Raw genomic sequence first — 72,089 nt, 5'->3', positions numbered from 1 at the left:
TAGAGCGATTCGAAAAGGTTCCCCAGCCTGGAGCGTGGAGCTGCTGCCCTCTCTATTTTTTCCGTCTGCATATGTCACCTGTAACATTAATTTGAATAATAACTGAATGGTCTCTCTTCACTGTTACCTTCCCCTCCATTGCCCTCGTAGCCTCTGCAGGGTGTGAAAGGTCTTCTCATTTGCTTCCCCATTGTTCCCGACACGTCTGTGGGCGTTCCAAACTCTTTCAGTCTGGACAGATGCTGAATGTCAACACTCTGAGCAGTCAACATGGGATTTTCTACAAGCTTACCAGCACATGAGAAACCAGGACTTAACCTCTCTGATAGAAAAAAACAACATTTGATGGTGTGAAATGGGATAACTGGATTTTTTCTTTAAATTGCAGGTTATTCATAATGATAAGGAAAGGTACGTAGGATGCACTCTGTAATCCTCCTCCTCCAGCTCTGGTTAAACGATTCCGTTCCCATTCGTCGCCTGCTTACTTGACGACTGCACTTTGCTGGAGTTTGGCCGTAACACCCATCTGAAACTCTACAAATGCAAATTGAAATAACAGCCTTGTTGCGCCGCAATAATTCTGCTGTGACAGATCAACGGGAACATTTCAACCATTCTTCTTCCTCCAGCTCCATGCCTGCTACTCATTAGGCCCATACATAAATAAAGCTCTTGCTGAAAAGTTTTGGAGAAAGAGCATCATGTTCTTATGTGGAATACAGACATCAACTTTCTCTCCCCGGCTCCCCAACATCATTTCTTTTTTTTCCCCTCTTTTTGTTTGGGATTTCTTGTGAAGTTGGCACACTTCAAAGACGTCAGATTGACAGCGCTGCAGACTGAAAGATCCTATTCATCTACCTGCTGGAATTATGCAGACATCTCTCTTGAGCACCACTTCAGAACCTCGCTCTCTTTACTTTAAATATCTGGCCTCCGCATGACACCCTGCAACACGCTGAAAAAAAAAAAGTCTGTGACGGAGAGGAGGAAGAGAAAAAAAAACTCTCGAAGAGAGAAAAAATGAGGTAGTTTAACACAATACAATAGCACATCAGTTAAACATCCTACAAGCTGTTAAATAGAACGACACCAGTGAATGTTGTGAGTGTAGGATGTTGGAGAAGAAGCGCTGAGGGGGAAAAACAATTCCCTGGGCAGGAGGGTAAATCTGCGGCAGTGTATGATGATAACATACACTGCCACAAAATGACAAATAAGATCCAGCACATATGCACAGCTAATGAATTTTTCTGCCTCATTTTGTCCCTGTCAGTCTCACATTCTTGGGTGTGCTCCCGTGCTCCCAGGTGTCTTCTCTGCGTTCAGACGAGGAGTCAGAGTCGTCCCTTGCCGACGGAGCATGTGCAGAGCGGCGACTCAACCCTGACCTCCCTCACCGCCACCAGCCTTCCCGCTCTGGAGACTGCTGCACTGCTTCTGTTATGTCATCCATCACGGATGTCATAATCCTATCTGCGCTAATATTACAAACAAAGCTGGGTTGGCGGGGTAGTTTATCTAATAGAGAGGCACAGTACGGTGTCATGATGGAGACTGCAGTGTCTCTCTGGTGGAGTCTGGATAATAGGCAACATCAGCAGATTTAATATTCAGTCTTAAAAAAGTGTTATTTGTTTTATTTCAACATATACTGATGGGCATTACACCCACTTAATACATTCATGAATATCCACAAATTTGTACCTACACTGGGGCAAAATTAGATATGAAATAGGAACCTTGTGAGATTTCTGTGGGTGTATGACTTGTCTATAAGCAAAGGAAAGAACAGCTAGTAAAATTCTCATGCAGGTTTTAACAATTATCTGCTTCCAAACAAGAATAGAGGTCAACAAAACAATCCCACATCAATGTCCTCCCACTTGCCTACTTTGGAACTCTTGGCCTGTGGCTGAAATTGTTTAAAGAGACCGGTCAGGAGAAAATAATGTGGATATGTGATGGGTATATGTTGATGAGGATCTTTTAGGCAGATTTTACTTGCAAGGCTTGGTACAGACACATGAGTACTTTCTATAGTTAATGTCTATTAATTAAAGGTGCTACCTGTGGGCAGTAGATACAATTTGTAAATACAACATTGTCATATTACAAAGTTGTTACAGCAGAGAGTTGCATAATTAAACATCCAGCAGACACAAAGCGATGTTAGCATTTGGAGTCGTGTTTTTGACAACCTGATGTATATAAGTCCAATATTCACTCTACTTTTAGCTCTGTTTTGGTCCTCACTAACTCCTGAGAAAAATATCTGTCTCTTTAGTTGTTAAATTCTTCACTATGTTTACTGCTTGGTCGGAGCCTTTTCACTAAAAACTGTTCTCTGCTGTTACTGGAAATTAGCCAAATAAGACTGAACCAAGCAGTAAAACCAACACAATGAGCTAAAATGCTGAATGGAGCTGCAGGAAACTGCAGAGGTGGCAGCAATGCCTTGTGGTTTTGTAACCATGAGCAAGACCTTTCATATTACACATAGTCATTTAACCCATAGTTCATATAAAATATTGATTAGTGCAGCTTTAAAGAACTAAATAACTTCCTTTTAGATCACTGTCTTTATTTTTGGTTCTATCTTAAAGTAGCCACTCTTTTCATTTTAACCCAAGGTAGCCATTAGCCATTCATTAGTTTCATTCATTAGTTATTGTCGAATGTAAAACATGATTTTAAGAGTGACTATGCATATCCTGGATTTCTGAAGTACACTACAGCACAGTTAAGTTATTTTTTAAAGATAGAAACATTTTATAACATAAAAATGAATTCCATCTTGAACAAGTAGTTACTGAGCTAACAAGCAGACAGTCAATATATGACTCATTTAAAAGATAACTGACAGCCTCCTATCACATTTCCTCCTCCAGCCTAAACTAGGATCACTCCCACTGGCTCAGCTTTGTCTGGCTTGCCTGGTAAACAATGAGCATTTATCACAATGTGCTCCCAATTATTACCCATGTGGATCTCGTTAGACATTTTATGTAAAACTCATCCCCCTAACTATTGTCTAATGATGAGCGTACCGGTTTGATGACAATTATATTCAGTCAAGTTGAAAAAAGAAGTTTTGTGCAACGAGATCTAAGATTAAGACCATCCAGCGTAGATGCAATCAATATGTTGTGACGAATGTTGCTTTGTAGTTTAAGCTACGATGGCTGCAGCAATTACGACAGCATGATTACAAGACTAATTGGACATAACAGAGTAATTGTGAGTTAAACCAGCACAGCCGCAGTGGTATGAGGAACATCCGTTGAGCACAGCGAGGATGAGTGTTCTGCTGTTGCTGCTGAGCTGGCTCTTCCCTAAACAGCTTGTAATGATGTTGGAGGTACAGGCAGTGTTCACATTGCAGCCCCTCAGCGACCTGACGCACCCACACCCCTTTTGGCAAGACGCACAACAGCTGTTCTGGAGACAGATGAATGGTGAGGCAGAGGAACCCGTCTGACCATTTACCTCCGACATCATCCATCATCGATGACAGCTTTCGATCATTGCTCATATTAATAAAACCCTCCCATCAATATTGTGGGCCTGGGTATTCCCCTGTGAGCTGCTCTCTTTCTTGGTGTCTTTGTGTAGATGTAGAATAGAACAGAGAGATCTGCACACCAAGTAGCTTCCATTTCTCCTATTCTTTCTGACTTCTGATGAATACAGAGTCGCCGTCTTAAATACCCATAGTCCATACTACAAACACATGTGAAAACTCATGTGCCTCCAACAAAAGACTCAGGCTAAAAAGCCATCATACATACTACCTATTAGAGGTGCCTCAGTCTATTTATGAAAGAATCTATTATTTTGACATAGGGAAAATGTAACACCATATGCAAAAAAGAAAGACCACTCCGAAAAGATGAGAAAACATACAGAAAGGCAACATTACTGTTAGAGACATGACACAGAGGGTATGCATTCACATATTCATTCACACATTCACTTTTCTTCATGACAATGACTTTTGCCTTTAGGTCCCTGGAGTGGCCATTAGGCCGAAAATGTCTCCATGCTTTGCCTCTTAGTATGTGGGATTCTTTGAACAAGAGCTGATCAACCACCAGGCGAATCTATTCATTCAGCACATCTTGAGTTGGAAGAGGTATCTAAACGATGTGTTCTCTGTATGGACAGGACCAGAGACTTTGTTGCAACACCTTCAGTTCACTATGTCATGTGATTCAAATAAAGTTAACTTTTTAGACATACTGGTAATTAAAGAAAACAACCTAAAAACTGACCTATACCATAAGCCTACAGATAGAAACTCTTCTCCACAGTGAATCATATCACCCAATGGCTTCCTGTCTCCCAGTTCAACCACATCAGACAGATCTGCAGCTTTAATGAGGACCTCAACACCCAAACCAAAGAACTTGAAAACCATGTCAGACAAAGAAGATATAAAGAGACTTGGATTAAATGTGCCTCATTATGTTTTTCCAACTTGTCACAAACTGAATGCCTTGCTACCACTAGACCAAAAGACACACAACACAGAGTTGTCTGTGCCATTCAGTATTCCCCTGTATCCAAGGTTATAGATGTTATTTCATGTTCTACTGTTAATGTCATATACATGCTTAAATGCCCATGTGAACCGGCATAGATTGATAAGACCACCAGACCCCTAAAAAATTGAATCACTGAATACCGCAGTGCTATCAGAAATAGTGCAACATTTATAGATATAGATATAGATACATATATCTATATCTATATGTAGATACAGATACCTATATCTATCTATCCATCTCTCTCTCTCTCTCTCTCTCTCTACATATATATATATATATATATATAGATATAGATATAGATATAGATATAGATATAGATAGTCCAGCAGCTGTACCTTTTTCCAAGATGAAACACAACACTTCCACTCTCAGATATGTTGGGATTAAGGTTATAACACATCCACGCAGAGGGGGAAACACATACACTGGGCACAAAAGGCCTCAAAAGGCCTTAGTGAGGACTTCAACATTTGACCATTTTTGTGAATGCATAGCCTATGTGTCATGTCTCTAAGAGTAATGTTGCCTTTCTATATGTTGCATCATCTTTTCGGAGTGGTCTTTCTTTTTTGCATATGGTGTTACATTTTCCCTATGTCAAAATAATAGATACTTTCATAAATAGACTGAGGCACCTCTAATAGGTAGTATGTATGATGGCTTTTTAGCTTGAGTCCTTTGTTGGAGTACAAACTATTGGGGTTACAGGAGTTGTATATTTTTCTTTATGTACCTTTTATACATATGTAGCTTATTTATAAAATTTGTCTATATTATAAAAATCTGTGTATATGTAAAATATGAAATGTAACATTTGCTACAATTTTATTGATGCCAATCTGCAACAGTTGTGTTATGTTATGTGTGTTTGTAGTGTGGACTATGAGTATTTAAGAAGTCGATTCTATTTATCAGAAGCCCGAGGGAGCGCCTTGTGCTCGAAATGTCACAGCAGAAAATAAAAGTCCTTTAAACGGGAGATACTTGGTGTACAGATCTCTATGTCCAAGTACCTGTAAGGTATTTTTTGATCCAGCACCCATCCTATTGGGTATTGGGATGTGCATGTCTTTTTTATTGTTTCTAGAGGTGGACCTAGGATGAATTAGACCCCATACACATGCACATAATGAAAGAAAAAGAATGTTGACTGTATTTGTATGTATGTATAGTTTATAATGAAAACCGTCCATTAAAGTCCCAAAATACCTGTGAAACTAAAAATATTGGGTCAAAATGTTCACATGTTTTTTATTCAGTTGTCAGTAGAAAATGTTAGCACCGTGCAGCCAGTTGTAGAAAATGATACAGACAAACACAAACTACAAATTACCAACCCGCCATAATGTAGATGTGTTTATCAATGTAGTTGTTAACTAAATTCTTCTCATAAACAGATAATGAATGATAATCTAGTCAAACACAATTGTATTACAAATACTGTACATTAATAAACTTACAGTATATCCTTATATAATATCCTTGCATCTTATATCTTATAACTACATTATAGTGCATTATAAACCATTTATTAAATGTTTATATACTGCTTATAAATGCTACATAGAGGCACTTTTAGCAGTGTTACCCATTTTTTCTCTAAAATGTTTAGTTACATTTAGACTTAACATGGTCTCAAAGCTGGTTCAAACCATCTCTCATCTCTACACTGCAAGGAATAAAATTTGTCAAAGGTTATCGATAAAAGTAATCCAAATTTAAAGTACTGAGTCCAACAATAATGGAACTGGCCTATAAAATACCTTTTTTAAATTATAGTCTGTAATCAGCATCTTCTTGGGACTATTTGTCCATTCATCTCCTCTGAGAGGAGGCAAAAACAAACAACCCCAAAACATCTGAAATTGGCTTGACTTTTGGCTTGATAGGGGTCACCAAAATCATTTGGAACCATCCTCTGGGAACTATGAATATTTATACTAAATGTCATGGTAACCTGCCTGTTTAGTTTAGAGATATTTCTATGCCAAAGAGCAAAACTCATAGAGCCTCTAAAACAAAGATGGTTTATTCTGTGGCAACCATAAACCTGATCAGTGAATTTCAGGACAATCTGTCCAATCACATTCCAATCTTAGAATTCTTTCATACAAGTGGAAATTTTGGCCTGATGTTGGCGACAGAATAAAGATTCATCATCTAGGGACCATTCATTTTAATGGCAAATTTCAGGATGACTTTGCCAGTATTTTTGAGATTCCTTGTTGTGCATAAAAGTGTTGCTCAAATGGAAATTTCAACGTGATTTTTGCCCTAATGGAAAGGTCAGGAGGATCACCAAAATCATTAATCATCCTCTCTGGAGACCATGAATATTTATGACAAATTCCATTGCAATCTGGCAGGTAACTGTCAAAATATTTTGCTTTGGAACCAAATGTTAGATGGATGAATGGATGGATGGAAATTACATTGCTCCTATCAGGGCCAAAAGGTGAAGCAGTTAACGGGTGAAGGATGCACTCATTGTGGAGCTAAAGGAGAAAACAACTTACTCTGTAAAGGCCTCATTCCAGTTTCCAGAGAGGGAAAAACATCAAGACAGACAGTTTCAAATACCATACAAAGTATTTTCCAATATTTAAAAGATATTCTTCCAAAGAATGAAGCTTTTTGTCTTCTTTGAGGGGAATATTTACTAGTCCCCTAAAAGAAGACAAAAAGCTTCATACCTTGCCCTGCAGAAAGAAGACAAGTTCATGTGCATTTAATTTCAAAAAATAAAGTTACTCTAAATCTGGAAAAACAAATATAAAAGCTCCACTGCTGTTCCCTCAAAAATGGAGTGAAATACAATATCTGTACATCTTACATTTTGTAAAGAAACATTTTGCCATCACTTGGCAGCGGTGTAAGATGTTAATGTTACATGAATGTGTTCAAATTGAGTGTTCCATGCTGTTGTGTAGCCCTCAGGAAAGCTGGCACACAAAAGTGCTTGTGGCGCTCGGGATGCAAACTTGTCACTTTTACTTCTGTGGAAATATAGGTCTCAAGCAGATTATATAAGTGTTAGTTTTGAAAGTCTGTGATGCGTCTGCTTGATGCGGATGTGACTAGAATGAGGCATTGTTTGAGCTCTGTGCAGAACCTCTGAAAGCGGAGCATTCCTCAGATGTAATCTCCTTTGCCTGGATGAAAGGCCCAGTCGTACCGGACCATCTCCTGCTTACGAGGCCTCTATGGAGCAGGTCTGTAGCTTAGAAGGAGATTACAATGGATTTACCACTGATCTCACACACTCCTTTGCAACACCCCCAAACCCCCACTTACCTTCACCTCCCCAAAGTCTCACTCCGCGTGTGCTGCAGCCAATTGTCACCGGCTTTGTTATAGGTATGTGAAGCAACGGCGAAATCGAAAGCTTTGAGAAAGCTTTAAGCTAAAGTGGAAAAGTTGCTCCGCGGTCAATAAGAGAGAGTCGCATTTATGTTCCACACAACAACAGAGAACTGCCACAGAGTGAGTCTTTCTCTCAGCTCAGGAGTTTGTCAAAATCTGGGTCACTTCATGATAATGGGGTGAGGATGCAGTCATAAGGATGAGGTCACACTGGGGAATCGCTCAAATCCCGCTCTGCTCTGCTGATGAAAAACCCACTGTCTCTCCTCCGAAATGCAATATAGGTCAGTCGTGCAAGGATCTGTATGCAGCACATACAGAGGAGGGAGGGAGGGAGGGAGGGAGGTGAGGTAGGGGGGAAGGAGGGGGGGGGGTTTGCCAATGAATAATTAATGCATCCGGATAGTTGGGTGAAATAATTCGATGTTTGTGTACCAAATCAACGGGATGAGCAACACCTAGCTGTGCTTGCAGCCTAGCCTCAAAGGGCATGTATCAAGGGACAAGGCTAAGTTGCAAGTGATTAGTCATGTTTATTGCTACAGACATCAGGAATCTCCCATAAGGAGGAACTACAAAGAACAAGAAGGAGAAGCAAGAATTTCATCACGTTGCTTCACCATGTTCAGGTGAATTCATCATGACAACGTATTTGCTTATTTGGCATCCATTGTATTTGGCAGCAACCATTTCTCCAAAAAATTACATCCACATACTACTTATTTACAGTGAAAATACAGTATGTTTTACAGGAGAAGTAACACATATCTTGTTATTTTTATCAGCATAACAAGGACATTTTTATTGGATGTGTCTGCAAACACTGCCAAGGCAAAACGTTCATACTGAATATATTTCTGAAATGTTCACTCTCAGTGTATTTCATTTGTTTCCCTACAATAACTCCTGGCAACTATCAGTGTTTTTATGTTTATGTAGAGGCCAACTCAAAGCGTATAGTTAAATGTCCTGAACATGTCTCAATCAGCTTCTTACTCTGAACAAAGGGCTCCTACATGAACACGATATTTTCTGCTTAAGTTAAAACAATTTTGTTTGAAAAGTGACCGAAGTCTGTGACATCAGCTTTTTCCCGCAGTGAAAGCGGTGATGTCATAGACTTCAGGATTTAAAAACATTTGAATCAAAATCTGAAGACAGTTGGCAGATTGTTTGCTTATGTAACAAGTTCGCTGTCAATCCAATCTGATCAAACCACACACACACACACACACACACATAAAGTCCTGACTATGCAGATTAGCTGAGTGTTAAAACTGTTAACAAATAATACCTTTGTTGAAGGGGTGTTTTGTCTCCAACCTTTAACTTTGACTGTCGCTAATTTTATCACGAAAATTTGTTATTAGAAGAAAAGTTGTTGCGTGAGTCAGAAGGACAAAAAGTCAGAGCCATTAAATACTTAAATTTAAACCTGCAGTAACAAAGTTTGAGCCATAATTAATTTTGGAGCAACAGAAACAAACTGTAAACAAGATGATGTGTCACCTTTTAAATGAATATGGTGAACTTAGCAAACAGTAGCCTGTTTACACATGCGGCAGATATAGATCAATCAGATTATTTGATCAATTTTATTTCAAAATGAATGATTATAGTTGCTTTAACAGCATGTGGGATGCAGAATACAAACCCTGGTCTCTAGTTGTCTCAAAGTTTTGAACTTTGTACAAATCATCCACTCTGATCTTCCCCTTTGGAATTTATGTGGGTTTAGGGATGTCACACTTCCTGGATTGGACTTTTCATAGGTTACTTTAGCGTAGCTAGCATGTCTAATTAGACAGCAACATTAGAGGTTGGGATTTTCTAAAGAACTTAATGGACTAGATTGGATCATTGCATCTTAAAAATGGTTTGATAATATTTGGCATAATGTTTCATATACAGCAGAGAGAAAGTGACTTGTGTGAGTGTTATTTTACTTATACAGATTTCTTTAATTGCTGTATTCCCATTTGTGGTTGACTAACTGACAATAACTAAAGCCTGCTTCTTTTTTTTTTTTTTTTTTTTTTTTTTTTTTTTTTTTCCTGTGGTACATCCCTGCTGTCTGCTCCTCTGGAGTCTTTGTTTTCTGTTCTTAGACCATTTCACTTTTCAGTCCTTTGATCTAATACAGTGTAATTAGCTTGTTTCATTTGTTAAGACAATGTGATCTTCTGTCTCACTACTCCATTACAAGAATATCTGATGTGTCTGATGTGTCGGAGCATTTTATCGGGGTTCAGAGCGCGACTCTTTCAAGCTTATAAAGACCTCATTCACCAATTATGTATAGATGATTTTTTTTTTTTTTTTTTACACACAAAACTTCTCGAAGGATTCAGGCGCTCTTTTTGTTCCATGTTAATTTATTTTATGTTAATTTATTTTGCACGTTTGACAAATACCCTTATGTGAAATTCGTTCTGCTTTTGGAGGTCTTGTCTACATCAAATGAAACGAGGAGGGTCGTGAGCCCTGCTATATGCCAGTATGACGTTAACTGAGGATGAAGACATCAAACGGGAATAAAGATAGAATGAACTGCAGCACCCTGAAGGACCCTTCCTATTACAGAATAAATGAAGCTGAGGAAATACTGGATTTCTCAAAAATGTTGACTTTTGAAGAGGAGCACAAGTCATTACTTTCATGTTTCAAATGGAACATGCATACAAATCATACCCTTGAATGTTTGCAACTAAATGTTTCACCCAGTTAAAAAAATTGTTTTATACTGTCACTGTGACATGATATCCATCTGGTCAGTGGTGATAAGATGTAATACAGGGATTCATTCTACTCTTATTTTTGTAACCTTTGCCTGCGACACTCACGGCATACAAATTTCCACAAAGCTCTTTCTGAGGCCTCTGATGCTCCCACTCAACTGTTCGATACGGCCGCCCTTTGAAATACAGCCCTGTGCTTCTTCCTTCTGATAACCCACGAACTCAGAAGAGGTTGCCAACAGCTTCAGCAGTTTCCTCTTAATTATTATGCTTGCTATCAAAGAGGGACGGAAGATTTTGGTGTAGGATTTATTGATAAAAATCAACATAATTTAACATAAGACCACTCAGATTTACATGTCAGTCAAGTAGAGGAGAGTGACGGAAAAGCACCTCCACACGCACTACCGCACACTTGTGCACGCAAATGTTAAGCACAAACAAAGTGCATTGTCTTGTAATACAGTCTGTAAACATAGAAACTAGTATATGGTGTGAAATGCATTTCATATTAACAGTGGATTGTTTACTCTGTTACAGCTTATAGTTCATAGTAGTGTTCACAGGTTAGAGCCACATACAGCAGCGCATGGCAGCTAAGTTGTTTACTACTGTTTATTGCATTGCTTCATTCTTTGGCTTGTTTACAGTATGTTTGGTTACATTATGGGTTCAATTAAAGTTGTTGTTGGCATTTGATAGCAGATAGTATAGAGGCAGACAGGAAACGAGGGGAGAAATAGGGAATGATCTGCAACACAGGTCCTCAGCTGGAACTGGAACTTTCACGTGAAAGACGTTCTTAATAGCAAAGTGATGTGATGTTATTGTAGAGCAACAAAATTCATGTAGAGAAGTTTGGGTGGGTAAATGGGTCGATTAAACATCAGACTTTAACACAAGAGGTCATGGTTCACCTTCTGTTTCCAACAAAGTTTTTAAAAAACCATATCCACGATCGTCCCCTTATCCCCTATAGTGTATCATCATGGACGACAACTGATGCTGCATCTGGAATGCCTCACGACATCCCGACAAAAAGACTAGCAGGTAAGGATCATTTTCCCTTCTTTCGCCAAACACGACAACTTCAACAACATGTTTTGTGACTATGACCAATACAAAACACAGAGCGCTCCGCCGTGCAGAACTGTAAACATACTGAAGCGAAAGAGGAATGATGGTATTGGTGCGGCTTATGCTGCGAGGTGAAACTGTGAAACAGAGGAAAGGTTTGTGGCGCTATGGCAACCAGACAGCCAGATTACACACACACACACACACACACACACACACACACACACACACACACACACACACGCACACAACACACACACTGCTTTGGACGCCATTGTTTGTTTACATTCTTGTTTCTGGTAGTCTGTCCCTGGCATCTCCTTCCAAGATGGCAAGCTATGATTGGTCAGGTACCAATGTGTAGTCTGTCTCTCGGTCAAGTCACGGCAAGAATGTATGACTGTATAATCACCCACTTTGACAGAGTGACCATCTTATCAGACAAACATACAGTATTATGGGAAATGTGTGTTATGTTTGTTTGTTTGGGAAACTGAAATATTGGGATCCTGGACTATTCACACATTGGACATTTTATGTATTAAGGTTATTAAAAGAAGCATTCTGGCAGCAGGCTGCCAGTAACATGGTTATTCTTATGTTATATTGTTGTTTCATTCAACCAAACAAAAGAGTGTACATTGTGTCCAAACGTCTTCATTCATTCACTGCCCTTTCAGGGTCTCTATGAGTTGAGAGACTGTATTCTTTTTAAATTCTTGCTGATGTGCTTTTTCCAGGGATTTTGGAGTTGACTCAGCCATTGAATGATGATACAAACCTTCAAATCAGGTAAGAACCAACAAAAACTCTCAAATAATGTTCTCACATGACAACAACCTCAGGCAGTGGATTGCAGTTTCTATCTTTTTATTTATGTTTAACATGGACTTCGCAGTATGAGTATCATCAGCACGCTGAATTATTTATGTACAGTGCTGCTAACTACTGGGCTAAATTTTGAGTTTGCATCCTATATGGGCGAGCGGAGACGACGTCTGAATACTAATGCAACACAAGTTCAGTAAGGACGTGAAGTTCCGCCTTCACTTTTTATGTCATCACTATAATGAGGCAACAAAATTCACTGTCATAGGAGCTGGCTTGAGAAGCTAAGGGTCACCATAAACAACAAAGGCTAGGACTTTATGAGACCCAAGAGATAAATAGGAGCTGCAGAAAAAGCATTCTTGTTAGAGAACATATGTTTTGCCTTGCATCCCCTGTGTAAAGGTCAAAGTGAGAGAGTAATGGCTCCAGCATATTCATTGCTGCGCGTCTTCATCCAGGCAACCATCCATTAGCCGCAGATGAGCAGGGGGGACCCCCACATCATTTATGATGGGGAAATTATGTACTCAGTTGCTGCGAGGGGAAAAGCAGAGTTATGAGTTACAGTGTTATGACTTTCCAGGGTCTAATGAAGACATCACTTTGCTGCTGAACTGCATAACTGTTGCTGTTTTATACCATATTTAAGGATATTATTGAATGTTTGGACACCGTTTGAGAGCCTAGGCAACTATATTACAACTTTTATAGTCATATTGTCACCATTAGTGCGCTCTTTTCTTTATTTCCTCTTTTCATGTATAAACTGTACACCCTAAATGGATATTAATTATTTTATGGTTTTTCTTATTGGCGTCCAATGAGCTGTAAGAACACTGACAGGTTTCTGGCACAGCTTACAGGGGTCTGCAGTTGACAAGAATTTAATTTCCTTTTTCACAATGGGAGAAATAAGCTAGCTAATTAGAGTAGAAATCCAGCAGAAGCGAGGAGGTAGAGTAGTATATCATGATGCAAAAATGCACTGCTTTGTAATTTGTGGGTTTGAGTTGAGAACAAAGTGATTCAGTGGGAAGAGGGGGGAGGGTTTAGTGGTGGACTGGCCATTGGGAGTATTGGGAGTTGGGTTCCTTGTGGGCTGCTATACAAATTGGGCTCATGCGGTGAAAAAAAAACAACAAAAAACACAGGAGGGAGAGAGAGGGCTGTGCTGATTGGCCGAATGGAGTGAGCGGCCCAGTGTGGTTCTGAGAGGCTGTCATCTCCTTCACTTCTGTCTCCCCATCTCCGTCCTGCAGCTCTGCCCACCTCCTTACTATTTCTATGGGATTATCTTTCAACATCAAGTAAAAAAACTTAAAGATGGGGCTGAAAAGCTCAAAGAAAGTCAAAATCAAAGACTCTAGATGCGTCAGAATAACTAGCTTTACTAAGATCAGAGCAGCTGAGAGGATTCAGGATCCAGCAGTGGATCAAGTGAAAAAAAAAACAGTTTTCACTTTCACTTGGTTGGGGCATGTTATTTAAGTGAGACAATGAAATACGATCCAGGAAGTCCAGTTGGAGGTACCCTTTAATGCATTTAAAGGCTTATCAGACATCAAAACACCACACAGCAGTTTGTAATACTCACAGACAGGATTTTACATATCTGGAAAGTTATCACGGTGGTAGCTGTTTTATCTTTATCTTTCATCCTGCATTTGCGAGGTAAACAGTCAAATACGGCTTTCACGTTACAGTCCACCAGGACTGTGTGCTTGCATGTATGTGATTGGCCAACATAGCGCCTTGACAGATGGCATTGGCACCCCTGCTGCGTTGACGCATTGCCCCTATTTAAATGAATAAGAGGGCTGCATTTTTTCACACAGAGCTAATGTTAGTATGAACACCCCCTTACAGCTGAAATCAAGGTTGGACTGGGATAAAAAAATTGGCCTTGGCATTTTTGGCCCGGCCTCCCACAGTTGGTTGAACACCAACCATCCTTGTGGTCTCCTTAAATATGCGTATTGTACTATTCCCTCAAACCACTACAAAACTGAGTAGTAAGTGCTGTGGACAAGTGGACCAGTGTACTCACTCAATGACATAACAATGACATAAGGAGAGAGGGAGCAAAAGGCTGTATAATTTAAACAGTACCATACTGGTAATGACTAAATAGTTGTTTATTCAATTGATGCATGGAGCTGTTGTCCACATGCCTACCACATGAACGTGCATGCTTACTGGAGAGCAGATGCAAACAGTTTGAGCATACTGTAGGTGGAGAAAGGTCTGGAGTAGGCTACATGTAGGCCTATGTTACCCCACAGATAGTAATAACAGTAACAGAATCACATATATCATAATGCTTACCACATACCTGAAAATAAACATTGGACAACTTTGTTGCCTGTTGTTGGAAATGCAAACTATTTTCTCCCTGAGGCTAATACATAAGCAGGCACACATTTTAACACAGTCGAATTACAGATGTAACCTATTAGACAGTCTTTTCGCACATCTTTATCAAGGGAACCTTAGACTAATCATTTTAATAATATTATAATACGATATGGACCAAGGTCACTCACTGCTTAGCCAACGCTAACAACTGGTGGTTCAATTCCTGGTTCCTCCAGTCTACATGTCAAAGTGTCCTTTGGCAAGATACTGAACCCCAAAATTGCTCCTGATGGCTGTTCCATCAGTGTGTGAATGTGTGTGAATGATTAGATCCTACTGATGTGCAGACTGGCACCTTGCATGGTAGCCCCTGCCATCAGCGTATGAATGTGTGTGAATGGGTGAATGTGGCTTGTAGTGTAAAAGCGCTTTGAGTGGTCGGAAGACTAGAAAGGTGCTATATAAGTGCAGTCCATTTACCATTAAGTAGTCAACATTAGAATTGAAGTAGCAGCAGCATTAGGGAACTATGCTAGGCTACAAAAACAATGCCAAATAGCTTATTTGGTTATTGACTGACTGAGTGAGCACCAGCAGCAGCTGATGGTCTCACTTTGTCATAGCGTTATAATTTTGTTATCTTATCTTATTATCATCGTCATTAGTTGAATTAATCATCTTTCATCATCATCATCATGGCACACACACTACCTCTCCTCTCCTGCTCACTCGGTTCCTCGGCTTCCCCATCACATACCTGCTGCTCTGCCTGGCAGTGGCCATGGACAGCCACCCTCCACCTGTTGCTGCATAATGGTGGGTATTACTGTTGCCATAGATATTTAAGCTACTGCTGCAGCCCCTGCAGCAAACATATCTGTGATTTCTGCAAGAAAGCAAGTTCAGTTATATAGCAGAGGCAATTCATAAAAATAGATAAAATAAGACAAAAAAAGATTAAGTATGAAAAAAATCTGCATCTAGATTCTTCTTCATTTTTCCAGTAAACTTCTCCACACCCCCCCTTCTTTTGTTTTTGCTTATCCATCTTGACAATTGACAAAGACGCCCACTTTATCCACAGATGTTTGGCTCTGAGCCACGGCATCTGACATGAGAAACAGAGAGGACAGAGAGGGAGGGGTGGGACTGGCCCAGTGCGAGATGTGATTGGGCCAGACTAGAGTCATTATAGAAAATGAACCAATGGGCCGCTGCCCCTGCTTTATAGACCAGTCGTTAGCAATAATAATAATAATAAAAATAATAATATTGAGAATTAAAAACTTAAATCAGCCCACTCGGAAAATGCCCAGTATGCCAGATTACCAGTCCAGCCCTGGTTGAAGTGGTTTAATTATCAGGATTTAATGTTATTAATCTCTGTTTTCTACTCTGGTTTAATCAGAAATTCTAATATACTGATTAACCAAAATGCACAAATCATTTAGTCTGTGTGATTATCTCAGAACTTTGTTATAGAGGGATTCAGTGAAGGAAGAACAGACACTAAAATTAATTATATTGATGCTGTGTTTACTGCTGTATTCAGTTTGAATTCTAATCTCACACTAATGGTTGTAGTTAGTAGAGAGTGGAGCATGAAAAATACCTAATGTAATACAATTCAAATGGAGCTGCATTAAATATAAGCTACCTCACTTTATTAATCTCATGATATTACTTCAGTTGTCGTGTGTTGACTCAGTTATATGGTAGGTTTTGACAATGCGGTGGTGTTAGAGTGGGCTGTATCACATGAAAAGGTGTTTCTGATGTTTCTCACAGCTTCACAAACTGCAGTTAAATCAGACCGTTTATTCTTTTCACTTTATAGGCAAGCAAATGACTTTCAAAACTGAAAGTCTTACTGTCTTACATTTATACTGAATAACAACCCAAATGGCCCTTGCATATTTTTTGATGTGAATTTTGTGCTTTTAAAGTGTGCATCTAAAGTCTTCATTAATGTGTCTTTCCTCCTCTAATATCATTTTTACATCATACATGCACCTTTTGATTGGCTCATCTCTGATATATTTTGCTTTCACTCATTAAACAGACAGCAAAAGCTTTTTTCTCGTCTGCCGCCACAAATTAGAGATTCCATTTTCAGCATTTCATTAATGTTCAGTACTTTTAATTGAGCTCAATGAGAGTGACACGATGCTAAGTGTGAGAAAATTGCAGGGGTTGACAAAACAGTGACTCTTCTCAGAGTGAGAACCCCAAATATCTTTCTTGGCAGCAGCACAGCAGTACTACGTCAATGCTAAAGGTCAAAGGTTCAATCTGTTCGCCGCAGTTCGGATTCTTTAAGCGTGTCATGCAGGATTCAACACAACACAAGTCAGCAGAGGCTGAGGGACACGCTGAGAGCACACGGCTTATGAACTGGAAAATGCAGTAAAGGAGATAAACAGCCTCACATGTCCTCGTGCTTTGAGGTGAGCGAGAAAATATGATCAACATCAAACACAACACCAAATGGTCTTAAGTTATGGGAAACTGTATGTTGTTATAGTAAATGTACAATGTTCCGCTTGTACTTATTTAAACATATGCTGTACAGTATGAATTTATGTTGTTGTAAAAGTGTATATTATATATATACAGTATTAGTTATGCATGCATGTTCCACATACTGGACACAAAGTAATTTGTCATTAATAAATTGTCACTATATTCATTTTTTATAATTGCCATAATTGCTGTATAACTGCAGCAGAGAATTGCTGCCACCAACAGACACCCAAAAAAATCTGATCAGTTTCTTCTTATAAGGAGAAATCTTTCTCACTATTACAAGACTCCATCTATCTGTCTATCCATCCATCCATCCATCTATTTATGTATCTATCTATCTAGATAATGAGTCAAAATCATCCTACATTTATACTGGTAACTGATGACGCTCATCTCATCTGTAGTTCACCTGGCCCTCACTCACTTGGAGAACAAGGGTTCTTACGTCAGACTGCACTTCTTGGACTTTAGCTCTGCCTTCAGTAGCATCATCCCACAAACTCTGGTGAACAAACTGTCATTACTTGGACTGAGCTCATCTTTGTGCAACTGCGTACTGGACTTTTAAACAAACAGGCCCCAGTCTGTTAGGATCCACAACATCTCATCCTCCCCATCATCCTTAACATTGGTTTCCCCCCAGAGATGCATCCTGAGCCCCCTGCTGTACACTCTACTGACCTATGACTGCTCAGCCAAGCATCCAAGCAATCATATTGTGAAGTTTGCAGACGACACAGCAGTGGTGGGACTCATCACTCACAATGATGAGTCAGAGTACAGGCAGGAGGTGGAACAACTGGAGGCTTGGTGCAGAGCAAAAAAAAAACCTCTGCATCAATGTGAAGAAAACAAAGGAGATGTGGACTTGGCATCTCAGTCCTTACCTCCTTCTACAAGTGTACGGTGGAGAGTGTCCTCACTTCCGGCATCACCATGTGGTACGGCAACTGCTCTGCTGCTGACAGAAAAGCACTGCAGCGGGTAGTGAAGTCTGCACAGAGGATATTTGACAACTACTTACCTACTATCAGTCATATTTACATTAGCAGGTGCTAAAATAAGGCTTCTTTATATATCTATTAACTATTTATATGTGTTTGTCATGTGCCTGTTCTGATTTTATTGTTTTATTATTGTGATTTTCTGAACTGGGACCTGAGTACCTAATTTCGCTTCCTTTCATGTACCAACATGTTCTGGAATGACAGTAAACTTCCTTGAATCACCTACCTGTAAGCCCGACAATGCTTGTTACCATGGATACCATTCAATGCTATATTAAATAAACTTACAGTTTCCTGGACTTGGAGCAGATGGTGACTCTGCGTGGCATGGCCTTATGTTGGTGCCTTACTTAGGCAGATAGTGTATAATTGAATGTACTGTATTCAGAATCATCCATTATCTCCTTGTGCTCCTTACATTCAGAAACTCATCCCATACATATGACTGACAAGCATGTGGAGCACCACTGTGAATAATAATGCCCAACTTTTACTCAACAGTATACAGTAAATACTACATAATGCACATTGAAATAATGCATTTTATACACATTAGATCTCTTTATTTTAGAGCAGTTTTATTTTAATTTGGAAGTGAGCAATACAAAGTAGTCCATTGGTTGCAGTTGATTTGTCTTTACTAAAAAAATCAACTTGCAAAAGCTTGCTTAAGCTGATTAATTTGGAAACTTTTCTCATCTATCCACTAAAGTAAGGAGTCTCTGTCTGTATGTATGTCTGTGTGTATGTCCCTCATGTATCTCTTGAACCGTTCATCTGATCGACTCCGCACTTGGTGTGTGTATGGCTGGGGACCCAAGAGAGTGCATCGTCGAGTTTCGTGCAATTTACACACAATATGTTTAATACCACTAAACTTTGAATAAACCAGTGATCAGCGAGCCGCTCCGCTGTGTGCAGGGGCAGGGCAGAGCTTCAGGGCTCTGCCAACTGACTCCAGCATGTCAGGGATAGACCAGAGACAAGGCGAGACACGAGTTGGAGAAAAGACACCTAAATAGAGAAGAGTAGACAGTGAATACAGAGCTTTTAATCAAGAACTCCTACCCAATGTCTAGACAGGAAACGTAGCGTTAGCAGCACGTTTAGCAGATCAGCAGCGAGTGACAACACAGGAGGTGTTCAGGTACATTGTTGAGCATAGGTTACCCACATTTTTGAAGTGCTCAGAGCCCAATACACAATGATGCATGTATTCCACATTCTGAGACCTTGGCGATCATGAAGCGTCACTACAGACAAAGCACAAATGTTCATAGCAAACATACCCACTCAAATATAAACTGAAGGCACAGAAAATGATCTAAAACGATCTAAGAGCCCAATATGATTGATCCACTTTATTTTAGTATGCACATTATTTTATTTTTCAATGAAGCCCTTATTTTACTTGAAATTAGAAAAGAACATTATTTACTATTAGAGTACTTATTATTTCTAACATCTGTTTATAATAGGATGTTAGTTTCTCACATCTCACATCAACTGTACCTATTAATTTTTCTATGCATTGAAGAAGTGGCTAAAGGCCAAGCAATTGGTCTGTTCCAAACAGGCACATTCTTAACAAAATGATAGCATTGGTTGTTTGTATAAGGGAAAAGTAACACACACCAAGGGTTGTAGTGAGAGTAGGAAAAAAGTGAGTGTGCAACACTTTTTTCCTACTCTCAAGCATTGGTTGCTTGGTCAGACAACCAATGCTACAACCTTACATTCCCTGTAAAGCAGCCTCTCGTGGCTGTCTGAATAATAAGAGCGAAACATTATTATAGCACTGCAAGACTTCTTTGGGAGGACGTCAAGTGAATGGTGGGGTGTCTGACACTTAACAGAAAATTCCTCTGTATTTCATATTCTATATGTTTTCTAACATGTCATGCTAACTTTGGACTTTCCACCTTCACTGTAGAGAGGACTTGCTCAACTTGTCCAATTTAAAGTAATCCACCATCTACACTATTCCAAAAAGAAATTAAATAAAATATATCCCTCTATCTCACCCCTCTGTGATATATGTAAGATTACTGAAGGTAACCGCATGCATCTCGTCTTGACTTGTCCATATTTGCTTAATTTCTGGAAGGACAATTGTTTTCTGCTATCTACAGGGAAATGCCTGTCAATGAAGACCTTGTGCTTCTCGGTTGTTCAGAACAAACCTTTTTGTTCTCCTACGCTGTTTAGAAAGTTGTCATGTCTGGTAAATGATCACAGCTGAGAGACTTATTTTTAAACACTGGAAAGTTAACAAGCCTCCTACAAGCTGTAGGAGGCAGCTTGGTATGTAGATCCACATGCAGTTAGATGGTTGTTTCAGATAACCACATTTAAGGGAAATACACCAGGTTTAAATACTTTCAGACTGTGGTTTACATTCTTTCTCCTACCAACAGTCAACATTAAACTACAGCTATGTCTTTCCCAAACCTTGACTTTTAGTTGCCTATATGTAGCCGAACTTTAACCTTAGAGTTGCAAGATCAGAAAATGGTCAGAAGTGTTTTTGTAATGGTCAAACAATGTTGTCCTGCTGCTGTTAGGTGTGCCAGATTAGAAAGTACTCATGTAGGTCATTTTGGAGGGTGGTGACAAATGACCTGAAGCCATCTTGCACCAGCTGTTTGTAAGTTCAACCTTACAACTTCAAAGTTATAACATTACATTTTATCTAAGTGGAGATTCACATACTGTATGGATGAATAAAAACATGTAGTTGTTGTTATGCAGAGATTAGTTGATACTAAGTAATTAGACCAACTAACTACCAAGTGTAACTGCTGCATAGTTGTCTGAACTGACTGACAGAACTAGCTTGACCCCTTTCAGACCTGCCAACATTCCTGTTTCTCCAGGGTTTCTCCCATATTTTTACCCTCTCTCCTGCTGTGCTCCCATTTTGCTGCTCTCCTGGGAAACTCTCGTAATCACCCTCAAACTTTATTATGAATAATCATCACATACACAGATCCTATAAGTTTTATATGTTTGTCTGACATTACCCAAGTTACCAGATCATCTACAGAACACGATCTAGGCACACAATCCACACACGACATACAATTTCAACCAATCTGTCACCACAACCTGATTCAAGGGACGTGTGCACAGCTGCTCTCTGCGCAGGCAGTCTTTCCTCCCTCTGCTGCTGATGTGATTCACTGCTGCAGGTACCGCTGGTAAAGAGGAGGGGCTGGTTTGTCTCAGCCAACGGCTAAGTTTACAAGAATTTACCAAATTTTAAGATACGTGGCAAACTCAGATAAACAGTTTGGCTACATACAGACAGCTTTTGTGTTATTAGCTTAACTTGTGGTTGTGTAAAACATACCGGCGGTGGATGGGACACTGTGGGAAAAGCAGTTGAAAATATCGCTGTTCTACATGTTTATGCTTGTTGAACAGGTGGTTTGATTACTCATGATGGTTTTGTTGCACTTAAAGTAATGAGCATAGTTGTCGTCAACTCAAGTAAAACGTTACCCATCCCTCCCCCATATTTTGAAACCTAAATGTTGGCAGGTATGCCTCTTTTGAGTGGTGTTTTCCAACCTGGGAGTCTGGGACCCTGCAAAAATAAACCCATCAATGTAGATCAAGTATAAACTCTTCTTTATTCTAGATGGATCAGTTGTCTGTGACAAAATAATCCCAACTCAAGGTCCACCTACTCTGAGCTTTCAACCATATCTCGCGGTCTTCATGAATGACCTGTTTTACTAGCTGTATGACTTGCTGAGAAGTCTGTCTCAGAGTCATGTAATGTTGAGAGGCACTGAAATCAGAGTTATGTGGGAGTTGGCTGCCGTACAGCACTGCAGTGATGAGATTGTTGTATGCAAATCAAACCCAGACAACACAGTGTAAACAAACATGGTTGTGGTGAATTTGACAGCTGCTTGCATTGAAAATGACACTGCTCAGCAGCCAAGATGTTACGATGATAGTACACTCTATTAATGAAATGCGTAATTCTAGAACAATGAGTTAAATACATCATTATCCCAATAATAGGAATATTAATTACAAGACAAAAACATGCACATTTATATATTATCTGTAGTGTAAACCTTGCATCAGTGTAATCTTGAGTCATGTCAGTTCCTGCTGCCTAGTTAAGGTGCAGAGGACATGTATGTGTGTGTGTGTGTGTGTGTGTGTGTATGTGTGTGTGTGTGTGTGTGTGTGTGTGTGTGTGGGGGGGGGGTGATCATGACCAGCAGGGAGGCAGCTGGGGCCCTCCTGAGACATGAACTCATGACCCTGAAATCATGCGCTCCGAGGCTCCCAAACAACACCCCCGAGCGGCTGAAATCAGACACCTCCCTCCTCCTTCGGTCTCTCCAAACACCGTTGCTGCTGTTCTCACCGGTTTCAGGCACCGAGGTCTGCTAGGGGACAACCGGGGGAAGAAGTCGACGTCATTTAAATTCCAGGTCCCGCAATCCTTCACCCCCCCCCCCCCCCTCCCTCCCTCCCTCCCCCACCCTTCCCTTCACAGCGCCGAGCTGGTACTTCACGCCTGACATTGATCTGTACTTCAAAACCACAACAGAGCCTCACGTTCCATCCCTCAGCTGACACAAACGATTTGTTGAAATGGGCTCTCCGCAGGCGTGAGCGCTGACAACCGGTGAACCCCCCCCCCCACCCCCAAACTTTCCCACCCCACATCTAAACTGACAAGCAGTGTTTTTGTTTTGCAATGCAAAGCAGGGTTTTGCTCTGTGCTTTTCTGGTATTTGAGCACATGACCAAACACATGTGCCACACACAGCCAGGAAGGAATGTCTTTTTCTATCAACATCTATCTACACAAATGAAAAAATAAAGGGATCAGGTTGAGGGTCAATTCAATTCACTGCAATTCATTTAATATTTATAGAACCTTTAAAAAAATAAACTAAACAACTTCTGTTGTGGATTTTTTCAGGAGAAAATGGTTTTAGTTTTATTCTGAAGAACACTGACAACAATCCTGTGTATACGTCTGCATGAAGTTAAATAATATATACCAATATGACCTGTAACAACTCAGACAGTATGCAGAAATCATAGAACTTACAGGCATGGATTTAAAAGGGACTAAAATGTTAACTGCACTGCTCTACATCCGCTGGTATTTTTGTGCCCTTGATTTTGCTCATATCTTTAAATGTGGTATTAAAGGATTGTAATCCATGTCACACACACCAGATAGCACGTCCTGCAGATAACTACCATCACACTTTAAAGGCACTTCTCATAACCTTTCAGAGGACATTTCTTGAGTAAAATGATAGGATGTCATATGTTGAGGGTGTGAGTGAAAAGTCCAGTCTGTCTCTTTGTCACATTCCTCAGACTAAACTGCCACAAAGCACAATGGAGGACACTGTGTCCACATTAATATAGGCAAATGTAAACATGTGATTACATCTTAAATGTCTTTTAGCTTAACGTGGACCTATGTAACATTTTAAAGAATAAATAACACAATCTTCATCCTATACATAATAACTTGAATTCCTAAGCAATAAAAGGCATCCTTACACTGTTCAATACACTCAGGGATTTTACTGTTACAGCCTTGTTTGATCTAATATGACCAGTTAGCTTATGGTGGCTAATGTTAGCAAACTTTGGCTATATATATATTATATAAATATTACTATGTCAGTTTGATGACTTTATGATTATTCTCTGTACTTGTGCTACTGTTACACCATGTATTAGCACATGAGAAATGAACATAATGGTTTTATCACAAAAGTAAAACATAAAGTAAACGGTCTTTTCACAGTGTCGACATGTTTGTTGTTTCCTGCTTGTGGTTCTATTCCTCGCTCTCAGTAAGGTCTAATAATGATGATGTCTTTAAACTGTGGCCGCTGTTCAGCAAAAGTTACACAGCCTTACTTTAACGACTTCTGGTAAGAAGTGTGTTTGGTTGTGATGAACATGGTCAGATACTCTGCTTGGTCTCAACCAAGAGGCACGCCTACAGATGCTCTGACTAACTCCCATTCGAATTCTCTCAATCTCTAAATTCAGGCCCTCTAATAAATGAGCTGGTGGTCATTTTGGAAAATATTGCTCTGTTAATAAGATTTGAAGACTTATAGTAGCTTTGACGTCTGCCATGTGGGCATTGATTGACAGCTGTGATTGGACAGTCGGCTCACCTGCTGCTCTCTCTGGCTCCAGGACTCGCACTGAGTTGGACTATTGTCGGAATATTTCACTAAGTTCAATGTTACTTGATAACGATACCTGTCCTGTTAGCACAATCTAGTTAAAGAAGCGAACGTTAGCCCAAGTGTACAGCGCTCAGTGTTCCCAGTAAGCTAGCATTAGCTTCAGTCTTAGGTAGCGGGGTGTGTTTCCAGAGCATGAATAACAACACCCTGCACTGCTCATCTGGAAAAGATGGCACTGATCATAAGCTGCAACCCAATGGGTGACGTCACACCTCACTACGTCCATCTTTATATACAGGCTATAGTCTCAGCAGTGTAAAAGCTTTGTTCTCCTTCTAGCTACTCTTTGATGCAGGTGTTGTCACTGACATCATTATGTTTCACTTAAGAGACGACTAATATTTTCAAGTTAATGCTAAGATCCCAGAAAGTAGCAGCATTGCTAAAACTAAGTCTGAGGGGGCAAACTCACAGGTTAGCTAAACAGATTTGGAAATTATTACCCAGACTGTCCATTATCTTCCATCACACTTTTACTTCCTGCTTCAATTCTGACTTACTGTACTTGCCATAGTTGTGTGTTTTCCTGTGCAGTGAGGGATTTTGGGTAGACACACTTTCAGTTGTAACCTCAAATAAAGTGAGCGCTTATCTGACTAAACTGTCAGCTTGTTAACAACCTATCTAATAGTCTGACAGCTTATGTTTCTTTCCCTGTTGGACCTAATTTTAGCTATGTTGCTGCACTCTGAGAACTCAACATTAACTAGAGTTCATACTGTGTATTGGCCATAGTGACAAAAATAAATCCTAGTTGTTTTCTTTAAGACCCTGGATCAAATCACTACTTTTTCCTCCAGCAGTCAGCAAACAGCAGAAATATGAGAATATATCAGCATTAGCACCTGCATTCTTTGATTGGCATAAAAAGAGCCAGTCTTTTTGAACAAGTTTACAAGTCTGGACATTGTCTTAGAAGTCACAGAGAAAGATTTTGGTAATGTCATACGACTGTGATTAAAGACTTCAGTCTGTTTTATTTTAACATCAAAAAGCATTAATGAAATAAGCTCACATCTCTTAAAATTGAAATGAAATTCAGTCAGTTCTTCTCCACATACCACACTAAAGTCTTGAGCTAGCTTGTCTTTTCCCTTAAACTCAAAATGTGACCCTGAGGATCATGGGACCCTGTCTGCTGCTTAACCTCCAAACTTGAACCTTTCCAGGAGTGGGAGTGTGATTTACTGAGTGCCAGATCGAGCAGTTCCCAGTGACATGATTTACAGAGTGCGAGGAGATCTCAAATCAGACTTTGAGCTGTTGAAGTTTACTACAGGCTTTGCTCCATTTCCTATCAGCAAACCGCAGATGTTTCCAAGCAGTCACAATTCATCCCCACTGATGACAAATTCTTTACACCTCTTCTGTGTTATTTATGTGTGTGATCCTAATTCGTCCGTAGCCCTCTTTATGTATGTATGTAAACTGCTCCTAAAGAGAACAGCTCAAGTGGCTCTTAGATTTGTCTCTGCACCCAACAATATCCCCCGAAACACAGCGAGGGCAGGGGAACAATATTTCAGCCATGCATAATTCATGTTGTGCTTGACTTTTAACGAGGTGCTAAAAATCCTGACATGTGGCCCACTCAACACTCGATACGGCAACATAAATTCTTAATACTTTTTTATGTACTGCATCAGTGCGAGGTGTTTATCTATAATAAAATCTTGAATTGTAACTTAGCGACATAACATTGTTGCCCCGGAGCTCATATAGCATGAATAAAAGTCTAGTCCTGGGGCTTTTTTTACATCAAGATCAACATCGCCTCGTTTCAGCGGCTCGCCTGTTAGCGATTAGCCTGCGCCGAGTGAGAAATACCAACCAAGGGTACACACTTTATTCTCTTTTATTCAAGACTATTTATCTGAATGTATGGTAAATTTGTGCCTCAATGCATTTTAATGCTCTTCTTTTCTTTGTCGGTAGCTCATTGTATGCCTATACTGTCATTACAGCTCTGATCTTGCTGCAAAATGTATTGTTTACCAGGCTGTAGCTGCTTATGCCGCTTTTCTTTAACCAGGAGGAGCGCGTACATGTGTGGGTGTACTATCTCAATATACTGTCATAAAGAAGCTGTTCGCCACTCACATTCCCCGCCTCGCTATCTCTCAGCGTGACAGCTGCTGAGTAACTAGACGATATAGTCTGAGCTCATGATAAGAGGGGGAAAAAAATACAAGTCTCCATGTTTTTGGGCCATGAAAACGATTCCATACGCTACATGCTCATGTCTTTGTCTGCCTGCCTGTCTTTATATCTCAAATACGAGTGGGCATGCATTTCACAGGGCGAGATGAATATTGTGACAAGGGTGTCATGGCTTTTGGAAATGACATGACCTATGAGCAACGTGGCCTTGTTTCACTGGTTCACACACACAGAGAGCTTTTTCTTTTGGCAGAAGAGTGTGTCCTCTAATTAATTTGTCCTGAACAGTGTGATATGTGTGTGCTTTGTTGACAGGTATGAAAATATGGGGCTCCTGACAAAAGAGCAGCCAACAAAATGCATACATGCCAACACATGCATATCATTATTATTTTTTGCTTTTATTTTGTCATTTGGCAAGACATAGATGTCAGATATGAAAGCATTTAAAAAGAGAATGCAAACTAATAATCAAGTACATTCTTAAAATACGGAAAATAAATGTGCAGATGTCTCTGTCTTATACACTACCGGTCAAAAGTTTTAAAACACACCCGTTTCTCCAGTGTTTTTTGAAATGTACGCAGTCCAATGAATAACCCTAAATGGTACAAAGGTAAGTGGTAAACTGTCAGAGCTAAAAAAAAATGATGTAGAATTTCAGAGATCAAGTAATGGATTAACAGTCTTTCTGCAGCATTGACATAAATAAAACCTTGAAAGTTGATGCAAACAATTCCTACAGGTGTCCCAACTTTTGTTGATTACTTACAGTTCTCTGTGTATAAAAGCATGGAGGAGGAAGCGTGATGGTCTGGGGCTCTTTTGCTGGATCCAGGGTTGGTGACTTGCAGTGTGACCGGCAGCCTGGACCAAAAGAGCTTCTACATCATCCTGCAGAGCCATGCAGTACCCTCTGATCTATGCCTTGCTGATCAGGTGTTCATCCTTCAGCAAGATAATGATCCAAAACAAACCTCCAGGCTGTCAGAACTACTGTACTTTAGTAGAAAAGAGCAAGACAGTAGGCTTCAAATCATGCTACCAGCACAGACATCAAGCTGGTTTTGGATGAACTGGACAGGAGGGTGAAAACAAAGCAACCTGTAGGTGCAACACATTTAACTTCTGCAACAGAGTTGGAAAAACTTTCCCAACAATATTTGATTTCTATTGTAGAAAGAATGTGTATTCGCCTGTCATATCTGTAAGAGGGGGCCACTTCGATGAGTCAGAAACTTTTTTTTTGTTTTATTAAACAAACAGACAAAAAGACTCCATGATTACTTGTTTGTACACTCATACATTTCCATAAAAGCTGAAAATTGAGGTGTTCTAAAACTTCTGACTGGTAGTGTATATACCATATATACAGTATTTATTTTTTATTTTTTGAATTTTATTTAAATGCTGAACAAGTTTAACAGCTGATTTGATAATGTCAGTTACACACAGCAATATCTACCTAAAGTCTGCTAACATTAGCCACCATAAACTACTGGTCATACCAGACTAAGTAAGGCTGTTGCAGCAAAATCTCTGAGTGTACTAAATAACTGAATCAGCCAATGTCACAAAACAAAATGATTTCATTTTTAAAAGCACAACTTTTCAGGCAGAGGTCTTAAATTTTGACTCATTACTTCAGAACCACTGGCACTGCTTTGATGCCAGCCATCATCTTATGTTGGCTTTGTAGTACATGTCATGAAGGAGAGAGTGGACAGCTAATGCTGGGATGAAACACTCCAGTATAGAGATACTTCACCCTCAAGTCACTGCGTATATTAAACCTACTGCTTCAGTGCTCTTTGCAGTTATGTAATTACCAGAAGGGCCATCTGAAGCTTGATCAGACACATACAGTATAATGAGCATCGTGTTATCATGACTATGCTAGTTACACATACACATGACCCGGCCTAGTTAGTAGATTGATCTGAATAGAGAATGAGATGTATTGACCAACCAGCACTGACCTTGTGACAGCGCTCCACCATCTGTTAGCGTGGGTCATAGAAAAGAGTTCCCCACAGAGTTCTATTGATCTAGCTGTGTAAATACAGCAATAGTTTTCTACCTAACACGCTGCAGATGTTTTCCAGGAAATCCCCCTTATGTTAGGAAGAGAAAAATTTAATTCAAACTTAGGCTGCTCCAAAGTCCACAGGCTGAAGTCATGCTTAGGTAAAGGCTTGTAATTAAACCTCCCTACCAGCCATTCCAACACGTCACCGTCTCCTTGACTGACTTTTATTGTGCGTGTTACAGTGGCCTTTCATGCCTGTGTGCAAACATACATACACAAGTCAAAGCTTGAACCCTAAAACAAAATGTCCCACGAAATGATGCACCTGCCTGTTGTATTTGCCTGCTTCGGCTCCCATAGAGCTCACCCATCATCCTGTCCAGCGACAGCAGTGTCCAGTGTTTCTGTTGGCTAACTTGCCTTCTGCTCTATTTTCTTTCAGCATCAGGGGCCAGCTTACATGGAGCCTTCACACGGGGACTTGTTTCAGACATAACAGTGTGAAACACTGGCCTGTTGCAAGCTTTGGGAAATATCAACTCACCGTTTCACAGAAAGAATTGCATTTTCAACTTACCAAATTGCACTTAAAAGTAATCTTCTTTGACATTTTAACACCGATATAGCAAACATAACACTGATGCAACCCGCACCCTGAACATGAAAGCTTTTATATTTGTAGCTCCAAACACCTGGGGCTCTATTATCATGACGCAGCAGTTTTGATGCACAGCCATGACCATGAAATTGCTAAATGGCACACCACACTGTGTGCACCACTGAGTTCATTTACATGCATGCTACTGTCCTTGTTATGAGTCATTTTCTATTTTTAATCATATTTGGGATATTATACTTACATGGAACACACTGCTAGCAGAGAGCAGGTCTCTGATCACTGTCTGCTGTGTGTGCAGGCATGTCTTTGACTGCTGGACATTTCTGCCAGGTTCAGGTCATCTCTGAATCTAGTGTGACTGCTTGTAATTATAAAAGCCTTGTTGGTCCTATCACTAGTAATATAAGACAATAACAACAAGTCAAGTTCACCATATCTGGATTATTTTCTGGCAATACTACAATATCACCTTTACTTTCCTGTGAAAATAGGCAGCAATCAGAAACCTGGATCAGCTGTTTACATGCCTCAGTATAATGATTTCTTTAGAGAGGACCCGGCATAATCTGGATACAAGTTTATTTGGGCTCCTGTGACCAAAACGCTGTTACATTTCTACATGGAATAGTCCAAAAACCTGGGTGTAAACATATTCATGAGATTCTGGTGTCTGGTGCAATGGGCTTCTTACGTTTCTAGAAGCAGTGTGGATTTGTTGTAATGAATGTGTGGTTAGGTGTGGTCAAAAGTCTGTTTTGTTGCACCTGTATTAACACCTCATAGTGATGTCACGGGGTCCTGGAGTATACCTGTACATCACTGCGGCAATGAGAGAAGTTAAACCACTGGAGGTCAGCAAAAACAAGATTTTCACCAGGTGTAAAGTCACTATTAAATGACATTCTCATTAGCCTCAGCCCTACCTTGTATTTAGCCAATTTCAGCATGCTAACACGCAGGTCTAAGATGTCGACCATGGTAAACATTGTATCTGTCACATCAGAATGTCAGCATTGTCACTGTGTGCCTATTAGCATGCTGATGTTAGCATTTTGCTCACTGCTGTATACGATCTCACAGAGCTGCTAACATGGCTATAGACTATTGGTCTTGTTTAACATTAGTTTTCAGATTTTAAATATTTTGTTAATATCTCACATGGTAAGCACAGTATGGTTAGTAAGGCTAAGGGTCGATTTATGGTCGCTCAGAAGCGGTTCTTATGACGTGTTGTCCAACCATACCAGAAATCAAATGTGTTCATAATTTTTTTTCTGAGCAGCTTCAACAAAAGGTGGACTGAAAAGCCAACCATCACAGCGAGGGGAGGGAGAGGGGGAAGATGTGATATCACTTAAATATGGGGATGATGGCAAATATTTTCAGACAGTCTCTTCTAGAAGACATTCATACTGTTGCACTCGGCTGTTCACATGAAAAGTGACACAAATAATTGTGTCATGAATGAAAAAGGAGAGCTAGAGAGAGAAGACCCTGGCTCCTTTCTCATCTCCGCACAGCTAACCAATCACTACATGAAGTGGGCGTGAATGTCGGCTTGCCCATTTCGGAAAAGTTACAGAAATGGCAACCCCCCTTATCCGCCATCAGAAAGGTGCGGGGGAAGGGGGTTTAATGGGCTTTTTCACTGTCCAACAAGCATGTCTGAAGGAGTATACAGCCACCTTAGCAGAAGTGGTTATTCCGCAAAAGTAAAAAAAAGCCAACATCAATAGTTTGAAAGAAATGGGACTAAACTGCTTGTTCAGCTTGGTCTCCACAGCAATTACATTCTGCCTGTCTTCAAAACACACCTGTTCTTGTACTGGCACTGAACATTGGTATTGGAAAATCATCAATCAAATCATGCACTGGCAATTCATCAGATATCAACTAAACTCCTTGGAATACTGGGCTGTCACAAAATTGTGACGTGTAAATATGCAGTTGATTACAACTTGGGTTTTATTTTCATTGCTTCATCATTTTGGTATTTAGCTTATCATAACATTTTACCAATTTACAATTTACCCTCCAAAGTAATTGCTTGCAAACTTTGTTGGAAGAGAAAACAAATGAAAACAGTAAAATTATTACCCAGACAGTCTGTTGTAAACATTAATCACTGTTTACAGACCCAAATCCATACTTGGATAGTTGTGCACATTCGCATTTTGTCTGTGCTTTCTGTTTTACCTCCAAATAAAGTGCTAGCTAATTCAGCTAAACTGTTAAAAACTAAATTAGCTTATAAACTGTCTTATCTAGCTTAACTGACTGCTGGTGTGTCCTGGCCTGTTGGATACAATGTCATCAGACCCCAGTGAACAACAGATATATGAATATAAAAGTAATATACCAACGTTTTCATTTAAATAATTTTGGTCCTCATATGTTTATTAAGACTTCAACTGAGTATCAATGAGTCAGCAATACAAAACTATGGCAGTTGTAATTTTGTGTTGATATGTTCATATGGTTGTTCTGTTACAGTATTTCACAGTGTAGCTCTGTTAAGAAGCTACACTCTCTGTAGTGATGTAATCAGATTTTATTTGCTTTCATAATTATTATTATCACCCCGGCAAAAGGAAGAACGTCTGTCTCTAGTCTCCACTGCACTTTGTTTGCTGAGAAACAAAGTAAATTACAGGTTAGAGAAACAGACGGGCTTCTAGAGAGCAAAATGCTAATCAATACAAAGTTTAAAAGCAAATGTGAAATGTCTGCAAGTTTAAGCAAAGAAATAAGCATGAATGGGACGTGCTGACAGTTTGTTGAGGTACGTGACATGTCCCCTCCTCGTGACCTTTGTTGCATGTCATCCCTTCCCTCTGTGCCGTCTCCGCTGTCACTCCCTGCTGTCACTGTCCAGCAGAGCAGAAATGTCATGAAAAATAATCTCAAAAAACAACTAAGAATTAACCATGACAAGCCAGTGAAGTGCTTCAGAAACTTCACACGCCGTGCCCTGTATTGAGCTATTTTTATTCGTGCTCCGATGCCAGTCGATACATCTGTGACAACAACTGGAAGCGGCTGTCATGTGTAGCGTTGCTCTGTATATTGTTCAAATTAGCAGAGCCGATATCTGATTTCCAGTCAGATGCAGTCATGTGAAGTCATGGCATATTAATTGGCTTGAGTGCATGCGTGTCAGCAAGATGACTTTGAGCAAGTGCATAGAGAGTCATTAGATGGAGAGCTGTCTGCTAAGCGTGTGTGGATAATGTGTCAGAGAGGCCCTGTAGTCACACAGCAGGATCTGAGCTGCATCGAGTGGAACTGTCACACTATTTTAATGATCAATCCAGATGATGATTGCCACATCAGCTTGCATGCAAAAGCTTGAAGTATGAAGGACTATTCAATTGTTAATCTTTCCGGGTTAGGGTCAGGGGTCTGTAACCGACAGAGAGTGCTAAAGTGTTAAAAAACATGAGCTTTTGATCCCGATAAGCTTACAGTTCTATTTTTACGGTCTGCAAATTTGCAATATGGTCTCATCACTCTTCTCACTAAAAAAACTCTGATAAACCCACTGTACACTACTTGCTCAGGACCAAACAGCAGACAGACACAGTTAGCATCTAGCTGGTAAATATAGCATAGTGTTTAGCAGCTTAAGAGCTAGATGCTTTTTTTCAGGAGTTGGTTGAGACCAAACCAGAGCAAAAAGGAGTGTGAACATCAGATTTACAATATGTGAGGTGACCAGAAACACAGTTCCAAATTAATGATAGTTGCTCTGTACTATTTGCTAAAGTGTTAGCCACTGCAACTTTATAAGGTGATGATTTGTTAATTTTGTGTTTTCAGCTTGCTCCTTTGCCAAATAAATGGGAAAAAGCTGCTTTAAATGTATTAGATATCAAGGCATCCTGGTGGCCTACGGGTTAAGGCACCAACCGTGTACAACAGTACCCTGATTAGCATCCAGCCAGAGACCTGTGTTTTCCCTCATTTCCTGTCACATCTCTACTGTCAACTATCTAATAAAGGACTAAAATGCCCAAAAAGTGCTAAATAAAATAGTGCAAAAATATTTGACTTATTGCAACAAAAAACAGAAAAAAAAACTTATGTGAATGTCATGAATCATAGCTCTTGTGTGATGCAATACGCATCAAATATACCCCTGCTTCTTGGACTCATATACTTGGTCAAACCAGAACACACAGATGTCACATATGGCTGGAATCAGCTGAACTCAGTCTTTGCAATGTTATTAGTTTATTCAGGATCCTTCAGTACAAATATTGTAAAAAGTTGCCCGATGTTCCTGAGAAATCATTGCCCAAAAATGCGCTCTTTATATTTTGCATAATAATAATAATCAAATTTAGACTTTTTCTTTGGAATCAAAAGTAAAGCAATTGATTAACTTCATTGAGATTAGTTAATGCAACACTCTTGGTGCAAACCAGAATGCACAGACATCAAACACGTACTGATGGAATCAGAAGAACTTTCCATATGGCAGTGTGCCTGATGTCCATCAGGAAGAACATCCCTAAAAGCTGCTCCATGTCCTTGAGAAATCATGTTAGAAAATGTGCAAATCATACCTTTAGATCTTGCCTCATAATGATCAGATTTAGACCTTATTTATTGTCGCAACACAAGGCAAAAAGACAGTTGGTTCTTGGTGAAGGCCATGAATCTTAATGTATTCACAGTTGTAGCATGACAGCATTTGGCTTTCATGGATTTCATGGGTACATGAATGGGTAATGACAGCAATTGTTTGTTAGCTTTGGTCTTTAATTATTTGTTGTAATTGTTTGCACCAGTGATATTATTGTGAAGGAGGAGCAAATGCTCAGAAATCATTTTTCAATTTTGGAGGCAAGGTCGGTGAAATATTTCATTTAATTTGAAAAACTGGTGGGTCGTGCCATCGCCGTGCCTTGACTTTGCTTTAATTTCCATCAACAAAGATTAATAAATTGTATTTGCTCCATCTCCTCCTGCTTAAATAGATGACAAATGCATATAATGTGGCAAAACAACACTTCTGGGCCAACAATGAATCTCACAAGATGAGAAATTGTTCAACGGAATCATCGGCCGGGGCGTTTGTTGCCGAGGCTTTTCCAAAAAGGCAACCATGCAACCACTCAATCTCCCTCCTGCTCCGCTTTCGCGACACAAGCTGTCATATTTTGATGGCAGCCCTCTTATTTGGTACAAATTTATGTGTGGAAGTCCAATAGAAAATATGCTGTCCGCTTCTTGACACGCTTAATGAAAATGGATGGCTGGGTGGCGTGAATGGGACCGGACACCTGACAGTCTATTGTCTCTCTCCATCAGTGCACAGGAGTCAGCTCAATCCAGTCGCACATCTCTCCAGATGGAAATGAAGATGTCCCACATAATGGGAAGCATAATGGCTGTGGACAGATGGAAGACATCTCGCGTTAGCCTGTATTCCCTTGCTCGGTAATGAAAGCAAGGCTTGTTGACATAGCCTCGGTGTAAAAGCAAGGGATTAAAACAAGTTAGTTCCTAATAAGTTAGATGAAAATAATTCAATAAGGCAATTAAACTGAAAGTAATTCAGTTTAATAGAGAAAGAAAAAATGGTTAACTCAGAGATTAAGATAATTTAGTTATAAATAAGATAGGATATAAATAGTTAAATAAGTAGTTAAAATAAACAGTTCTACACAATATTGAAAGCAGCGGTGGGGTAAACTAAATTAAAAAAAAAAACAGATTGTGCCTTTAGTTGCAGCCATTTTTTTGATTGGTTACTGTAGGTATCAGTGAGTGCCACCTGTGGCAATTGGCTGTAGGTAAGTAAGAGAATGGTAGAGGGCAGAGTTAGTGCTTGTGTAGATAACCTGGTGAATGTTTAAATAAACGTAAGAAGAGTGTATCTGTAGACAGTAACGCACCTTTCTTGCTTAATCACAGTTGATTAGGGCAAATATTTTGTACGAGTGTGTCTGTGCTAAAGTCGGTGAGTCTCTAGACAATAGGACACCATTACTGACTGGAAAAGACTTTTTGACTGCTTCCCAACGAGGATTCCACCTCCACTGCCATCAGCTTTCATCTCTCGGACCACAAACTGTTCCTCCCAGACTAATGTTGAACTGTGAGTTGGGCTTTCTGTGTCTTTGCTCTGCTGAGGCTAAGTTGGCTGCACCGTACCTGAGCGACGCACAGGCCCGCAACTGTATGAGTGTGTGTCTGGTCCTACTGTGGTGTTTAGAGTGTAGTTTAGTATTCGATCTGAGTCTGCTATAGGGGAATAGTGGTAAAAGGGGAAGTAGCAAACTTTGCCAAAGAAATCTGAGGGGATTTAAGTTTTGTGTTGTAATATTTTGGTTTAAGCCAATATTTTCTCGGGTTATTAATTGATTTGCTAATTTTGGTGTAGCTGAGGGTACTTTAATCTGACATTAAATACCATTATTACTGAATTTCTTGGCTACCACTAGTTTCTTATATGTTCTGTTCAGAGAAAATATGTTCAATTCAATATATTTTGCCATATAGCGTAGATTGTTTGCAATGTATTGGATGAGCCTATGCTGTAAATACAGTACAACCTATGTTGTTTATTTTTTGGTTTGGATTGGTTGTTTATGAGTCATGTCATGTTTCCTGCATTGTGATTGGCAGAGAGCGGGAGCTAGCGAGTATGCAGTGAGTCAGGAAAAACCATAGCCTGTATAAAAATATGGACGTAGTTACCGTGACGTCACCCTTTGGTTTCTGAGGAGCGGTTTTGAAGCTCAAAGAGAGCTGTTCCAGCCGTCGTCATCTTGGCAGCACGTGACTCTGGGTGTGTTCGAAATCACATACTAACGTACTGCCTACTACATATTCAAAGAGTATGTACTGCATACTGCCTACTAAATCAATGAATAAGTATGCCTTTACTAGCAGACTGTTTACACTGAAGTATGCAGCCAAGTATCCCAGAATGCATTTCACACCGAGCGGCAGCAATAGCGGAGATTTTAAAGCAGGCTCAAAGCTCTTGTAATTTTCGTTGTAGCACTGTTATGTAATATGTCATTTTATTAAGTTTTAATATTTTTTCAGGCGAGAAAGTAACCATGTAGATTAACAATGTGTGGTCAGTTTATCCAAATAACGCCTGTTCTGAAATTTGCTCCAACGTTTTCAGAGATGTGAGGAGCCTCTGGCCAGGACCAATCAGTCATCTCAGCTGCTAGCAACCCGACTCCTGCGTCATCATGCCGGGAAGAACATGATCCGATGAATTATATGTATGTAAATGTGGTGATATGTATACATATAGAGCCCCAGAGGCAGCGCTGTTGTTCTGTCCAGTAAGAACATGACGTTTCACTTTACATTCAGACTAACTAATGTGGCAGTTACAATTGTTAGATTTCATCTGTGAGACCAACATTTATCTTCCAAAAGGAATTATATCATATAGAAAAGAGCTGCGACGATCAGTTCATGGATCATGTTCTCCCCAGGATGATGACGGACGTTGACCGCCCAATCATCTCAGGAGTCGGGCTGCTAGCACCTAAGATGATTGGCTGGTCGTGGCTAGCAGCTCTCATTGGCGTCTCCTCATATCTCTGAAAACGTCGCAGCAGATTTACAACCAGGCGTTATTTGGATAAATTGACCCCATATTGTGAATAGTGCGAAAATATTAAAACGTACTAAAAGTGACATATTAACAGTCTTACACCGAAAATGAAAACAACTTTTAGCCCGGCTAATTTTCGTTTTATAACGATAATAATTATCCTATCCAGCCCTATCCTTAATATTGGAATTTGTGTGAGTGTACATAATGGACCCCCATATGTGTGTGAATGCGCGTATGTGTGTGTTCAGGAGAAATAATGGTGGGCTCTCCTGACTGTTGCCTGTCTCAGAGCATCAGGTCAATACACGCACACCAGGATGTGAAGCCTCTGGCAGGCAGGTCATGTCACTGTAAAAATAGCAGCTGGCAATCCAATAGCTCTGATTTATGAAGCATGTCAATACTCAGACTGTAACAATGCATCGGCTGGGAGATGATTGGTGGTCTCTCAGCTGGACAATAAGCACAGCCTTGCTTTAAGATTGACACTTTATCCAGCAGCACAAACCCATCATCTGTGCTGTAAAGGGACTCAATTACTAATGGCAATAACTCTCAACTTTTCCTTTGCTATTTATTTATTTATTTTTTGTGTGTGTTTTTTTGTTTGTTCCGGGGAAAGGGGCTTTGTTCACATTTCCGAATGCGACTTCTGAACAATGTCTGAATGTCTAAAATCAGCTACATTCCTGAAAAAGATGACAGCTGTCTTGTAGCTGAATTGTGTGCTATTGTATAATTGTGAAATGATAAAATTCATTTATTTGTGTTGTCAAGATTATTATATTTTGTTGTCTGTGCATCAGTAACACTTACAAGATATTTGCATACGTAAAGCTGCATCAACAGATTTTTGGCCACTTGGGGGCAGCATATCACTCAATATTGACATATCACCTTTTAAAGCTGTTATAGCTAACATGTGGGCAAACAATTAGTAATTTACACACCCAGCAGACACAGAGCACCATTTGCATTAATTTATAGTTGTGTTTCTGGTCACCCAATTGATCTGTTTCTGGTCACCCACCCAAAATATTTTATTTTAAAAATAATAGTTTCAGAGTTTTTGAGGATAGTTCATCTTTTTACTTTGGAAACGATCTCACTCACTAGATTCTCTTACTTGCTTGTTCAGGAGATTTCGACTGTATCACACTGTCTTTATTAACAGTTTGTTCAGTTGTCACAGAAGTGCAGATGTTAAAACATTCCATGATTCTTGATAAACATGATGGAAAGCTGTGCAGTATGGTGGAAAGCCCCAGAACAAGTAAGTTGACCATGTTGAGTTGCTCTATCAGTGTCATGCAGTACGTCCAGGGAGCCTTGAGGTGCTCTTAAAGATGAAAAAGCTGGACACCAAAAAGAAATGTTCTTCCAGCACTCTTTGCCTTAGAAAGAGTACTTTAAAAGCCTGTATTAATGGTTTAAAACCCTGAGCGGTTAAGACCTCACAGAATGTAGATGATGATTGATATCTGCTATTCTGTGTAAAGATATTGAAACCAGTCTGTATGTAAAACCATTTATGTGCCCAACTAAATAAAGGCTTTTCAAGTTATCCTTGCTCTGCCTTTGAGCGACTAAAGAATGTTTCAGTGTTGAATTTAATTGAACTGAATGGGTATTGGCACTGAAGTTACTTGTTTTTCTAAAACTATGTGTTCTTGATAACCTCAATCAGTTTCTTAAATCTCATGTGGTATGAGGTAGCAAACATCTGATATTAGAAAACTATGTGGCTATTTTTTTGACAAAGAAGAATTTTTCCTGTTACATAATATTTCACCAACCTGAACATCCTCATCCTAGTTACAACGACAGCAAACCCTTACCTTTAGCTATATGAATTTTGTGTGGCGTGGCTGACTTTTTTTTGTCCAGCATCAGCTCCTTTACTCAGGAGATGTTTCACATTGTCTGGACACTGGGATACACCCTTCCCCATAGGAACTGGCTGAAGTCAGGACTGGGAAAGTGCTGAGCAGCACAATTGTCATTTATGAAAAATGGAGACACAGAGGAGAGGGGGACCGAAATAGCAGGGGGGCTCGCACACAGTAAAAAGAGTGGCATATGTTGGCTTTCAGGGGTGTTCCTGTGTCTGTGGACGGCAGAGACACCATCAATCATCCTTTTCGTCGGGGCTAGTCTTCACACACTGACCCCGCCCCTTGAGTGTTGGACATCAAAGACAGGCTGGAGGTGCAGGGGAGTGGTGGCTGGAGGTGCCAGCCATGAGGAGAGCTTCAGGGGTGATGAAGCTGATTTTACAGTTTATCTTTTATTGATAGCTTCTTCACTCACTGTAAGTGTAACTGCAAGTCAAAAGACTGTCACACATACTAAGATTACCAGCAGTGTTACTCTGCTAACAAATATAATGAAAAATCTTATTTACCTTTTATCACAATTAAAGGAGACTAAAACTTAAAGTAACATTTGAAAACAAAAACTGTGAAACGTGTCAACAAATAAAAACTAAATGATAATGTGTAAGACATAAATTGAAAACTGAATTAATTACTGTTTTAATTAAGTCATACATCGTACACTCCTGATTGAGGTTGACTTAGCTGCTTGACCTGTTGTACTAATAAGCAGCATATTGTATTTCAATAATATTATGTCTCTGCTAGTAATGTTAGCTAATGTTGCCTGTTCTTTGAAGGAAAAAAGACAACAATCCCACTGAATATTAGACAAGAAACAGTAAGAAAACAGCTGGGACAAAGCACAATTATATGCATGCCAACAACACTCAATAATGTCACCGTCAGTCTGCTATCTTTCATATTTATAGGCTATCATAAGAACAAGCTCAGGGTTAATGTCAGCTGGCGACCATCCAAATCTTTATCTAGATGTTCACTAATGAAATATTACTGTATTAGTGTTATCATGCATGCTTCTTGACTCAAGTTGAATCCAGACAGTGGACAGTGTTTTAGTGATTAAGTTAGCTTCTGCTCTGCAGTGGAGCTCACAGGTAGCTGCGGTACTTCAGCAAAACTCACAGTAAGTGACTTACAACTTTGTTAAAAAGTGCATTTGGGAGTTTGGGAGTAGAAATTGGATTGACTGAGGATAGTCAGTCTGTTGTGTTACTATAGAGCTGAGGGATGTGTGTATTAACAGTCTCTTACAGTCTGGTATAAAAAGGTAAACAGTTTCTTTTCCACTAACCTCACGAGAAACCAAAACAGCACCAAAAATGCATCTTTTGTTGACTAAAACTAGACAATAATCCAATGAAAGAAAGCTAATCTACATTTTGGTCAAAGACTAGACAGGTGCCAAAATAACACAGACCTTGACTTCTGTACAGATTTTGAAAAAAATGATTTGCACTAATATCCCTGATGTTATTATTTAAATAGCAAGTGTCATCTGAAGGGCAGACAATGCCCTTTAATTCACAATGAATAAAATGCGGCTACAAAAACTTCATATGAAACCCACTTCTTTCATATACAACACGAAACACCCAGAAGCCACATTTTTACAGATGCTGGCCCAAAATTAGCGATGAAACATTTTTTAGGTGAGAAAGAGATAAAAGGTAAAAACATATCTTGGTTGAAATGTCCTGCATGTTAGCAATTCATGGTTTATTGATGGGGTTTACCATTCTCACCAGCTCAATAATAAATAGCAAAAGAACATTTTGGCCTACTCCAACTGTCATCTCCTAAAAAAAGCTCCCCAGCCTCCAGTGATAACTATTATAGGATGAGCGGCGAAGGAAAGAAGGAAAGGAAAGGAAAACATCTTGATTCCTCCAGTGCAGAAGCCTCACCCCATGGTGAGCTGCAGAATGGAGTGGTGGCATCATTCCATGCATTATTCAGGAGTGTAAATTAACCCTGAGTAAGGATACTCCATCAATCAAGGGGGGCTGCCATAACAGGGTGCCGGCTGGGGGCACGCTGGAGTTGGGGGGTGGGGGGGGGGGATTGTATGGATGGAGGGTGGAATGCTGGTAGTGGTTGGTTGGTATAGCCGGTGGTCTGTCAGATGGAGTGTAATGGAGAGGGAGTCTGAAGGCACTACTAGAATTAGCCACCCACCATTTCAACAGGTGGCCCCGACAGCCATGCGTGGCATGTGGACAGGCTCAGGCAGAGACGCTGCAGCCTGAAGACACCAAATACTGTCTGAGCCAGAGTGGAAACAAAACAACAAGTGGACCAGGATTAAAGCTTTAGAAATGTTTATGCCTCAGAAAAATAGTTTAAAGTCATGATCTGTGACATTTGCATGTATATAATGCCTGTTTTGCTACTTGCAGACATACAGATGACAACTGATGTAACACCACAATGATTCCAACTATTTCCACTTCATGAAAGCTTTAAATCTTACTCTTTATTTCTGAGTGTTAGGGTGAGAAAACATCCTTTGGTTCCATGGATGCAGGATGCTGGCCCTAGCCTTTTTGGGGCCCCAAGCATAAATTTAACCCCCCTCACAGGATCTTTTTTGTGCAAAATGTAGATGTTCACATTTCCATTCTTACTGAACACTCAAAGGGCAAATTAACATTAACATTAAAATGGACTGATTCAGCTATGTATAAACATAAGTGGAAATTTGTAAAATTATGACTGTACAGTGGCTCTTTGACATTATTATAAGCGATATGTGTATAGTGAAAACTGTAGCACAACAAAACAATACAAACTCAAGGTCCACTCACTAGCTTTTTCCAGAGCTTTCAGCTTTCCTCTTTCTCTTGCTTTTACTTTATTTTTAAGCCAACACGGATGAGAAGTCCTAGAAGTGCTGTAGATGAAATCATATCCATGACAACTGAGCGAACTCCATCCACTGATGACAACTGTGTGATATGGTTGAAAGCCCTGGAAAGCTACTATCTCCAGAGCCAGAGAACTTTGATACTTAAACCTGCGATTACTGATCATTTTGGCCACTTGGGGGCAGTGGAAACCAGCACACACAACACTGACATATCATCACCTTTTAAGCTGGTATGGCAGGTTTACTAGCAGTGTTTCCCCTAGGTTGAGTGGTTTGGCCTACTATATTAGAACTGACATTGTAAGCAACAAATACACAATTACAATAATAATAATAGAAGGACAATATAAATCAAAAGAAAGAAGACGGTTAAGTTGGTTAAAGGCAAAATCTGTTCAGGAAAGATTCTTTCTCATTTAAAGTACACATATAAATACACTAGAAGAAACACAGCAGTAAGCATTAGCACTGAACTACTGCATAATGGCTAAACAGATTAAGAAAATGTCTAAAAGTATAGCTACTTTGGCAGCCACATGAGGCCAATGGTTATTACAAACCCGAAAATAAAATTGTTGGATGGATGACAAATAAACAAATATTCCTGGTAGTCTTAGATCTTGTGGGGCATTCAATTTTAATCTGTCCCGGGCTCAACATCCATCATCTTCAGCAGCGTAGTCACAGCTGTGTGTGTGTTGTAAGCACATCATGGGAACATTATTGTAACAAAAGATGTTGCTTTGTTCTCTTTTCAAAAATGGTGAGTGATTTTGTTTTCTGGATGTTAATGTCACTCATAGGAATGATACAAATGTAAGCAACCAGCTACCAGTGAGGATGCCAAGGTCATGTCCTTAGTATTTTCTCTTTAATTTGAGGATTTCAGAAATGAATGTGTCTGGAAATGATGAAGCTGTATTCCCACAGTGCTGCTAGTTGAACCATAGCAACAGCAAGTTCATTTAGTTTTGTCTTGTCATTAACCAAAGTGGTGGATGAGACCTACTGGTGGAGCTGGATGAAAAGTCAGAGTTTCTGTAGAATTCATCCTTTGGACTATATGACAACTATGGACATCTGTAGCAAATTTCATAATAATTCATTGTAGTTGGTATATTTTACAGTAGATAATACTGTATCTACTGTATGTCAGTAGTCTTAATGTACTCACATGTGACAAACGCTGTCATAAGACTTGTTTAGACTGTTAAAAGTGTTTTCTCTCTTACTATGTATCCTGGGACTTGCTGAGATTTGGTTGAAAGGAAATGTCTTTGCCCTTTGCCATTAATTTATTCATTCCTTCATTCCCCTGTGAAATTCAGATAATATTTTATTGATAGGCTCACAAGCCATATGTGGACATTTCTTGAGGCATTTTTGCACCTTTTTGCAGATTCAGTGGGAGAGTGTTTTTTCTTCTCCCCCCTCATGTAACAGAATTGGGTTGGGAGTCAGGAAAGGTGAGCTATAACAGAGGTTATCAACCCTTTCTGTCTGATGTATAACTGCAGCCCTATCAGATGACCTTCAGAGGACCACCATTCTCTTATGAATGGATTATAAACTGGATGTTATTTCATACTATTAATTAGATAAGAGAGGATACTGTTACAATGGGGTTTTTTTTACACACAATTTAATTGTCAATATTTAGGTTGCTCTGGTCAGGTTTGCATTCATACCACTACCAATTGGAGTGGCAGAAACTGGACCTTTCAACCATTTATCCATTACTTTTAGCTATTTCCACTGTTTACTCATTATTTTTATCTAACTTTTTAAACCATTTATCCATTGCCATAATGATCTATTTCAATCATTTATCACTTTTAGCAAACGTTCAACTTCTCTGCTCTCTTTCTAACCAGTTTTTACTCACTTTCAATTGCAACATATGGTGACAAGTGACTCAGCTGGGAAACTTACTGGTTATTGTATATTTCCTAAAGATCATCATCACCCTAATTTTTTATTATTTCATATTAAAACAAAACAGACAAAACAAGGCAAGGAAAACAAAATATGAGACATAACAAACATGTGGCAACGTGGAGGGAAAAATAAAAGGTCAATAGAGTAATAGGGCTGGACGATATGGTTGAAATCCATATCATGACAATCACAAGGGTCTTTCTCAACGTCAATATACACCACGATATGGTTCATGTGTGCAAAAAACCATGCCAAGTATTTAGACTAATGTTCATCTCATTGAACCAGCTGAAAATGCTAGGAGCGATTTCCAACAACAGAAACAATCAAGTAATATTTCTACCACACTTCACTTTATCAGTCTAAGTTTGTCTATCATCATCATGTTAAAAAATATATATATATAAAATAAAAAAAATCTTCATATCACAATGGTATTAGTTAATCAGCCCAATGTTTTTAAACCCCATTTGATTCTTTATTTTACTTCTCAACACAAATATGTGGAAATATTATTTTAATCAAATCACTATATTTCCACTTTTTAATTGAGTTAATTAGTTGAACTTCCAATGCACTCCCTGGCAACTGCACAAATACCCCTAGTTGGGAATCACTGAGCTAAAACACTCAGCTGGCTGGATTATAATGCTGAGCAGCACCAAGGCGATCATCATGATGTTCAGAGATGGATTACTGTCTAGAAACTGGACGGTGTCTTCAACTAGACCTTCCCTTAAATTGAAAAAATAAGCTCACTTTTTCATCGTTCTGCAGCAGAGGAAATGAAGTTCTCTCAGAGGAACATTAAACTGCACTCCTGTGTATGCGCCACATTACACATTCAAAGCATTATTCAATAGAGAGAAACGCTATTAACTCTGCTGCTTTCTGGGATGCTGTCCAAGTCAGATCAGAATTCTGGTATGGTTAAATCCCCACAAGGGTTCCTGAGACGAGGCTGGCGCTTTCTTTCCGTTGACGAGCCGAGGACACTGGCATAATGACGTTAGGCACGGTGGTCCTGTTTGGACGGCTGTTTGTTTAACAGCATATTCATTGGCGGTTTGCTGATAAAACTGGCGGGAAACCTCTCCAAGCCACCGCTTATGAATTGCTGTGGAGCTTTCTCGGTGATGTCTATTGTTTGGTTCTCCTCGCTGGCACACCACGAGTCAGGATGGCTAAATTGACTTTGAAAACGGGGATGAGGCCAGTGTCAAAGGATAGACTGTGGATCCCTGCTACACCTTATGCTGCAGGAATCTGCTTTAGATGGAAATAAACAGGAAAAATAAAGCCGTGTGCCCTCATTCACAGGCCTGATCTCACCAAGTGTTTTGTGTTTCTTGCTCATGAACTAAAGCCAGACAGACAACAGACACTTTAATGATTAGGTGACAGTGTATAAAAGTATGTTTGTTCTTTTTCACTGAGAAAAAGGAAGAAAAAGACAATGACAGCAATTAAGATGTGCACTATCTGCACTTGTGCAACTGACATCAGTAGGTTGATTAAGTATCTTCTCCAGCCGTGGCCTACATCTGCCCTCATTTCTCTGTTTGATGTATTTTCCTTTCTTGTTCTTTCTTCAAGGAGGAAAATAAAAGAAGACACCCAGACAAATTTCCTTTGGGACACTGAATCATCTTTCATGGATTCTGTGGGTGGCTATCTTCCTCCATGACTAGGAATCTTTGACAACTGCTATTGTCCCACATCAATACCAATTCCTACTTGTTGAGATAAAATTGGTATTCATGGTGAGTCAGTCGATTGTTTCCTTCATTTTTTTGATTGATTTCAATGCACTACAACCCATGTAGCTCATCTTTATAACTTTTGGGTGCCTCTCTGTAGCTTTATGACAGAACAGGCTATCAGACCCCTAATATTCCAGACAGTGAACCAGATACAAATATAGTGTTTTGGTATTGTATTGTACTGTTTTTACAACACATCCTCACAATGAAATGACCACATAGGTCGATTGTACCATGCACTCCAGAATGACCCATTGGAGCGTTTTCCAATATGCTGCCTCTGTGTGTGCTTCCCAAAACCGTTACAAACCATATTTTATTGTGTGATGATGAAACATGGTTTTATTGTCTGTGGTTAAGGTCTGGATAAGTTAAGGCACAAAAACCACTTGGTTAGGGTTAGGGAAAGATCATGGTTTGGGTTAAAATGATCACTTGAAACATGGTGTGGGTTAAAGTTACTACTTCCTTAAAGTTAGGCAACCTTTGTGATAATGGCAAACACCACAACAATCATTGTTACATTTATTTAAAAAACTGTCCCAGCTTGTGGTTGGAAACAGGGTGTGAGTTGCAGTCTCCTGCAGGTAAGTCACTTTTTAGCATCATTCTATCTATCATCCACCTAACAAATCCACCTCCAAATATGGAAATTTGTCACCTTATATTGATGTCATTTGTACTGCTTCACTTCTCCAAATTATAATTACTGTGGCTGCTAGATGGTATCTGTCACTCAAACCTAACTATAGGTTGTTTTTGCTGACTGAAATTTTGACCTACACTGTTGTTTTTCTTTTGAGGGCGGCTGTGTTTTTACTGTCAGTCTGTAGTGACAGTGCAAATTTGATAAATCTGTTTGTATGTTGCTGTGACATACAAATGGAACATCCTAGCTGCCTAACTGTTTAACTACATTATCTTATTGTCATTATATTGTTAGTTACTGGGTCCTTCTGTCCATTTACAAAGCAAACATTACAACCCAACAGCAGACAAAATGTAGATATTGTAAGATTCTGTAAAACTCCAGAATATTTTCATTTTTAAATGTCTTGCTCTCTACAATATTTGCATATGGCAATTGTAACATGGTTAAGCTTATATAATTGTGGTTATGTCAAATAAACTGGTTAAGGTATGGCAAGTAAAACACTCGGTAAAGGTTGGGGAATATTGTGGTTACAATTAATAAAAAAGTTGTTGCAGGTCTGCGATGCAAACTCTGGTCTTCTGCATAAAATCACACACATTGGACTGAACATCAGCTGGTTTTAAATCATGCAGTGCAAATTGTCCAAAATGAACATAATTCCTTGGGATATTGTGCTTACACATTAAAATCTGAGACACTGGAGGATGAAATATTTTACACTATATTCTGGCATTTAAAAAATAAAGTAGTTTTTGTACAAATAAAGGGTCAAAATTTGTAGAGTTTATATTTTACATTTACATTTTTTTTTTTTACAAAAGTAAAATAAAAAATAAGGCCATGCAATAACTGCTAGGTGCTGCCTACTTTGGATCTAATTTAAATAATATATTTGAAGATTTTTTTTTTTTCATGATTGTCCTCAATGTGACTGACTGGAACCAAACATGTACTGCTTTTAAAAAGTACTAATGATTTATGGAGTTGGAAAATTTGTGAGTAAAATCAACGCAAAATAAGCCCAAGATATCCTGACTTTAAATTCCTAGTATGGGGCAATCTCAAAAAACACTGAATCCCATACTTCCCAAAAACACTCATGTCCTTCAAACTCCAGCAGAGTTTGTTATGCAGAGAATTTGTGGTCTTCAAGCCCAAGCTCAGATACCTGGGTGATGTCACTTGAGTTATTTTTGACAAAGCTCCTTCAGAGACATTACACAACTGCTTTGACAGTCTGAGATGTACTCAACATGACTTAATTGACTTCGACATGAAATTGATGGACTGTCATTTTAGAAATAATAGATTTAGAGTGAATTTTTGTGTTAAAAATAGCACAGAAAGACGAACATTAAAACTGCTGCCCCAGAAGTACCGCAGATCGCTGCCAAAGAGAGGCAACCATCAAACAGATGAGACACAGAGAAACATTGGAGGACCTTCACTCACACTGAAGGTATGGAAGAGCTGCCCTGTCCTCTGTCAGAGCCAACAGCCACTTTCTTTTACATTTTTATTACTCGAAGTTTCCCTCATCATTCTACAGGCAAGTCCAGGAGCAAGGTATTAGTTCTGTGGATGGGTCCAATCCTGAGCCTCCATCTGGCTCAACGTGGGCAAACAGTTCAGCCTCTGGTCTGATTACACCGCAACCATCTGGTGAGAGCCTGTAGCAGTATATCACAAGTGCAAGGCAGAGTATCCTGCTTTTACAGTGTTAATAAGTGAATTGTCATTGTTGCATTTACTTCTATTGCATTTAATTCATGCCTACAGGACAATACACAGCAACCAGGTGGTGCAAAAAGTGTCAATGTGTCTAAGGACTTTGATTATGGTGCTTATATTATGTTATTCCCAGAGAGTATTACATACTTAGTCATGCAGTTGATACAATGACATTTATATACACTATAGTAGAAGTATTTTATGTAGACACCACTCTCCAAATACTTCTGTGTACTTCTGGCCTGGGGCTGAGCTCTCATGCAATGTTTTGGTATCCACAGACCTTTGGCCATATAGATAACATTTTTGTCTGTGGTCTTATTGGTTCCTGTTCAGATTTCAATTTGGGTTTTTTTGTTTGTTTGTTTTGCTCCTGTCAACCATGCCTGTTTCAAATGTGCAAAATACTAAGATGTCCATAAAATCAAACAAACAAACAAACAAAAAACCCCAACAATAAAAATAAAAATAAAAGAAAATCTAAATTATACTTAACACAAGAATTATTCACTTATTTCTATGAAATAAAGAAAATATGGATCTATTATTAAAAAAAATAGAAAAAAGTAGTATAAAAAGGAAGTAAAGCTGTGAGGCACAGTATAATTTTTCCATGGATGTGACAGTTTGCCTCTTAAAAGAGAAAAAAACAATTTCAAATTAAATGAATTCACTTAAGGTCTCAGTATGCTTCAAACAAAGTGCTCGTCAGATCATCTCACAGAGTGTTGTGTCCAATAATTTGTCTAACTCTCTGAAGCAGACACTTTAGTAATCACATCAATTTTAGGCAGCAAAAGTAGGCAGGGTCTCTTTCAAGCTCCCTCTTTTCATTCTTGATACAATTATGTCCCCTAATTTTTGTATGTGCAACTGAGGGCAACACAACGACTGTTTCTAAGCTGATATTGTGAGAATGTATGTGCCACTTTGATTTTGTAGTGTCAAGACTACAAAATCATGCAAAACACAGAAGTCTTGGAGATCAGCGAAGCACTTCAGTGTGTTAAATGAACATACTCGCCATGTCTTGCAACCTTGTTCATTAGAAGCATACTGAGGTCTTTAAGAATTCCTCTCCTGGTTAAAATTCCCTATCAAGATTCCACACTGCAGGCTGCACAGGATGTGGGACTGGCAGCACCTCAGCCTTTGGCCCTGATGTCTTCCTCCTCAGTGGCAACAGCAGCCCACCTCCCTGCCTGCCTGCCTGACTGAAGAGGCTGTGAAAAGTGTCACATCCATGGCCCGGTTCCACAAGATAACACAACTTTAATAGCGTATCGCTGGAGCCCCTGACACCCTGAATGAAAGAACTTGACATGGCAACATGAATGTGAACACAATGGCTTTGACAGGCAAGCAACAGCTCCAACAGGGAATTATACAGTGGCCCCTGGATAAGAAATAATGCACATTCTTTAACTATTCATCAGCCCACTGACACAGAGGATGATTTGAATGCCTTCAACAGTATTAGACCTGACAAAATTTTGCTGTTTGGTAAGAGTTCAAATGCAACAGCAGGCATGGACCTTGAAGTGTGTGGATACTGCTCATTGATTACATTCCCTACAGGCTCTGTTACTGCTTGAATTCATCAACAAAATGTCTGTTGGGGCAAAAAATCCCTTTTCATCACCGAACCAATTGCACCAATCTGCTGCTGATGCCAGCCGGCCTGTTGGATAAACCCCAACCCACTAAAAGTTTTGAAGTCAGTCTCTGGGGTTGCTGCAGTGAAAACACACCACCCAACTCACACTCACTGTCTTCACTGAGTTCTGCTGTGTGAAAGGAGTGGGGGGGGGGGGGTTGGGACATCAGGCCAATTGTCTGTCACATCAATCAGGGGGATGTTCATCCAGCAATCAGTCAGTGAGCCAGTGGTGGCATGGGCATCAATAAAGGCAGGCTGACAGCAGGTTTGGAGAGACTGTAACGGTCCTCTTCCTCCTGGAGTGTGCCCCAAACACACAGATATTCAACGGATAGAATGGACTGACCGCCATTCAAATCAATAACAGCTCACAATTCAACCGTTCCTGCTTCTTATTCAAGCTTTAAAAAAGTCATTTGGCTCAAGGCCTGACACACTGGCAGAAAACCAATCTCCTTTTTTGGAGAGCTACTTTTGGAAGCAAACCAAGTTTGTTTTTACCGTCATCTCCACACACCTACAACGTCTGTGTTTGATAATCCTTTGCATCCCACATTGGTGCAACAGTAAAGGATCATAGACTAACATATCTTCTATTTTTAAACAAGGGCCTGAATTGTAATCTATCAATATTATGATGTGACACTATATTTTACTTCCAAGTTGGATTCACTAGAGAAGTGGGCATCCAACAATACCTTACTGTTGTGTTCCAAAATGAACATTTAAAGCTGCACCATTAATATTCTTCTAAATATTCTTTATATTAACAATGGATCAAATAACTAAATCTAATGTGAAAGGTGTAACTTGTAGTGATGAACATACAGATAATTATCAACTCTGATATTTCCTTCAGACCTTTTTAGCCACTGTCAGCTAATTGTTTTGGTTTTACAGAAACAGCATCATTACCAGCCACAGAACTACTACCTGTCCAGCACCAATAGGCAGATAACTAGCTAGTAAAGAACTAGCTTCTAGCAACTAGCTAGTGAAGAACATTGAGCATTTAGCAAGCTAAAACCCTTATCAAACTCGTTTCTAGCTGGAGCAGCCAGCAAATATGCTCTGATAAATCCACTGTACACTTCATACCTGACAACAAAGACTGGCTAAGAAAATCAAATATCTAGCAGCTAAAGAGACAGACAATTTTCTCAAGAGTTTATGGAGACGAAATTGGAGCTAAAAGGAGAGTGAATTCTGACTCACATTTAACAGGTGGCAGAAACACGACTCAAAATGAATACTTATGTTGCTCTGTGTCTGCTGGATGTGTAAATAGCCTAAAATGTTAGCCATTACAGCTGTAAAAGGTAATAATATATCTTATTGTGTGTTTTCACCTTGTTCCTTTACCTGTCCAAAAAAATCTATGAATGCAACTTTCAGCGTTGGGAATTGGACAATTTTGTACCATTTACCCATATAACTAAAATGTCCTTTAGAAAAGATGGGCTGTAGTTGGACGTAGGTTCAGATACTTCAGAAAAGTAAACAATCTCTACTGATGTAGTGGTGTGACCATTTTATTCAAAATTCAATTTTGGTTACTTTCACTTAGTGACAACTAGACAATTAGAGTGAGTGGGCACTGTATTCAGAGAAAACTGAATCTGCAGATGTTTAGTCACTCTCAACCTGCTTTTGTATAAACCAATTACAGACTGAGTGCAGTTTCTGATTGCATTACTAATCTACGCAGTTCTGTGATTTCATGATTTCTAGAAATTAAAATATGACCTCCCTTTGCCAAATGAAGCTACTGTTGTACAGAGTTGCCAAAATCTACTGTAATAAAGTGACTGTGGTTCCCAGAGGACAGGTGTTTTTGATGTAGGAACACTGCCATGACACACTATAGGTCTTTTCTCATCTATCTGGTCTAACTCTATCTCTAGAGTGCTCCCTCTGCAGTGAGGTGCCAACTCTGTGCCTCTTATTCAAATCAAGTCACGGATCTCAGTGGGAGTCCCTCTGAGGACAAAAGCAAGGAGGCCTGGACCATGAAAAGAGATTACCATTTCACAGATTTGAATTCTGAGCAGCACTGCCACCGCTACTGTTTCCAACTAAACGGATGGAGTGTTTGTTTACTTGGTTGTTTCAATACTGATTAAAATAATAATAACCTGTATGGACTGGAGAAGGCATTACACTGGCTTTGCCACTGATGTGCCATGAGTTAAGGGCTTGTTAAGATGAATAACTATTGACAAGTCTGTTTGAAACTCATAGTTGAAAGCTTCATGTTGCTGGAAATGTTCCAAATGCTGACTGGCTTGTCTTCATGCTATTCTTTGGTCTCCCTGGCAACTGCACAAGATAGTACTTATTCAGTTGTTAACATATTCATCTTAACTAATGGAATAGTTATGTTCTTTAGATTTATGGTGATTACCTGTCATACTTACTATATGATTACTTACTGTATCATGTTAGGAGGAAAACCTCTTTCAGTGTTCATATGGGCACCTGACTGTTTTAAGACAGACTTGTCTTAAAAAAAATTGGGAACCTATCCTTACAGTTGTCATAGTGTGCTGTATGAGCTTCTCAAACCTTAATGCAATAAGCATAAGGCAGTGTAAGATTTATTCCTTCTGAAAGAAACACTAAAACCACTAGATATATGCTCTCATACTGTCAGACTACATATAACACTGTAAACTGATCCTATATTGCTAGATGTGCTGTGAGCAGCAGTTGTAATGTCAACTCAAAGTCTGCACTACAAACTGATGTGGAGTTTGAAAGACGTGGGTGTTTACCAAGCAGGAAAGGTCTAATGAAAGTCACTATTGAACTGCATTATGGGAAGGGAAGGATACAGTGTGTTTTTGGAGCTTGCCCTGCTTGAGACCAAAACTGGAACCTTTGCTCACCAACCATATCTGACAAACCACAAATAAACTTATTCAAAGAAACAATTCCACCAAACAACTCCCTGTAAATACCACAAATTGTCCGTTTTACAATTCTGTTTATGTACAGGTTAAACAAAGGAGAAACAATGTGTTAATTAGTGAGTTTGTGTTTTTTTCCTTTAAATATAGTTTGTCAGTGCTCTGAACACCACACACAAACATCCATTCACCACCACTGTATTGGGGTGGCAGCAGAAATCACAGATGGGTCCAGATGGACAGTATCTTGGGGTGACAGATCACTAGATTGCAAAGCAGAAACAACACTGATTATGTATTGAAGCCAGTGGTTGCTGTGTGTTTCATTCTGCCTTCATCCTTGTTGCTAAGCATTCGCCACTGTGGTGTTTTGGCCATGCAATTTGCAGACATGAGTGGCAATCAAGCATATTTTTACTGAAACTTCTGTCTTGCTATCATGCAAATTATCCAGTTCTTCTCATTTTTATTTCAAAGAAACTACTATTACTCATTACTTCTTGTTTGAAAAATATTTTTCTCTACAGCAGTCCCACATGACACCAGGCCTTTATATGCAGGTCATGTACTAAATGTAAGAGTTGGAAGAGGAGCAGGACAGATATTCATGTGGTCAGTTGTGTGGGTAAAACCTTTTAGAAATGTATTACAATGTGAAGGAGAGTGATGGCTGAGTGACCAGGAAACACCTCAGCAGGAGAGCGTCACGCCGTTGACAAGGCACAGGTGCCTCAGCCAAACACTGCACTGTCCCATCCATCGTGTGCTCTGGTCAGTCGTCCTAAAGGCCACTTCATCACCGCCTGTCAATGGAACAGAGCTGATCACTGTTTGAGTGCACTGGCCTGAGATGGGAATGAGTCCTCCATCAGTGTCTTTTACACCACAGATCCATGAGCTGTTAGAGCCAACATGACTCATACAGCATTGATTTAATGAGAAGAAATAACAAAAAGTAAGACAAATATTGTCATGTGTGACCTGGGCCAGATGCATAAAACTGTGTAGATTCATGACTAAAACTGTATGCATGCACAGAGCCAGAAATATGCATGCAACCACTCTTTTCATCAGATTTATAAAGCCGTGTGCGTGCATGGTTCTATTTTATAAATCTCGTGCACAAGCCTCATTTTCACTCCCACAATTAGCCATAAATGGATGAAGACACGTCCTGAACCAGCTGTTTTCATAACAATTCGCTGCCTGCTCCACCAGTCTTTACACCTGTCAATGAAACAAAAGAAGTGCTGTTTCACTGATTGTGTTGCACTGGCGAGGTTCTCCAACAGTCAGAACAGCTGTCATTACACGTAATCATTACGCACAGCTGTGCGGCTCTTTATAGCGTCCATATCATTAATTCATCATATGGACCTGTAAACCATCATCAGCAGTGATATCTCAGTAATGTAATCAGTGATTAGTTTGTAGCTCATATCTAAACTGATTTTACAAGGTGTGTCACAATCAAGGGTAAAATAAAAAGAAGAGCAAAATACAATGTCAACTACAATGTCAATCAAAAGAATGATAAAATTAATCACACAAAAGTAATGAATCAATGTTATATTTATAAATGTGCCTTTGATTGGCATTTTACAAATCTCTGTGTGAACACACACAAAAAAAAGACTAATCACAGAATCAGTGCAGCAGGTTATCAACCTAAGCATTGTTTCACTAAAAGATTCTGTCTCAGCTTATATTTCATCTCCACCTCATCACATCACCACTCAGATCGTTTTAGAGAAACATGTGTACACCTGGACTGAAGAATGCGTGAGGTGAGCACATTCTGCTTTTATAAATACCAGTTTATGTGTGGGAAATGGCGTATGCATGGTTGTTGTGCGCACACATCGTTTATGCCTCTGGCACCTGGTGTTGGTTTCAGAATCTGCCATTGCAGTGTATAGATGTCTTTCAGCTCGTTGATGATTTCTTTCAGCTTTTCATGTTCACCATCCATTTGCAATGGGACTGTAAAGGAATATACATTTTGGGAAGCACTCATATTCACTTTCTTTCTGGGAGTGAGATGAGAAGACCGATATTAATCTCGTTTTTGTGCTTTAAGTACAGTCAAGAAATGGTTACTCAAGCTTATCATAAAGACTAGGGGCAGGAAAACAGCTCGCCTACTCTGTTATTAGTTCAAAAATGCACCTAGCAACATCTCTACAGCTCACCCACTTACACAGTGTATCTCATTTGTTTAACTTGTACACAAACAGAACTGTAAAACAGACAATTAGTAGTTTCAGAGTTACAAGCTGGAACAAGTTTTATATCTGCCCAGAACTTAGTACTCAGAAAATAGTTCCCGCACGTTACTCCCCCTAAAAGCACAAACTGTTGTTTCCACATTTCTGTTTTTGTACATTTTTATTAACTAGTGATCTTTTTGTGTTGGTAGGTATATTTTTGGACAGAGCCAGGCTAGCTGTTTCCCTCTGCTTCCAGTCTTTATGCTGAGCTAGGCTAACAACCTCTCTCCAGCTCTGTATTTAAAGTTTGCTATCAATCTTCTCATCTCACTTTCAGTAAGAAAGCCAGTAAGCATTTAAGGCCATTCTTCACTAACCACGCAGTTTTTTTAACATATGATAAGGCAACCAATCAACCCTCATAGACTGGAACCACCTACAGACCATGATGAGCGTAAAGGGCGTTAGGGTAGAATACTATTTGTTATAATAAATGTAATATACACAATATTTGCTGTATGCTATAGCAGTTAGCAGGGCTACAACAATCAAGATGTCACTTTAATTGATGCACTATGACCTGTTCAAGGCTCAAAGACTGTTGTTATGACACATCGAAGACAGAGTTGCTTAAATTTTGGCCTGAGCATGTTCATCTTTTATGAGTTCCGGGGATTCTCATGTGTTGTAATTTCTCCAGAAACCAGCTGGTGAACACCTTTTCCCCTAATCTTCTCCTTAAGAGTGAAGCAGTGAAACTTGTGAAGCAGAGCTTCATCTTGCAACTCATTTGGGAGACATTTTGGACGATTACTTGTGTGGGATGTGGTAATGCAATTATATCTCTACACGCTGTGCCGCTCAGGGCTCCTAGAATGACATTAGACTTGATGGATACAGCTAGCAAACACATTTTCATGATCGTCATGTGGCAGTAAATAACAATGTCTCAGGTTTCCTCCCACACTATCCTATATCCCAATAGGAAGCCATTCACTTTACACTTATTGAATTATGAGTGATTGAGCAAGGATAATGAGGACTGAATAATGAGGTATATAAAATAAAGCTGAAAAACTATAGTGATAAACATTTGTAGTCCTTCTGCTGTGTTATAATGAGCATAATTAATCAGATGCAGCAAAATAATAATTTTCTGCATCCTAATAAACTTAATCAACACTAATTATCAAGTTTGATTTAATGACTTCTTCCTCTTTGACAACTTTTACAATTTTGACTGCTCCTATGGCTCAGAGACTTTGACTTGTATTCGCTTTGAGATCTCCCCCTTCAATTGCTCATATTTTCATAGGCAGCTCTTGCAAATTCCAGCAAGAGTTAGATCACAATTTGTTCCAGATTGTCTGTCCGGCAGTTTGTTGGAGGAGCAGTTTGAGGCAGCTATTTTGCAAACTCTGCTCTCCTCCGGCGCTATGGGAGGTTTGCCACAGAGGCCAAGTTGTATGTATGCACTCCCAGGTCCTTTTGAAGTTCTGGCTCTTACTCCCACACACACAAACGCCACTTTCTTATGGTCATGTTAAAACAAATAAAAAGCCAATATGATGATGTTTTTCTGAAGATTTGGGTGGTTTTATGAGTTTTTGTTGGTGGTGGTTTTTTTGTGTCAGTATTTACAGTAACTATCCTGTTATTCTTCAATGTACAGGAGTACTACACGTACACGGCAAAATAATCAGTCAGGACGATATTCTCTATTTCTGTTATTGTCAACAAATCACATAAAAAGACCAGTTTGTTTTAATGTGTTAAGTTTTTAAATTAGTATCTGCATAGATACTACTGGGGGTAAATGGAAAATACACTTTTTTGAATGATTTTAGACGTAATTTAATTGGGGGAATCTGTAGACGACCTAAAAGAATTGATATTTAAACATAGTAGTGGATATTTTCTAAGCCTGTCGTTAATTATTGTCAGGAGGGCAACGTTTCCTGATTTTCCGAAATTAGGTGATTTGCATAAAGTCCTGTTAAATGCTATCTGATTCCGGGCTGTTTTGACATGTATTGTGCATTTCTGGGAAGAAATAGAGCACAAAGTTAAGTGTTTTCTGTGGCTGAAGTTGGAGTACCGGTTGAAGAGAATACACTTTGGGAACTGCAGGCGTATTCCTCCCACAAGAGGAAATATTAGTTTAACAGCCTACTGTCATCAGCTCAACAAACAGATCAGTGATTGAATAGGTTCTGAAAAATAAGTGAGGGAGATTTTTTGTAAAAATTTCAGTGGTGCTTTTCTTCCATTTTCTCCTGTGTACTTCCCTTTAGTAAAGGGAAGTGGGGACTTTATTCCCTTTAGTAAACAAGGACAAACACTATTTGACTGTTAAAAGGGGCCACAAATCCTCAGTAAATATCCCCCATTGAGAGTAAAAATACTGGAATCAGCTCATTAAATACCCACATATGTTTTTAGGGGTAAATTACCTTCACACACACACCAATAACAAATACTGAAGGCATAACCTGTGTGACATCAATTAATATGAATCTTGTCACTTTACAGCGTGTATAATCCGCAGCTGAAAATAGTCCCCAACGGACTATATTTCTTCCTATTGTGCCTGTTGTTTTAGGAAATTACTGAACCATTTTTTTTAAAAAGTGAAATTGTATATTTATGATTTACATCTTCAGTAGGAATGATGTGGAGCTGAGAGCCGTAAGGGAAGTCAGAAAGTATCGAGAGACGGACTAACACGTTGTTGGTTTTGGTCAAATGCCAGTCTTATCCTTTAACAATGCCATAATAGATTTCACCATCGAGATGTATTTTTTTGTTACAACCGCACTGAATCTTCATTGTTCTCAATGCAGTTTCCAAGTTTTTTTCTTTATGGAATATCTTGAAACAAAACAGAATAGCACAGATTGCAGCACAAGTATCAAGAAAAGGACAACCCGAATCAAGGAAATGAATGTATTGGAAACAGGTGAAATAATCTAACCCCACTGGCAGATTTTTTTCCTGTTGTTTTAAGAAAATAAGATTTTCATAGTTCAACAGACAAAATGTTACGATGGAGATTTTTCCTGCAGTGTATTCCAAAGAAATAGCTGTTGCTGCTGCCAGAAACGTAAAACACATGATATCCTGTGCGTTGGATGTTTGTTTTTTTCCCCCCCAGAAAAGAGCTACATTACCAGACATTTAGAACAGCAAATGTAAAGCTTTCATGCATTGGTTAAATCATTTTTATGTTCTATAAAAAGCAGCGATATGGAAATGTGTTTATTAGCAAATGTCCCAGATTGTTGCTACAAATTTCCGTAACAACCTGCAAATAAATTACAATTGGAAGTGAAGGATACACAGAGCAGCAGTTCCTCCACACTGTGCAGCTGCCAATAGTTGCTGACTCCCAACAGTCCTGCCAACTGCTGCTTGTCACTTCTCTCTGGCAGACACGTCTTTTCAAGGCCCCTCGCCACTACAGCCTTTGAACACGGCACAGGCTGCAGGACACACTGTACTGACAAGATAAACACTCCACATATTAAAATGTCTCAAATTAAAAGAATTCGTGTCTTTTCATCTTATGAAATGAGTCTGTTAATTTCACGCATGTAATGTTATTTATGGCATTTTTATACGCTGCGAGATTTCATTTTTATTCATCGAAATTTTCTCTTTTGGCCGCAAAAACCAGACCACCTTTCATCTTGGACTTGTTGCCTCCTGATCAATACCATCTTTGTGTCTTTGATCGTTGAGCCTATACACGCATGAAGTCTGCATTTAAGTGATTTTGGTACTGAACCATAGATATTGCCAGCGGGTGGATCTGAACTCTGAGAAAACATATGGGGTCAATTAGGCAGAGTTTGCTCCTGGATGGGGTTCAACTGATCCACAATAGGGACCTGCAGAATAGGTGGTCTCAGGCCATTTGGCAAGGCAATTGTGGGCAGCCTGCGAGTTAGCGACATGAAAGTATCAGGTGTTAGCCAGCAAATGATCCAGGAAAGGTGAGGCTGGGATAGCAGATTGGCTGGCTCAGGCCCCGTGTGACCAGTGTTTGCAGATAGAGAGGAGAGGTAGAGGAGGGCATCCATGCACGATACACTGCTCTTTACACTGTATTAATGCTCTATTTAAATACAATTAAAAGTCACTTACCACTTTGTAAAACTGCCTGTGTTAGGGAAGTTACATTAAAATGTTTTGAATTACTTACTTATTTTATTGTTCATTTAACACAGACAATACACAATATATTTATTACATTAGATATAGAGCTGGAAATCTACCTTATGTTTCAAAAGTAAGAAAACTTTTTAAAAATCACACTGACATTTGTAATAACAGAAACAACTAAAAATATCATTCCATATGTAGAAATAAGGATGCTTTTTTTTTTTTTTTTAAAAAAACAAACAAACTACAGTATATATAAATATATTATTGTTGTTTATTCAAATGTTTGCTTTTAGCTGCCTGTAAGCAAACAGTGTAGATGTTTCAGACAGCACAGATCACAGCTATAAAGTTGAAAAAAGAGAAAAAAATAGAAATGGGTGTTAGTGGTTATTATGGGGAAAAAAACCTGATAAACTAACTAAGTTACAATTACATAATCGTATGTCATGGGAGCTCATGGGAGCTGTAATTTTTTATGTGCTAACACATTAATCATTGTTTAACCTTGAAAAGAAAGTTTCAACTTGTGCTGTAGTGGAGGCCAATTTGTCTTGAAATATGGACAGAAATAGCTCAGGAATATTTTACATTTTTTCAGAAAGATTGATGAAAGAAATGCTCAATGAGACACTGCAAGTTACAGAAACTAGTGAAACAGGGGCTAGCCTGGAGGTGCTTATCGTCATCTCAGCTTTAATAGTAAATGACATCTACAGTGAATTAAAACATTTACAAATTACTCATTTAAAAAGTAATTACATGATTTTACTAATTACTTACATTGTTGCCTTCCATTAACCTTAACACATAGAAATAGAAAAGAAACACTGTGGTTTAACAAATTGCCAAGCTAACGTTACAGTTTGGAGGTGTTTACTGATCATCAACAGCTAGCTTAGCCGTGGTGACCGTATGCAGCACTCAAGAAGTCCTCACAGTGAAGCCACGAGGTTCATTCACACTCCAACTCTGAACAAAACCTACATTCCATGTACTGTACAGTAGATAAGACAGCTTTGGAGCTACAGAAGGACATGCCGCTCCTCTTTTGGCAAAAGCTAGCCACCCCTGCACAAGCTAGCACACACTGGACCAGTCTCACTCAACACAAAGGGAGTAAATGATATCAATCCTCCATCCAACTCCTGTAATTACTGAAATTCAGATTGTTATCCTTTATATTACTTGTTACTGAAAAAAGATAATCACATTACTGTATCTCATCATCAATGCCTTAGTGCCCAACACTGGAAACTGCTCATTCCATTTGGAGCTTTAGCGGTTCTTAGCTTGGGATTCTGGAGACGACAGACAACACCGCTGATGTACAATAATTTAAAACACACACAGTAGCGACGTACATTTTTTCATATTGCGGTTAGATGTATTTTAAGTCGAAGCTGAGTTGAACCCACATAATATCATACACATGCATGTGGATCTAAAGTTGGCTGGCTGGTGTTGCATTTGAGGTGAACTTAATTTTGAGTGAAACACGATAATGTATTCCATGAGACTTCAGCTGAGGTTAAGAGCATGTTCTTGGATCTCGATGAACCCTGATGACATCAAGTCTGAGTGAAACACACAACAGCACAGTTCTATCTGTATATACGTCCCTCAGAACAAACAAGCTCGATGCTTTTATACTCTCCTAAACATGCCTTTTAGGTTTATGACTCATCCACAGTTTAGAGTTCAAACTGTGCTTTCAGCGCATAAAGGGATTGGAAACCACAGTTTACAGTTCCCAGTAAAGCTATCCATCAGAAAAATGAAACCATGGTTTGAGCTTTTCAAATATTCACTTTGGTCTGCAGGGTGAAGTCACAAGTTGTCTACATGTTGTGTAAATTGGGGAGTCACAGTGGAAAATGGGCATGGATCGAAAATAGAACGGCTACTCAGCGGAATCAATGGATGTCAAAACAGTCAGAGAAAAGTTAAAAGAGCCTTGTGTGCTACCTACCATGAAAAATTATATTGATGAGCCCATGAAGGAGTTTTGATTGATCTTTTTTTCCCAAAGTGTATGTTTTCATTTTTGAACATGAATTGGTCCTCATGCTTGTCTTTGTTAGAGAAACCTTATAGGTGTAACGTAGAACCCAGAGGTTGTCATTAAAGTCAAACATATTATTCTGCCATGAACCTTGAGATACCAAACACTTAATTACAAACAGACTCATTGTAAAGAGAAAGTCCGATTTATTACAACTTGGGTTGTACATGTGTACTTTTGTCGACATATGTATTGGCAGTAATATGGAAAGACTCAACATCGCTGAAAAGAAGTCTGATGTGGCAAGAAACACAAGCAGCCAGAAGATCAGTCAGGTTTTAAACAAACCCCTATACAAAACTGTCCTGACTCGCGGTTGGAAACAGGAAACGATGAGCGGTCTACTGTAGCAAAATCACTGTTGGGTTAATGCCTCCATCCACCCCTCCTTCTCTGAATGAGGAAATTTGTCAAATGTACTTATTTTTGAGTGACTGATATTACGACCTGTCATTTTTTCTTCTTTAGCAAGATAGCAAAATTGCAATATGGAAAATCAGGATGACAAAATTATAAATAGATTGTAAACATGATTGAAGAATATGATCAGTATGGCATCGGGCAACTTCCAGGTCCTGCCAAACCTCTTCTCAACCAAGGAGATGTGGAAAGAGGACAGACTACAAGTACAGAGAGAAGACAGGGAAAGCATACACACAAGAGATAGAGAGAGAGACAGAATGTAATTTACACAGAGAGGAGAGAGACAACAGGTGAGGCTGAATCTCCTGGAGGATAAAAATCCAGACTCATAACCTCTAGAATAAAGTACCAACAGTCAAGGGAGTGAGAGAGGTTCAAGGTCCAGTACAGAGAAGCCGGAGGAGACATCAAACAAACAGAGGGGGAGAAAAAAGTTTGCTCTTGTCCTTTATACTGGTTAACAAATAAGACGAGAGACGTCTGTGTCTGGTTCTGTCGCCTCACTCTTGATTTTATTCAAATGTACTTTCTTGATGATTTTTTTCCTTTAAAGATGTTTATTTCTTTGGTATCTTTGAACATAAGAAGGGAGATGAAAGCAAATATTGTATTTCTATTTGTATTGTCCCCTTTTTATTGTGTTAAGAAATGAACTTAAAAGGGCTTTTGATACAATTAAGTTTTCCAAAACTGTTAAGGGAATGCAAACAGTGCTATTATTTATTATTTATGACTTTTGTTGTAGATCTAATGTATTGGGCCACATCCACAAAAGGATTGTGCAGCTTTTGCAGCTGCTAAACCTGTGCAATTGAGACAAAAAGATAGCGTGTAATTCACAAAGGACGTAGAAAGGGTGAAATGCATCGCAAACTGCACTGCCAAGCAAATAGAGTCAGGGTGCGCCTGTACCATTTGCATGTATGTACATCAGGTTCAGTGTTTGGCGCAAAATTGGTCCCTTTCTATGCAAATAAACCTTGTTGTAAAAACAGTGTAATTCACAAAGACCAGCACTAATTGCCACTTGCAGTTTGGATGGAGTTATTAGTGTCTTCAGATAGTTGGTGATAACTGTGTGCACACTCACTCCTCACTCACTCTTCCATTCTCTCTCCCTCTTCAAATCTTTCAGCTTGTGAGGCCTGAATGATATTGAATTGATACTGAATGATATCAAGGGGAGTCTTCAGTCAGACATTGGGGGGGTGTTATAGTGGGTAGGAGGGGTGGTGGGTTTATCTCAGACTTTCAGCTACTTAAAATAAAAATGTTCTGACAGCTCTGATGGAGCTCAGGATTCATATAACGGCTGCTTTATTACAAACAATTCCACTGTATAAATCTGAATCTGTATGTAACAGCTGATCTGTAGATGTGTAGCAGAAGTTACTGCTGCTGTGTGGCGTGCATAAATGCGTACAGCCTCTTTCTCAGTGTGGAGACGCAGGTATCGTTTCAGCTGCTGTGTGACGCTGCAAGCCAGCTGTGACACACAGCCAGATGTGGGTAACAAACAGAAACATCAGTACTGATGTTTCTGTGAAATCCTGGATCTATTCAGTGACACCTGAAGAACATTACTGTAAGATTCAGACATTAATCTGACACGTTTCAGACCTGCCTGAGTCACATTCATAGCTGTATGTTGACATTTGACATTTCAGTAGATCATGTTTTAGATGAGAAATACTAGAGAAGCTAAAGAAGCAAAATACATGAAAGTTGGTTTGTGATTGTTGAGGGCTCTGTGTTCACACCTCTGCTAATTAAAGACACAATTTGAGGCTTTTGTGCTCTCTGCAGTTTTCATTATGGACCACTCTGTGTGCTAAAATGTGGAAAAAAGTCTGAAACACTGGGAACCGCTCCGCTCACTCAATGAGACGCAAAACAAGTGCAAACTGCACTCAGCTGGCATATCACTAGCGCAAAATCTTTTGTGATTGGATTTGGTCCATTTTGTTCTGTACTTTGTATTTACTACATACTGTAATTGTCTGTTGTATGTGTTCCTGGTTGTATAAAATTAAATTGAATTTTTTAATTTAAAAAGAAGAAAGTTTGAAGACATCTGGATTTAACTTTGACTTATTTATCCTAGTTGTGCATGCACCCAGTTTTTTCTGTCAGTGATGGATTATTACTAACATTTTGGGTGTGCTCTCTTTGAGTTTTACCGCCTAAAAATGGTTTGAATCACTGATTCCACACTCGTTAGCCCTTAAAGTTAGGCAATACCTTCTTTTAATCCCTCATCACAGGTTGTGGTCTTTTAGTGGAGTCAACCAACGAGTGATTCTTACTTCTCAGAATGTCTCATCTGAGGGATTTTTAGAGACCTAAAGAGAAAGATTTAATAGAAGAGATTTAATGAGAAAAACAATTAAAATTACAGTCAGGAAAACTTGTAAAAAGTAAATATGATTTTTTTTAAACCTACATATACAAGGTCGGACTGGGAACTAAATTGGCCCTGGCAATTTTCATCTGGACCGGCCCCATTATTCCCCAACATACGCACTTATGAGTTGCAAAAAGTAACAAAAGGCTATTTATAATATATAGGCCAAGCAATAGATATTAAGTTGGCACCCTAACAACAGGTGTACTTACAGTGTTTCATACAATAATATAATAAATAAATAGCCAAGAAATAGCCTAGAGGAGAAGTCGGCACCCCAAGAGGCGCACTTAGGATTTTATTCTTTTGACAATTGATATGAGCAACTCAACTCTCAGCGCACTTATACTACGATCCATAACTTCACAAATCAAACAAATATGACACAATCATATGTCATGAATGAAGTCAATGACAAAATGCAATGCTGTCATCATGAAATAAAATAGCCTAAACTTAATTTTCATACCGGACAAAAGCTTTCCTATAGGCCTAGCCTAATGGTGATCGGGAAATGTGTCTGAAATTGGACATTAATTAACAGCACTCTATTTATAGTTGATCATCTGACATTGCGTGTGCAGCTGATCTGATGCAATTCACACATATAAGCCTCAACAGTCAAGATTTCATGCTATGGACACTATTTAAGTGTTCATTCACTGCTATTGTCAGACTGTGACAAGCAGCGTGCCTGCACCCTATTGGAGCAGACCCAGAGTGACTAGTCAGCTGACATCATTTAAAAAAACAGCATAGAACGGAGGCCTTAAGCAGCGAATAGAATAGAATAGAATGGAATGTCCTACCTTAAGTGGTGAGAAGATGTCTCATCAGTGTGCTCTTCTCTGCCTTCCTGTCGATTACGTAATTCCATAAGTCTCCAAAGCCATGAGAATGTATTTTTCTGTCGCCATAAGCATGAATGCTTCAATATGCTCTTGTGATGTAGCGCTCCGCAATCTATTCTTCATGAATTTTAAAGCTGAAAAGCTGCGCTCAGTATGATAATCCCCTCTGGCCTAGCTCCGCTCTTAACACTGTCACTACATAAACTAGCAGTATGACCTGCTGGGAGGTTGTTGTCATGCACCTTTTGCTCGTCCTCGGCAGCGGCCTCCTCTTCTTGCCCCTGCTCTCCACTGGAATCAGCCTGCTCATCTGTCCAGACTCTTTCCTCCTCTTCTCCTTTTCTTTCATCCTCTTCATTTGGTGCCGGCGGACTGTTAATGTTATCACTGCAGCTAGCAGGATTTTGCGTGGCACTGGCAACGTTATTTTTGAATAATAAATGTGTTGACTTAAAAAATTTTTGCAGCATCAGCCTCAAATTTTTTTTCCTTATCTCTCTGACCTTTTCCACACCACCTTCCTGCTTGACTTCTGACATTACATGGATTGGTGACAATGGTCGGGACCACTTCTTGGACCAGCCTATTGACAATTTTGGAACCATGTAACCCCCAATCAGATGGGCTGTTCCAACATCAAGTAGGTCAGTCAGCAGGTCAATTTTTTCCCACAAGTTTTTTCTCCATATTGCCGGTGGTGGCCTTGCAGCCCACTAGGTGGGTCGGCCCACCAGAATCACCAGATTACCAGTCTGAGCCTGAATATATACATTTTTGGAGAGTCCTGCTGACCTACGGGTTTAATCACAATGTCCCCAGTTTGAGTCTGGAGACCTATATTCTATTCCATTCATCATTTCTCTCTATTTCCTCATTTCCTGTTACCTCTGTACTTGTCAGCTATTAAATAAAGACAAAATGCCCAGAAAATAATAAAGAAATACATATATTTTTAGCAGCAGTGTTAGCAGCAGCTCGGCTAACAGCCCGTACCGGACGTCCGGTCGTCGCCGTACATCATCGGAGAAACACTGATTTTTTTGGGTAAAACAGCTTTAATTAGTATTTTAAGGATTTTAATCTGCGTGTACGTTTATTTTTGGAGAGGAGGAGACCTCTGCGGATAATTCGGCTGCTGGGAGAAACCGGCCAAACATCTGGATCTAAAGTTATAAGAGAAATAAACCGAACAAGTGTTAGCAGCAGCTCGGCTAACAGCCCGTACCGGATGTCCGGATGTTTTAGGTGAAACAGCTTTATTCAGTGTTTTTACCTGTAATCTCCGTCTGTTCTGGAGAGGAAGAGACCTCTGCGGGTAATTCGGCTCCCAGTAAAAACATCCCGAATGATTAACACTGGAGTAATCCTATACCAGTGAAGCTGGTTATTTAACACATGGATGTATAAAGAGAACTGGATACAGCGTCGGAGACCGGGCCCCGTTCATTCCTATGAAAGTTGCTCAGTGGCGTGTGAAGCAATAAAAAATCGACTTCCCGGTGAAAGTACCCGGATCTTCCGCATTGTGCAGCCCATAGAGCTTGCGCACTAGTGACTTTTGCGCGTTCTCTTTACACATCCATGATTTAACAACGAAGACAACAACTCCCATGATCTCTTGCTATTTCACACCGTCATCTCACTCCGTCTTTTGTTATTGTTTTGATTGAGAGACCCCTAGCGGCTGAAATTATATATTGTGCGTTTAATTATCTTGTGACCCCTCAATTTTATTTTGGAGCCTCATATGGGGTCCCAATCCCCAGTTTGGGAACCACTGGTTTAGATCATCTGACTAAACTGTTGGTTTGTTTACAACCTGTCTGATCATCTGGCTGCTTGTGTTTCTTGCCCCATGTTGCCATTTTCCCAGAGCAATTATCAATTACACTGATAAATTCAGTTTTATCAGAAAGAATAGAATAAAAATTCCAAAAGTATGAAAGTAAGGCTCAAGTTGTAGTAAAACCAGAATTTCTCTTTAACAAAACTAATTGAATGCAAAGGTCAGAGTCCATGTTGAAGGTTAGGTCAAGTCTTTGACAGTTTATGTCTGTAATACCTGTTGCAGCATCCTGAATTAGCTACAACTGTGACTCATTAAATGGGCTGCTATTGAGACATAACTCACTGTGACCTCTGATCAACATGCAGCATCTGTGTGAATTATGTCTCGCTTTCATCTCACTACACTTTGAAGCATTCCGCCTTTTGTAAGGACTGGCATTTCACGACCAGATCTCCAACTGCAAAGCTGCAAAAGCTGAGGAAAAAGTTGAAAATTACCATTTTCTATGTGGCAAAATTGCTTTCTCTTTATTTTGGGGGTGACATTTTCGTCCTCATGCATCATTTATACTCCCCCTAGAAAACGGGATGGGAAAGAGGAGACAGAGGAGATGAAATTATAAAATACCAGCCCTGTTTGGATTAAAGCTTGTGTGTGTGTGTGTGTGTGTGTGTGTGTGTGTGTGTGTGTGTGTGTGTGTGTGTGTGTGTGACTTAAGTCACTTTCAGGGACACAAACCAAATTTAAGACCACTTGATTGGGGACAGTTTGTGTTATTGGGGACAAATGCCATCTCCCCAATTAGTAACACACTGATTTTTAGGTCAGTGGTTAAGGTTAGGGTTAGGGTAAATCTCCAGGAAATTAATGTAAGTCTATGTAAATGCCCCAAACCTGTGTGCGTGGGTGTGTGTGTGTGTGTGTGTGTGTGTGTGTGGGTGGATAGGTACCACTCCTGTCCGATTTTATCTGTTTCTATCTGTGTGTGTGTGTGTGTGTGTGTGTGAGAGAGAGAGAGAGAGAGAGAGAGATTTTTTCATTGCATCTGAGAATGTCACAAATGTACATGAATGGAAACAGTGGGGCATTCCAAGCAATGTTGCAGGTCCGGGGGATAATTCTGCCTTTCAACTGCTTCCCATTTATTTCTGCAGCACTGTCATCTCACCCTGGTCAAGATGAAAAGCATCGTTGTGTAAAGAAATTGAAATGAAAATCCTTCTGGACCCAGCAGGATGGGGGGTATTATCTATGACTCAATGGCACTTCCCTGGGATAAGATCTAATTCTGGGAGGAAAATTTCTTTATATGGCCACCTGCTGTCGTCAGCTTTGTCCCAGGATCACAAGTTGTTCTGGGTGACCGGTCTCGGGACACGGCGAGAGGAATGCACTCAGCTCCCCGCTGACATTTAGATCTCTTTATTTTCTCTTTCATTCAGCCCAGAGCTGGCTGGGAAGGGTAGGGGGAGTTGGGGAGAGGAGGGTGAGGGTCCTGGATGAAGAGTCGGAGGGATAGGGAGGGGGTTCGCAGGGGGCTGCAGCACACTGACGCTGCACACACACACTTCAGTAGCAACCTGAACACCATGCCAAACTGCATTCACCAGCTCGTAAATTCTGCAGTAAAATACACACTGTGATAGTTTTTTGATACAGAAAATGTGCCTGATAAGTTTTCATTTAACTACACTTGGATCTGGATTCGTAACAAAAACAGTTCCTTGGCCCATGGCCTCACAAATTTCATTTAAATCTTTAAGTTTCTTAAATCATAATCCAGCTAACTCAAAGATGACCATACCAACATTAAATTTTTGGCAGATATTCAAAAAAAGTCACTACTTTTTTTCTGGAAAAGTTTAATTTGTTCCTCTTCAAAGACCTTGCATCAGTCAGTTTTGAGTTACTGTATCACATGATGGAATGTACTGTAGTATACTATAACATGCAGTGATGGAGGATACTCAGACGCTATACTAATCAAAATTTTATCTTAATAATAGATCAAATTACTATATTTAATTTGACCTTAATGACCTTGTAATATAATGTAATGTTGCTTGTAGGAGACAGAATATTGACAATCATCAGTCTCCAAAAGAAAGCTAATATTACTGCATATCTGCTGTGTTAACATGTAGCTGTTTGATAGCATGTTAGCCATTTCAACTTTAAGGGAAACTTCTGGGTTTCAACCTGGACCATATTCTCCCATCTTTTTGTGTCTAAGTGACTATTGGGAACAACAATTCTTGAAACTGGTCCAGTACTGAGTGAGAGCACTGCAGCCGGCAACCGCAAAACGGGCTGCAAAGTAATCTGCAGGGCAATTGCACCTGACAATGTAAATCCACTAAAAGTGCTTGTTTTTACCACTGACAGGCTCACATTGCTGTTATAAGTGTCTGACAACATTATGGAAAAGACCATACAGAGAAATAAAACTTTTTTCTTTACCCATCCGGTCTGTTTGTTATTATTGTGTCTAACCAGGTCTTACTCAAGAAGAATTCTTGTTCTGAAATCTTGTGAGAGTTGAGTTGTTGCAGGAAGACAATGATGGAAACATGAGTGAGAGTTGGAGAGAGGAGTGCCCAGAGGAGCTTCTTGTGTTGGAGTACAGAAAGCGTAGCTTAATGTTATCTAAAAGATTTTAAAAGTCATGGCTGAATATTTCATTTTAAACTGTATTTATTGTTTACTTGTACAAATATAGTAATGCTGTACAGTAAGAAAAAGTAAGAGGGGGGGGGGGGCAGTTCTGTGTTTCCAATTGAATAAGATTAATCTTTGTCCCAGTAGGCTGACAAATAATACCATAGTATGTTCCACACTGTTCTATGTTAGAGTCTATAATTCCCAGAAGTGACATCAGGAGATCTAAGTCAATAGGTTTATGCAAAATTCTTGTTAAGGTCTGAAAAGTATTTCTCCAATAATTTGATATCCTCAGGCATCTCCAGAACATTTGAGCTAATGATGCAAGCACTCAGCATTCGCATGAAGAATCTATATCTGGAAATATCTTATTGAGCTTTTGTTCAGACTATTGAAAACAAGTAGTATTGACTTGTAGGAGGCCATGTCTTGCACACACTGAAGAGCTATGAATCTGTTCTAGGGCTGTCTGTCACTGCTCCTCTGCAATCTCTTTACTGAGGTCTCCCTGCCAAGCTGATTTCAAATGTTGCATAGCTGTTGTACATTACAGTATATTTGATATACCTCATTTATTGTGAGGATCTCGATCGAGTATCAATTCCATTGGGATATGATGGATTATTTTGCTTAATAAAATTCTGCACTTGCAGATATTTAAAAAAATATGACTGAGGTATGTTGTATTTTTTTTTTGTACCTGCTCAAACAATGGAAACACATTATCAATAAATATATCTATAAAGTTATGAATTCCTTTTCCATACCAATCATCAAATATTGTATTTTTATGAGGGTGCAAAATAATGATTTTCGGTTAGAGAGCTTTGGATCCATAAAATTTTCGGACCTGAGACAAAATCTTGAGTGTATGAGAGACTACTGGATTGTGTAATGCTTCAGGGTATACAGCGGGTAGAGCTGAGAGTATCAAAGCTGAAGGAGAAGAGGGGGAGCAACATGCCCTTTCTATGTTTAGCCATAATGTAGGTCGTTTTTGTAGCCAGTAGGCCATTATCCTTTTATTACTCGCCCAATAATAAAGCTGAAAATTTGGCAACCCCATTCCTCCTGCTGATTTGGGTCTCTGCCTTCTGTATTCTGAGTGCTTTTTTTTTATCATTATTCCAAATATCATCTCTGAGATAATTTTATCTATGCTATTAAAAAACATTTTCTGATGTATATTGGAATACACTGATATAAACATAGAAATATTGGAAGGATGGTCATTTTAATTATGCTGATTCACCCAGCTAATGATATAGGGATCATTTTAAAAAAGTTCTTTTTGTAATGTTTCAGTGACATTGACTCCTAATTATTTAAACTGGGTTGAGACTTTAAAAGGCCAAGTTTTAAAAGATTGTTGACCAGCTATTAATTGGTAATAATATACTTTTACTTATATTATAGCTGAATATTTAGCTGATTATTTAGCTGTCTTCCTGCAACAACACAACTCTTGCGAGACTTCAGAGACTTCCCAATGTGGTTCGGAGATTCAGGTGTGTTATGCGAGTAGCGGCTAATGTAGCCTGGAGCTGTTAGCCTCCAGCAGAGATGAGGAGCACCTACAGAGGTCTGCTAACCTCACTACTTTCTAACTCCACACCCCCAGATTTTTTTTACTTTTCAAACTTGTAGTCTTCAGCCCCAACCGATGCAGACTAAAGGCAAGTCAATTCAAGCCAATTTTATTTGTATCATCCATTATCACAAATCACAAATTTGCCTCAAGGGGAATTACAGTCTGTACAGCATACAACACCCCCTGTTCTTAGAAAGGAAAAACCTGCTAAAAAAAATTTTAACAGGAAAAAAAATGGAAGACAGTGGCATCACTTGAATCAGTTTATCAGATTTGAAACAGCTTCCTCTGGAGACACAAAAGGCTTTATGCTACCTTTTCTCACATATGCAGACACTGACGTTTAAAATCAAAATTAAAAAAGTTCCCCTTTAAAGGATTAAAGTACTCATTTTGATACCATTTTTGGAAATTTTTATTATCACTACATACCACTGAATATTATTAAACTCTTATTATTGAAGCATTAATATGCAACTAGCAATTTATTGTTGGACTGCTTAAGTCTGAGAAAATATGATTCACAATGTCACAGTGATGTCATCAAGGTTATCTCTGCTCGGAGACCACACATTTTTAACTTAAAGTCTGTGTTACTGTACAAACTTGGGGTGTTGAGTTTGAAAGATGTGGCTGATCACAAGGCAAGTAAGGTGTAAGGAAAAGATGCTGTTCAGTTGCATTACGGGAACTGTAGGATCCAGTGATTTTGGAGTCATTCTAGGGACTAAAAGTCAGGATATCTCAGCATCTGTTACATAGATTTTTCCATTCTTTTTTATTTTTGTATCTCAACTGTAAGAAACTTCAACACTAAATAACTGGTGTATACCTTTAATCTGAAAAGCAACTAGGAACAGAATGTAGTGGAGTAAAAAGTACAAAATTTCCCCCCTAAAATAGCGGTGTAGAAGTATAAAGTAAAATAAAACATGAATAATAATTGATTAATAATTAATAATCAACTAAACAAGACAAGTATAAAATTCTACTTGTGCTCTGCTTCATCATGAAGAAGCACCACTACTGTCTTTATTTCCTCATGGAAATAAAGAAAAGAAAAGCAATCACACAAGTGACGCTTTGTGTAGAATCAACTGGTGGCCGTGCAGCAGACCACTTACTTATCATTCAGCTCTTTGAGGGGTGGGAGGGGGTTTCTGTTGGTCTCAGTGAGCCTCTTGTGTCTCTGCAGCAGAACAATAGACCCTTGCAAAGAAGTCAGCTCAGAGCCAAGAGACAAATCTCACCAAAAGACACCTTTTGTTTCCCCTCAAACCAAATCTGCTGCTCCATGCCAGATAATTAATGCCCAGACGTATGTTTCTCTTTTCTTCTTGTGGCTGAATGGGAACTGTACCGCCGCCATTTGTCTTTCCCACGCATGTCATCGCAAGAC

General features: G+C 39.4%; 1 long non-coding RNA gene across 1 annotated transcript; it reads right to left on the bottom strand.

Annotated features, from left to right (window-relative positions):
- Nucleotides 1–34,427: 34,427 nt before the first annotated feature.
- Nucleotides 34,428–65,193, bottom strand: LOC122965351. Its single transcript, XR_006398210.1, has 2 exons — nucleotides 64,608–65,193; nucleotides 34,428–34,914 (listed from the first exon to the last, which is right to left on the bottom strand). It is a non-coding gene; the product is annotated as an uncharacterized LOC122965351 (long non-coding RNA).
- Between the last annotated feature and the right edge of the window lie 6,896 nt (nucleotides 65,194–72,089).

Source organism: Thunnus albacares, chromosome 16 (assembly GCF_914725855.1).
Source record: "Thunnus albacares chromosome 16, fThuAlb1.1, whole genome shotgun sequence".
Lineage (NCBI taxonomy): Eukaryota > Metazoa > Chordata > Actinopteri > Scombriformes > Scombridae > Thunnus > Thunnus albacares.
Note: the sequence above shows the minus strand (reverse complement) of the source record. Positions and strands in the feature narration are given on the sequence as shown.